General features: G+C 48.6%; 1 protein-coding gene across 11 annotated transcripts; it reads left to right on the top strand.

Moving 5' to 3' along the window:
* Positions 1–27498: 27498 nt before the first annotated feature.
* LOC138922137 (ral guanine nucleotide dissociation stimulator-like) lies at positions 27499–65228 on the top strand. 11 transcript variants are annotated; one of them, XM_070258967.1, is made up of 17 exons: positions 27528–28231; positions 29425–29574; positions 29691–29752; positions 32974–33084; positions 33837–33947; positions 34978–35159; positions 36514–36707; positions 36850–37229; positions 37988–38203; positions 38558–38661; positions 39164–39233; positions 39341–39367; positions 40283–40360; positions 40794–40868; positions 41422–41454; positions 41821–41942; positions 42149–42437. In XM_070258967.1, exons 5-17 carry the CDS (start codon positions 33852–33854, stop codon positions 42183–42185), a joined length of 1614 nt encoding a protein of 537 aa, XP_070115068.1. In that variant the 5' UTR covers positions 27528–28231; positions 29425–29574; positions 29691–29752; positions 32974–33084; positions 33837–33851; the 3' UTR covers positions 42186–42437. The 11 variants fall into 11 exon arrangements, with proteins under 11 accessions (XP_070115070.1, XP_070115068.1, XP_070115075.1 ...); XM_070258963.1 differs by lacking the exons at positions 27528–28231; positions 29425–29574; positions 29691–29752; positions 42149–42437 and adding exons at positions 32238–32507; positions 58846–58906; positions 61486–63212; positions 63828–65228; XM_070258969.1 differs by lacking the exon at positions 29691–29752 and having other exon boundaries at positions 27499–28231.
* The last annotated feature ends 5459 nt before the right edge of the window (positions 65229–70687 follow it).

Below are 70687 nucleotides of genomic sequence, written 5' to 3'. Positions count from 1 at the left end.
CCTTTGTCAAAGGTTAGTTGTCCATAGATGTGTGGTTCTATTTCTGGGCTTTCAATTCTACTCCATTGATCTGTGCACCTGTTTTTTGCACCAGTACCATGCTGTTTTGACTACTGTAGCTTTGTAGTGTGCTTTGAAGTCAGGGATTGTGATGCCTCCAGCTTTGTTCTTCTTTCTCAGGATTGCTTTAGCAATTCAGGGTCTTTTGTTGCCCCATATGAATTTTAGGATTCTTTGTTCAATTTCTGTAAAGAATGTCATTGGGATTCTGATTGGGATAGCATTGAATCTGTAGATTGCTTTAGGTAGTATGGACATTTTAACTATGTTTATTCTTCCAATCCATGCGCATGGAATGTCTTTCCATTTCTTTATGTCGTCATTCATTTCTTTCAGGGAAGCCTTGTAGTTTTCGTTGTATAGGTCTTTCACTTCCTTGGTTACATTTACGCCAAAGTATTTTATTCTTTTTGTTGCTATTGTGAATGGGATTGAGTTCTTGCGTTCCTTTTCTGTTATTTCGTTGTTGGAGTATAGAAATGCTACTGATTTATGAATGTTGATTTTGTATCCTGCAACTTGCTGTAGCTGTTGATTACTTCTAATAGTTTTCCCATGGATTCTTTGGGGTTTTCTATATGTAAGATCATGTCGTCTGCAAACAGCGAGAGTTTCACTTCTTCATTGCCTATTTGGATTCCTTTTATTTCTTTTTCCTGCTGAATTGCTCTGGCCAAAACCTCCAGTACTATGTTGAATAAGAGTGGTGAGAGTGGGCACCCTTGTCTTGTTCCCGTTCTCAGAGGGATGGCTTTCGGTTTTTGCCCATTGAGTATGATGTTAGCTGTGGGTTTGTCATATATGGCCTTTATTATGTTGAGGTACTTTCCTTCTATACCCATTTTATTGAGAGTTTTTGTCATAAATGGATGTAGGATCTTGTCGAATGCTTTCTCTGCATCTCTTGAGATGATCATGTGGTTTTTGTTTCTCATTTTGTTAATGTAGTGTACCACGTTGATTGACTTGCGGATGTTGAACCATCCCTGTGTCCCTGGTGTAAATCCCACTTGATGATGGTCTATAATCTTTTTAATGTATTGCTGTGTTTGGTTTGCCAAACTTTTGTCGAGGATTCTTGCATCTATGTTCACCAGTGATATTGGCATGTAGTTTTCCTTCTTTGTGTTGTCCTTGTTAGGTTTTGGGATCAGGGTGATGTTGGCTTCATAGAATGTGTTAGGGAATGCTCCACCTTCCTCAATTTTCTGGCATAGTTTGAGAAAGATGGGTATTAAATCTTCTTTGAATGTTTGGTAGAATTCTCCAGAGAAGCAGTCTGGTCCTGGGCTTTCATTTTTGGGGAGATTTTGGATTGCTGTTTTGATTTCTTTGCTTGTGATTGGTTTATTCCGATTCTCTATTTCTTCCTGCTGAAGCACTTCTTTTAATATTTTGTGTATGGCATGTCTGCTGGCAAGCAGATCCCTCAGTTTATTTGAGAAACTCTTCAGTTCCTCTTTCCTTTTGAAGGATGGCTTCACTGGATGTAGAATTCTCCTCTTCTCCTGCGTGTCTTCTAATGAGAAGGGCACTGTACTTCTTACCCTTTTTGCACTAAAGGCTTTAGCTCCTCTTGGCTCTTTCAAGAGTCTCTCTGTCTTTGGGTTTCTGCAGTTTGAGTATATGCCTAGATGTAGATGTTTTGGTATTGGTTATTTGTGGTGATCTCTGAGCTCCCTGGATCTGTGTTTTGGCATCGGTCATCCCTTTGGGAAAGTTCTCAGCTATTGTTACTTCACATATTTTTCTTCTTCTCTCTCTTTTTCTTTTCCTTCTGTTATTTCCATTGTGGATAGGTATTACTTTTGTAATTGTCCAAAATTTTCCATATCCTGTTTCCCCCCACACACCCCCATTCTCTCTTTTTGCATTTCAGTTAGGAAAGTTTCTATTGGTGTATGTGCAGATTCCAAGATCCTTTCCTCAGCCTTGTCCATCAAAGGCATTCTTCACTCTCTTACAGTGTTTCTGGTTTACAGCATTTTCTTGTGTTCCTTTCTTACCACTTCCTCTCTCTTCTTACATTCCTCATCTGTTGTTGCATGTTGTCCGTTTCTTCCATTATTGTCCTTAGCATATTAATCACAGTAATTTTAAATTCTAAGTCTGATAATTCCAAAATCTCTGCCATATCTGAGCACGGTTCTGATGCTTGCTCTGTCTCTTCTGACTGTATTCTCTCTTGTCTCTAGCATGTCTTGTTTTTTTTGAAAGGTGGACATGATGTACCAGATAATAGAAACTGAGGTAAATAGGCCTTTAGCTTGAGGTGTCATGTTAACCTGGCTAGCGTTCTGGCTGTGTGTCTAGTCTCTACTGTAGTGGCCACTGTACATGACAGGGCATCAGATTCCTCTAATGTCCTTATTTTTTGTCTCCTCTCTTGCCCTGAGCTTCTTTATGAACTTTTTCATATGGTCTGTACCTTGTGGCTTTTCTGCTTTCATTAGTGGGTCATAACATATTGGAAACTATCAATCTAAAAAAAAAACAAACCTCGCTCTTGGCTCACTGGAATGATGATAAAAACCACCAGGGCATCAGTAAGAACTTCTTTGTTTTATAGCTGCCGTGGGATTTATTGCATCAGGAAAACAGGTAGCGCTAAACTGGAGTTCGGTAAGGGTTCAGGGTGTATACAGCACGTATTTCTGTTTAAGAGCTCTGATGCTTTACGTGGGCTGGACTGAACTTTCGGAAGTGTAGTCTATGTAAAGAATATTACAGACACGCCAGGTTTAGTCTATAGTCGCCTCCCTCACTTAACCGTGGACTTCATGTCTTCTTTGCCATAGGAAGTGGAGAGGCTGCCGGTTTTTAAGCCTGTGCCTTTGTCCTCACAAGCCCTGGGTGGACTGAGTGGGAGTCAGGTACACAGGTTGAAGATGCTTTCTCTGGGACTCCTCTTAGTATTGTCATAAGTGCTCCTTTATCTTTCTCATTCCTGTTTCTAATGTGGATACTCCCAAATTAGTTCTAGGTGATAATGTTTTACTTCTGCTGAGAATGATCTTTTATTTCCCTGACCTCTTTCTTTATCTCGGAGATATTTTACTTTTTAGAGTATTTGGAAAATACTGTATATTTCTATGAACATTTCCCCATATATAAAGCCTGCCATCTAACATTGCTTAAATTGGTGCCTCTGCAATAAAGAGAAAATAAATTTTTCTTTAATTTGTATGTTCTACATGCTCTTTGCTGCTCCTTACTTTATTCCTAGGAGTTACCCAGTAGAATTGAACTAATTAGCCATTTTTATTTCTATTGAAACACTAGAAAAAAGTGTTTGTGGCACATGGAATTTGTAGTTAACTTGGTCCTCCTAAGCATTTTTATAAGAACTGCCTAGCCTAAGTCCGGGCTCTGCAGTGAGGGTGGTCTCTGCCCAACAGGGAGAGCAGAGTCCTCCCTTGTCACCCATGGGGAAGAAACGGAAAGAGCCAGGTGCTGCTGAAGAAGCTGGAACGTAATTTCCAGTTAAACGTCACTTTTTAATTTGTATTTTAAAATCACATGAATCAAGTTAGACTATGACCAAATATGGCTTATTTCAGCAATGAGGCTAGTCAGATATTAGAAAATCTATCATTGTAATCCATTGTGTCTCCAAAATGAAGGAGAAAGTCCCACGATTACATAAATAAATAGAGAAAAGTAATTTGGTAAACTTTAGCCAGAATTTCTAATAGAAAGTCTAAGTAAAATAGAAATAGAAAAAAAAAATACCTCAATGTAATACTCGGTTTCCAAAAAACTGTCAGCAAAGGGTACGCTAAGTAGCAAAAGACTGAATCTATTTTGAGTAAAGCCGGGACTATACAGACTTTCCTACGATTTCATTATTATTTGACATTGTTTCAGATATTCTAGATCTGATCTGTTCAATAGGGTAGCTATTAGTCACATGTCGCTATTTACATCTAAAGTAGTTAAACTTCAATAAAATTTAAAGGTTTCTCAGTCTCACTAGGCACACTGAAAGTGCCCTACAGCTACGTGTGCCTAGTGGCTACTGTGTTAGCACAGCTGTAGAACATTTGCATCATCAGAAAACTCCATGGGCCATGCTGTTCTAGAGAATGAAGTCAGAGAAGAATATCTGTATGTATAGTATGAAAGATGAGATTAAATGATCCATCTCTTTTGGTTAACATATGTTTATATACGTAGACAACCCAGGAGATTTTAGTAACCAAAATGTATAATGAACGAGCCAATTTAGATCCAACAGAAACACACAATGAATAATTTTCTGTGTTATAGCTGTATACACCTAGAAAGGGAAATGAGACAAACATTACATTTACAAGAGCTGAAAAAACAACTCACAAGCCAGACACAGAAATAGATCTACTGCCTGATTTCACTTATGTGTGGAATCTAAAGTAGTCATACTCATAAAAGCAGAGTAGAGTGGTGGCTGGGTCTAGGGGGGTTGGCGGGAAATGGGGAGACGTGGGTCAAAGGGTACAAAGTTCCAGGGCTGTAGGATGAACACGTGCTGGTGATCTAATGCCCAGCATGGTGACTGCAGCTCACAATCCTGAATCGTGTCCTTGAAATTTGCTGAGAGTTAATCTTCAGTGTTCTCAGCACAAAAAAATCATAACTGTGTGAGGTGTGGATATGTTAATGAGCTTGATTCTGGTAATAATTTCGCAAAGTATACATATATCAAAACATCGCCTTGTAGTCTTTCTAGTGAAGACCACGTACCCAGAAGCTCCAGAAAAGAGGAGAGACTTATTCCACTATAAACATTAAAAGTGTAATTTTAGAAAGAGAAATATAAATCAATTTATTCTGATATTTCCACTTCAACATTAAGACTAAAGAGTTTGTTCTCAACTTCCTTAATTTTATATTCATCTCTCTTTTATGCTGAAATCTCAGATGCTAATTACATTAACATAATTATTTCTTTACTTTCTTCTACGATATATATCTTACAGTTTAAAAATAACAATTCCAGTATTATTACTAACAAATATGATTATTGAATGTCATTTACAATTTCTTTTGGATTCCTTTTGTCTTTGGGGTATCTCCTACCAGTTTTGTGCGATTACTGTGCCTTAAGAAACCTGGAATAATTCTCTCTGTTGCTCCTGCCAACAGCTGATTTATATTTAAGAGTCATTTGTTGTATTTTTTTTCATGTTTTAGGAATTTTTTGGTGTAATTTTTATAATTATGAAAATAATTCCAAAGTGAAAATGATGAAACACATTCGGAGAAGTCTAGCTTCCCCTCCTGACCCCCAACCACCTATTCCTTCTTCTTAGAGGTAACCATTTTTATTAGGTCTTAGTTTCTACTTCCATTGTTTATTTTGAAAACATAAACAAGTAGTCATATCTGGTCTTATATTGCCCCTTTGTTTCGTGAAAAGTACCTCCTGTAACACTGTCCTGAACCTTGCTCGTTCCCGTCCTGGTGTGTCCTGGAGATCAGTCCGTAGCAGTATATGGAAACCTTCCTCATTTCCTTTGACAGCTGCATGGGGTTCCATTGCTCCAATGCACCATATTTTATCCAGGAAATCTTTTATGATGTGACTCTTGCTGGCAAAAGTTATTGCTGCTGGGTGTGTGGGAAAAAAGTACTCCGAAATAAATAGGAAATATCTATTTTGGCCTCTGCTCCCAGTTCCTGGCACAGAGCTCCTGAAACCTTGTGCTCTCCTAAATGATGGAAGCACCAGTAGCATCTTCTGTTCTAGCATTTGTTCTTTGAGCCTCGGTCCTGACACAGAGCTCCTGAATCCTTTGTAATTTCCTGGGTGATAAGAGCATCCCTTGTTCTAACGAGGTGACTCTTCATGGGTTCCTGAATAACTTCAGGATCTGAGCTCATCACCAGAAAGGCCAAGGGGTGATTAGAAGTTTGGCACTTTCAGTCCTACCCCATCCTCCAGGAAGGGCAGAGGGTCAGGAAATGGAATTAGTGTCCATCAGACCTATGTGATGACGCCTCCATAAAAATCCCAGTAGTACAGGGTTTGGAGAGCTTCTGAGTTGGTGAACACGTTTACACACCAGGAGGGTGGCACATCCCAAACCCACGGGGACAGAAGCTCCTATGCTCAGGGCCCTTCCTGACCTCGCCCTATAAATGTCTTCATCTGGCTCTTTATCCACATCCTTTATTATGCCCTTTAATAAACCCGTAAATGTAAGTGTTCCCTGAGTTCTGTGAGCCATTCTAGCAAATTGTCACACCCAGGGAGGGGGTCATGTGTGCCCCAGTTGATAGCTGGTCAGTCCGAAGTGCAGGTGACAACCTGGCCCTTTTCAACTAGCGTCTTCAGTGGGGCCAGTCTCGTGGGACTGAGCCCTTAACTTGTGAGCTGTGGTGCCCACTCTAAGTAGTCAGCGTTAGAAAGGAGTTGAATTGGGGAAGCCCAGCTGGGGTTGGAGGATGGCTTGGTGTGTGGAGCACTGACGGGGTTCAGCCTTGGCAGAGTCCAGGTTCCCACGGGAGAGATGGCGCCGGCGAAAACCTGAGGGAGGGGGAAATAAAGAGGACGTGAGACTTGGGTTGGTGTTAGCAAGTCCGCCTTTACTGTGCACAAGTGTCGTTTATATATTTTTCAGGATTAGTACAGAAATGGTTCTACAAATATTCTCAGAGAGATAAGGAAGTAAAAAACGAGCACAGAATATTTATTAGCATTCTATTCTATAGAGCATAAGGTTAATGGTAGTCTTCTCCGCAATTAACTAGTGTTTGTTGTCTCTAAGCTAAAGGAGATAGGTACCTAGACACCTGTTGTAATTCATGGCAAAGTTAAATCAAAGAGAGAAGGTCCAGGCCTCCGGACAGGACAGCAGTCCGTCTGGTTGCATCCTGGTGGAGCCATCCCTGCCTCCCTCAATCATTTACGCCATTAGTGTAGATGGTTAATGGGAACAAAAGGCGACTCCAGGGTGTCTTATCCCCAGGGCTATCTGCATTCTCAGTGGGCAGTTAAACATCTTTACTTTTTCGTGCCCTTTAGGGGGTGGAAGCATTCCTTTGTCTTTTAGATTGTAGAGCTAACAGTCCCTTAAGCACACTGCCGGAGAAAGTATCATTTTGTTAGTAAAGTAAAGGGCTGAAAAGCTAAGCTAAACTATATATCTTCAGGAATAAAAAACAGAAATAAGTATAAACATAACCTTACTAGAAAGCGTGCATATAATTCAGAAAATATCAGGGGTGTCAGCTGGCCATTCTTCACCGAGGGGCATTCTTGCACCCCTCGGCCATTCTACTCATCAATCATTTATTATTTATTGCTTTTAGGAGAAAACCTCTATAACATTTTAACAGAAAGCAGAAGGTCCAGAATAATATGTAGATACTTCTTGATCATCCAATCAACCAACTTAGAAGGACGATGCATATATATTTAGACAAAGAACTGGAGGGAGAAGGAAACATTAAGCAGACAGAGGCCATAAACCTAATTCGACATCTTATCTGGGCAGGATTCCTTTCTGATTGTCTCAGATGGGACTGTGTGCTCCTCCAATAATTAACTGAAAAATATCTTGAAAGTTACCTGCAGGTGGTCACATTCTCTTACTATATCTAATTTTCCTAGGAGGTAGTGCCTCCCAAGCAGCCACCCAAAGGAGTGAAAACTGGAGGTTAAGAAAGGAAAAGGAATGAAGGGCAATTAGAAGCAGCACAGGTTTCAGAACTATGTGAGGGGCTGGCCAGTTATTCTTCACCAAGGGGCGACCCTGCACCCCTCGGCGTTAATCGGCTGGACCCTGTCAAACAGCCGATCAAATGATGTAGCCACGGCTCCCAGCAGAGCACCCACACATCTGGCGTCAGGAGTGCTGTGTGGCAGTGGAGTGAGAGTCAGGAGGCACCCGGGAGGAAGAGTGTTTTTTCTGTGCAGGCACTCTCACACATTGATGGGAGAAATATTTAGTATTACAGCCATGGTAAGCAATCTGGTGAGAGGTATTGAAGATTTTAAAGATGTATATAATAACGTCTCATCTTTCCAAACAGTCAATGATCAAAAAAACGTAACTACTTTATGTGTCTATCTATCTATCCATCTGTCTGTCTAGGTGTATCTCTGTATGGGGAAAATAAAAAGATACGTATTAGGTTGTTGAGATGTGGGGCGGGGGTAGAAGTGGAGAAGACTTAGGGTAACCCAGAAAAAGCAAAAGAAAAAAAGGCTGTGGTTGATCAATAAAGCACCCGCATATTCACACTGGTGCATCTAGGAAAAACTGTGTGAATATACATGGAATATTTTAAAAATTATTTAGCAAATATAATGGGGGAAAAGTTGCCATTTAATATAGCAGTGTGAACTTTTAGGTTGCCCGGGAATGAGGTGGATGTAGAGGCCTGTGTGTAGAGAACTTTGCGTCTTACTGAGAAACATAAAGAAGGCTGGACAGAGGCATTGCGTGTTCCCATGAGGAGACTCGATACTGCAACACTGTCTTCTCTCAAATTATTTTTCCCTGGATTGCAGCTCCCGTAGGATTCTTATGCTGCAATTTGGTGAAATATTCTGTATTTCATGAAAGAGAAACAGCCCATTTTGGGGGAGCACAACAGGCGCACAACAGTAAGCAGTACAGCATGGCAGTGGTGCAAGGCTGGGTGGTGGGTGGGTGACCAACTGTCCCAGTTTGCCCGGGACTGAGGGTGCCCAGGACCGGGGCTGCCAGCGCTAAAACTGATACAGTCCTGAGCACACTGGGGTGAGTGGTCGGCATAGCCGTGGGAAAGAGCGGGCAGCTCAGAAGAGCAAACGTTCACAGGGAACAGAGGATCACACATCAAGGGGCCAAGGAAGGACTCTGTAAGAGGTGGTGCTCAGAGGAATGGTAACTATTTGGAAAAGAGCAAATCAGACCCCCCTCATACCATATTCCAAAAGAAATCCCGTATGGTTTGGTGAATTAGATATACATAAAAAGTGAAAATGTGAAACAGTGAGAATTTCTATAGGTAAACATTTTTGCCATTCTGATGTAGGGAAGAACGTTCTAAGAATAAATACAGCAGAAGATACCACAGAACAAAACACTGATCCATTCGAATATAGAGTTTATTTTTCATATACATCAGGAAACAGCACACACAAATGAGAAAGGGAGATTATAAATTGGAAGGAGGATTTGCAAAAATGAATGCTAGGCAAAACCCACCTCAGCGAGAGGAGCCCAGGGAACCCTGGCGGCTAACCGTGGGGTGCATCCTGGGTGGGACCCTGGGACGAGGGACTTAGGTGGGAACAAGGAAACAGAGTGACGTGTGGACTGTAGCTCGCAATAGCGCGTCAGTACTGGTTCACTACTACCGGCAAACGTACCATCCCACGGAAGGTGTTCACAGCGGGGAAACTGGGTGTGGGGCATGTGACAGCGCGCTCTATCTCCCAACTTTTCTGCAACTCCAGAGCTGTTCTAAAATCAAAGTTTGTTAAACATATTCCTGATAAAACTGGCTAATATCTATACTATATAACTATATAAAACCTAATAGACAATATATGTAACATATATGCACATATACACACATAACATATACTGTAATGTATGACATAAAGTAATATATAACTATACAACATAGAAATTAGAAAAATGAACATGTCTAAAGAAACATGGACAAAGCACATAAATAAGGAAATAAGTGGAGATGAGCAGCACTCGGGGCCTCTCGTGGTCAGCTTCACAGTCTGTGCGTACTCTGAGGCTGTTCAAACGTATGGAAGAAGAGTGTGGCATCAAGGGCGCAGGTTTTGCAGACACATCTCAATTCAAGTCGAAGCACCATCAGCAGCCGTGTGATTTGGGGCGAATCACTTCACATTCTTTCTAAGGCCCAGTCTCTCGTCTGTAAAATAATGCCAATAACACATGTAATCCATAGGGGTTTTGTGAAAATCAAATGGGATTATTCAAGTCTTTAGCACAGTGCCTGGCAGATAGCTTAGTAAATAGCAACTCACACTAATTTACAGATGAGAAAATGGGAGCAGAGAGAGGACCAGTAACTTACCCAAGGTCACACAGCTGGTGAGTCGTGAGCTGGGACTCAGACACAGAACGCTTGACTTCACATCCCACGTTCGTAACCACAACTCAAGTCTTCTTCGCTCTTATTGATGCAGTTCCGCTGCTGCTGCATAATGACCTGGGAAAATGCTCATGGGAAAACGCTGAGTAAAAAAAGTACATACAAAATTATATGTATTGTATCAATCTTATTTTCCCCTGAAATTTTTGTATGTGTACTAAACATGCATAGATGAAAGACTGGAAGGAAATAGACCAACATATTAAAAGGATGATCTTTGAGTAAAGCGTTGAGCACATAGGAGATGCTGTGTTCTCGCTGTGATCACTTGTGCTGGTGTTCTGGTGACTCACCTAAGTGCCTTGGCTGTGAAGGCAGCTGTGTTCTTCCTGCTCAGGACTCACTTCCTGAGCTGAGCATTCACATCCCACTCCATCTGTCTGGGAACAGTCTCCCCATTGCTTCTGTGAAGGTGACTTTTTTCCCTTAGCTCTCTGTGTCTCTTTCCCTCTCTTTCCTATTTCTGTTTCTCTCTCTGTGCTGTGTTCTGTGTCCGTATTCCATTTCACCACTTTTCTCCTTAGCTGTGCTCAATCTGTGGTTTAACCTCTCCATTGAGTTTTTAACTTGAAAACGTTTTTCTTTTTAATTTCTGGAATTCTCTTTCACAACCACTTGGTCTTTTTCTAAAAACAAAAGTCTGTTCTTACTCCCTGTTTTCACTTACACCGTTAATCGTGTTAACACGGCCGTTTTAGCCTGTGGGTCAGATGATTCCACTGTCTGAAGGGCTGGTGTCGAATGCAGCTCCTGGTTCTCACAGGGGCTCGTGGTGGTGCTCTCGTGTGCTCTGTGAGTTTTTGTTGTGCATCGTGCTCGGGGCGGCTTTGCCTGTGTGGATCCTGTGGGAAAGATGACCCTCTAGAGCCGTCTTTGTTGCTTCTGCCTGGATTCGAGGGAGACCACCAGCGAGGGGTCCTTCATGCTGACTTTGACCTGGAGGATCACTGGACCTTGCAGGAGAGACACATCCTGAGGCCCAGGCCCGCGTGCAAGCAGGCTTGGAGCTCCGTGTCCTCATGGGGGACCTTTCCCTCCACCTCACCAGGCCCAGGCTGTCTCCACGCTCCTGAGCTGGTTCTTGTCTAGCTCGCCCTCACTGAAGCTGTGGGCCTGTGAAGGCTCCAACTTTCCACAGGGGTCTCGATTCCAACCCCGGCCGTACTGAGGTCCAAGGCTCTCTCTCCTGCCTCCACATGGCCACCAGAACCTGAGCACCTCACTAGGGAGATGACCAAGCTGCCGTGGCCCAGCCTCAGAGCTGCCGAACTCCACGTCCGCTAAATGCTCTGGGCGTGGACCCCTAGGAGTTTCTTCAATTACCTGCAAACTGAGCTTTACTTAAAGAGGCTGACGTTTTTTAGTCCTTATTTCTAAGTGTGTCACTCTGTGGGAGGAGTTTCAGGTGATTTTGGCCCCCATGTTACTGGAAATGGACCCCAAAGATTATTTTTAAGGGAAAATAGTCTTAGGGTGTCAGGCAACATTGGCCTAGAAATTGTTTTCTTTTAGAAGGCCATCCTGTTTCTTTCATAGGAGAATGTCAGTGGATTTTTTTCTGCTCTATTTCTTCATCTTTAAATAGTTTTGCTTGCCTAAAAACGAAAACAAAACTGTCAGCCTTCCGGTTACCTGTGCTCTGCTGTGTCCTGTTTCGTTTTTTCATCCTAATCCCGGCACATTTGGCAAGAAGCCAGGTTTCTTGCCAGCTTCTTGCAAAGGACTCTAGTGAGGGTGAGGACAGGGATGCATCTCACATCTGTGCTTATAGATACACTATGAATGGGTCTATTTTTCTTTCTTTTTTGCCAAGGAAGAGTCACCCTAATCCAACATCTGTTGCCAATCTTCCTCTTTTTGCTTGAGGCATGTTAGCCCTGAGCTGACTTCTGTGCCAGTCTTCCTCTATTTCGTGTGTGGGTCACCCCCACAGCATGGCTGACGAGTGGTGTGCGTCTCCACCCAGGATCCAAACCCCTGAACCTGGGCTGCTGAAGCAGAGCACGTGGAAGTTCAACCACTCGGCCACGGGTCAGGCCCTGTGAGTCGTTTATAAAATGAGGAAAATGACCAGAGTAACGATTCCAAACTTTTTTGATGAGCCCTGCTACAAACGTAAAAGCTGTTTGGCATGCTTCTTAGAAAGGAGAGTGTAATTAATTTACTTTCATGCCTTTCAGAAACAATCGTGTACTGTGATGCAGACACAGAGCAGGTTGTAAGTGGTTGGTCATCCCCGTGTTTTCCTCTTGCTTCTCTGCCTTAGTCGTCCACAGGTAGCCTGTCTCCCTCGGAATGACGTTGTGCAGTGAACATCGATCTTGTCCTTGCGTCTTGTCCTTTCCGTCCTGGGCACTGGTGTGGTCGCATCTTTCTAAAGCCCCTCCTTATGATTCCCTAGAGCTTCCCCATGGCCTTCAGAACCACATCCAAACTCCTTAGCACAGCGTCACTGAATAGTCCGTGTCTAGCTTGCGATTCTCATCTCCAGAGATTCTCCAACATCTGCCTTGCATTGAAGTTGCACCAGATTCCTAGGACTTCCGCCAAAGTCTACACTTTCTTAGGATAAGCTTCTGGTTGTTTTTTGTTTTGATGAGGAAGATTGGCCCTGAGCTAACATCTCTTGCCAATCTTCCTCTTTGTCTTTAAGAAGATTGTCCCTGAGCTGACGTCTGTGCCAGTGTTCTTCTATTTTGATGTGGGATGCTGTGATGACTGGTGTGGAGGTCCACGTCTGGGATCCGAACCTGCAAATCCCAGGCCGCCAAAGCAAACACATGAACTTAAGCACTACAGCATCCGCGCGGCCCCAGCTTCTGTTCTTTGTTCTGTTTTGTTTATTGTTTTTACTGAGAAGATTGGCCCCGAGCTAACATCTGTTGTCAATCTTCCTCTTTTTGCTTGAGGAAGGTTGTCGCTGAGCTAACACCTGTGCCAGTCTTCCTCTATTTTGTCTGTGGGACAGTGCCACAGCGTGGCCAGATGAGCAGTGAGCAGGTCCAGAGCAGGGATCCGAACCTACGAACCCTGGGCTGCCAAAGAGGAGCCCACGAATGTAACCACTGCGCCACTGGGCTGACCCCACGGTCTTTCTTATAGCTGGTAGGAACATTATCGCGCAGAAACAGTATTTAAGCACTGTCTTATTGAGAGACACGTGGGTTGTTTCCAGTCCCTTTGTGTGAGAAGCAATGCTGTCAGTCACCTTGTTTGTATGTCATTTTGCACACGTGAGGATATCTGGAGGGTGAATTCCTGGAAGTCAGATTTCTGGAATGGAAGGTTTGTGCATCTGTAGTGTGGTGGATATTGCTGGACAGCTGTCCGTGGAGGTGGTGCCAGTCTACACTCCCAGCAGGAGTGTAAGAGAGCACGTGTTTCCTCACACGCACACACACAGAATGTGGCCGGACTCCTGCTTTGCCAGTCTAAGGGGTGAGGGACATCTCGTGGTAGGGTTTTAAAGTTCTCTTCAGTAGGAACACCTCACATGTTCGAGAGCCATCCATATTCCCATTTCTCTGCACTGCCTCGTTATATCCGTTGCCCGTTTGTCTACTGAATGAGTGGTCTTTTGTTATTGCTTTGCAGGAGCCCTTTATATACTAAGGAAATTGGTCCTTTGTAGGGAAGTTTCAGTTACTTGTTCCCCAAGTGTTGTCTTTCTTTTAAACCTTGCTCATGGAAGTGTTTGCTGTTTGAGATTTTTTATGTAGACAGAATGAACATGCTTTTATTTTATGGCTTCGGAGCTTTGTGTGAAGTGGGGAAGCTGGATGAGAGCCCACTCGGGAATAAGGCCCAGGGGGATCGTAGTAATCGCCATATCACTGAGGATGGTAATGTGAATCAGAGGTGCCTCTTAGGAATTTATACAGCTCCATGACCTTCGCAATTCCCCAGATTTATTCTTTGTGTTGTCTTCTGTCTGTCTCCCCAGAGTGAGTCAAAGCAAAACCCTCACCGTGCAGAGGGCCCTTGTGCTTGTCTTGAACTGGAGAATGGAGCACAGGGGGAACAAGAGTCAATCTGATGGGACGAAGAATCCCAGCGTGGGAGCAGTTTTCAGAAAAGAGAGCATCCTGGACCTGCCTGAGGGAAGGACAAGGAAGAAAGTGCTAGAGAAATGGGGATGGGCACTTTCCACCTGGTGGGACATCCTGCCACACAGCGATGATGCAGGACAGCTGCTCAGAACCAGCGCCAGGCAGTGCTGATAAGGTCCCTGTGTAGTGAGAAGGCGCCCCTACAATAGCTTGACCACATGGTACTTCTAATTTGGATGACACTGCTTGAGGACACAGGTCAGTCACGTTAGGAAGCAGATGGCCTGAGTCTGAAGCAGTTGACTAAAGGTCTGAAGCCCAGTTAACAAGTGCTGCTGAGTCCCTGACCCCACTCCGTCCTTCTCGTTCCTTTTTGTCTTTCTACTCCTTCCTCCTTTCTTCATCAAAGTCCAGTGTTCAAAGCCAAATGATATCTTAGCCTTGTTTCTCAATTTTTCTGTTAAAACTCATAGAACATTGCGTTTGTGAGTAATCTTTTAAGTGTTTCTGACTGTAGGTGTGTGCTTATGGTCCTTGAATCAGCAGGTGGCAATAAACCATTCCCGGGGTCCCCCAGACACTGGAGCTCTGGACCTGGGATACCCATTTGCATCGCTTCCACTCCGCAGCCCGTTCAACACCAGCAGGTCTGTCATCTTCCTCTCTTCCTGGTCACTTGTGCGCCCTTTGAAGCCCAAGGCTTCCTCTCATTGGCACGTGACTCTCCATCTGACCTCCTTTCCTAGCATCGCATTGATTCCCTCTCCACTTGACTGCAGACTTCTTTCTCACAGCTCCCCCACGAGCTCCTCTGTCCCCTCCTGCCCGGCCCCACTGCCACCCTCTGAGTTCAGTCCTCCTCGGTCTCCTGCCTCGACTGGAGAAGTACCCTAACCACTGTCCTCTGCCTCAGTCCAACTCCCATGTGGCTGCTGCAGTGACATTTCTAAGTGCTCATGGGAGGGTCAGGGGAGCTCTTCCTTCTAAGCAGCTCTATCTTGTTTGCAAGTTTCAAAACAGGCATGTAGCACTTTTATCATTAAAAAGTACAAATATTACTATATTACCCTATTATTTAAATCATCCAATAGCTTTCCATTGATTGCAGGAGGAAACTAAATTCTCAGTGTTATATGCTCCGTTAGCTCTGCCACTTCCTCAGTCTGTCAGCTTCCTGAAGTGCCTTCTTGGTTTTCTCTTGTTCTCCCAGACAGAGACTCTGCCAGGGTTCTCAGAGATGCTCTGTTCCGGTTAACAACAAATAGCAGCTACCATGAGGCCTCACCAGTGAGCCCAGTGCCTTCCATGGGATCTCATTTTTCAACCCTGTAAGGTAGGCGTGACCATCTCAGTTTTCAGATAAAGAAACTGAGGATCACAGAGGTGAAGTGACGTCTCTGTGGTCACACAGGTGTTGGCAGAGTCTGGATGTGAACCCAGTTCGGCCTAACTCTAAGACTTCTGCTCTTCCCGCTCTCCCGAATGAGATGTTCCAGTCATTGCGGGCCTGCCTCTTAGAGAAGCGCTCCTTCCTATCTTGACACACCTTAGGAGGCAGTTTACCATGGGAGTTCAGACCATGAGCTCTGGAGTCAACCTGCCTGGGTTCCAATCCTGTCCCTGACACCTAATAGGTGCGTAACCTAGAAGAAGTGAATTTCTCTGAGCCTCAGCTCCTCCAGCTGTGAAACGGTGTGGTAGCAATAGTTCCTCCTGCATAGAATTGTAGTTTTTAGAAAGGTGATCCCTTGGAAACACATAGAACAAGGTGTGGCAGATAACATACATCCCCTCAATAAGCACAGCTCTTATCATCACTATATTGCAGACTCATCTCCAAATTCTGTTGGCCCTTTTCTTCATCTAGAGTTCCTGATCAGTACATCGGAATCCCGGTTTGCTGTATGCTAATTGTCCCTTGTATGCATTCCTGTGTAGCAGAAAGTACCGTAATTATATTGTGTAGGCTTTGCTGTTCTGAGTGATTTTTGCAAAATGGAGCTTTAGATACACAACACGAATTTTACTTGTTCGTACATTACATGATGAACGGCTCAGGTGCTGCTCGCTCGTTCAGCTGTTACAGATTGTAAAGATTCAATGGTCTCATTGCTTTAGCATTTTTTGTAAAAGTACTAACAATAGTAATTCCATGCTTTTATCGCAGGGTTCATCTTTCTGGCCCGGTGTGTAGTGATCAGTCCCAGTCGCTTGTGTTCATCGTGGGACCTGGAGATGCCACAGTGACCTCCCGGTGTCTGTCCACACCCACTCCTCAGTTGCTCACCTTCTGTGTCCGGCATCCAGTTTGGGCGTTGACTTGAAGCAGCTTTTTTAGGGAAGCCAATCATGAACGCAGCCCTGGGCTGGAACCCTGGGTTTGCCTGTGACTTGTGTGAGCTTGATTCAAATGCACAGTCTGAGCAAGGCCTTGGGTGTTAGCTGTCCCTCTGCAGTCATTCCCATGTCATCTTTCCTTCTCCCTACTGCCGTCATGACCTGCTCTGCCGTTGTTTTCAAGGAATGGCAGCTTATGGCCCTCCACAACTTTAGTGGTACCACCTGTGGTTTCCTTTCCATCATTCTTGGAAGTTTTTTCTCCGTACCTTTTGAGATGCCCCTTGTAGTCCATACCTGTTGCCCTTTGACTTGAGATCAGTACATCTAAAGAATTCTCTTCCTCCTGCATGGAATGAAAAGGAAGGTTGGCAGGTTTTTCTCCATCACCTTTTTTGAGTCTGGAAGATGCCCATAGAAATGAGGCTTGAGGAGAGTATGAAGAGTCTTAAGGAAAGCAGTATTTGGGTGGTCTTTGGAATAACATCTCCCTAGGCGAAGATTTTTCATGAAGGTATTGACATGAGGGAAAATGGGCTTAAAGAAATAAGGAGCATCAACTGCTTTCCACGTAAAGGCTATTTTACATGGGGTTCATGGCCTTGTTATGTTTTTTAATTCAAGCTCCTTATAGAGATCTGTTTTTTACCATCAATAAATATGAGGATCTTGCTTGATTGCCTTGTGTCTCTCATCCCTCGTGTTCTCTCATGGATTCATGGGCGGGGGCCTGAGGGACTGTCTTTTTGATAACTTCCTTTTTGAGAGTTTTCATGATTTATGTGTAGAAATGCCATTGAGTTTTGTGTGCCATCTTTGTATCCTGCTAGTTTGCTGAATTCATTTATTAGGTTGAGTAGATTTTCAGTGGTCTCTATAGAATTTTCTCTGTATAAGAGTATATCATCTGCAAACAGTGATAGTCTTACTTCTTCCTTTCCAATTTGGATGGCTTTTATTTCTTTTTCTTGCCTAAATGCTCTGGTCAGCACTTCCAGTACTATGTTGAATGAAAGTGATGAGATCACACATCTTTGCCTTATTCCTGATCTGACAGGAAAAGCTTTCAGTCTTGCAGCATTGAGTATTTTGTTCACTGCGGCTTTTTCCTATATGGCTTTTAATATGTGGAGGTCATTTTCTTCTATTTCTATGTGTAGAATGGTGTTATCATGAAAGGGTGTTGTATTTTGTCTAGTGCTTTTCTGCATCGATGGAGATGATCATGTTTTTTCTTCCCTTCCTTTTTGTGATTGGCCTGTTGCATTGATGGACTTTTGTATGTTGAACCATCCTTGCATTCCAGGAACAAATCTCTCTTGGTCACATCGTATACTCTTAATGTGCTGGTGAATTTTGTTTGGAAATAGTTTGTGGAGGATTTTGCAACTCTAGTCGTCAGAGGTAATGGTCTGCAAATTTATTTTCTTTAGTTGTCCCTGTCTGGTGTTGCTATCAGGGTAATGCTGGCCTCAGAAAATGAGTGTGGAACTATTCTCTTTCTTTCACTTCTTTGACGAGTGTAAGGAGGTTTGTTGTTAATATTTCCTTATAAGTTTGGTGGAATTCACCAGTACGTTATCTACTCCTAAGTTTTCATTTGTTCGGAGAATTTTTTCAGATTTATTCAGATGTTAGTGACGTAAAACATATGTCAGTTTAAGGTGTGAAAGACGATGATTTGATACAGGTATGTGTTGAGAAATGATTGCCCCAATAAGGTGAGTTAGCACCTCTATTCCATCACATAATTAGCTTTTTTTTTTCTAGTGATAACTTTTAAGATTTACTGTCTTATAATCTTCCAATTATGTAATACAGTATTGTTAATTATGGTCACCATGCTGTACATTAGATCCCCAGAACTTACTCATTTTATAGCCGGAGGTTTGTACACTTTGACCCACATGTCCCCATTTCCCCCACCCTGCAGACCCTAGCAAACACTATTCTCCTGTCTATTTCACTGAGTTCAGTTTTTTTAGATTCCATGTAAGTGAGAACATGTAGTATTTTTCTTTGTCTGTCTGACTTATTTCACTTAGCATAATGCCCTCAAGGTCCATCCATGTTGTTGCAAAAGGCCAGATTTCATTGTTTTCTATGGCTGAATAATATTGCATTCTATATTATATTTCTAGTTACATATCTATATATCACATTTTCTTTACATATTTATCCATTGGTGTGCACTTGGATCATTTCCATGTCCTGGCTCTGTGAATAATGCTGAAATGAAGATGGGGATGCAGACATTTCCTCAACTTATTGATTTCAGTTCCTTTGGATATACACCCATGAATGGAACTGTTTGATCCTAGAGTAGTTCTGTTTTTATTTCTTTGAGAAGATTCCCCACTACTTTCCACTGTGGCTATACCCATTTACCTTCATGCCATCAGTGCACAGGGTTCCTTTTTCTATGCAGCGTCACCAGTGCTTTCTGTCTGTCGTCTTCTGGATAACCAATTTGGTAGGTGTGAGGTGATAGCTCATTACAGTTTTGATTGCATTTCCCCAATGGTTAGTGATTATGAGCATCTTTTCATGTACCTGTTGGCCATTTTTATGTCTTCTTTGGAAAAGTATTCAAGTCCTTTGACCATTTGTAAATCATACTTTTGGTTTCTTTGCTCTTGACGTGTAAGAATTCCATATATATTGTGGATATTAACCCCCTTTTTTTGGCTGATTGTTTCTTTTGCTGTGAGGAAACTTTATGGATTGATGTAATCCCACTTGCTAAGTTCTGCTTTTGTTGCTTGAACTTTCGGTGTTCCATCCAAATAATCATGGCCAAGACCAATTTCAAGGGGCTTTTCCCCTATGTTTTCTTGTAGTAGTGGTACCGTTATGGGTTTTACATTTAGGTCTTTAATTCCTTTAGAGATAATTTTTTAGAGTGGTGTGAAATTGGGGTCCAATTTCATTCTGCATGTGCTTACCCAGTTTTCCCTACACCAATTATTGTAGAGACTTTCCTTTCTGCCTTGAATCTTCTTACCTCAGATGTGAACTGTTTGCTGAGTGTATGTGTGTGGTTTTACTTCTGGGCTCCTGATTCTGTTGTGTGGGTCTATGTGTTTATTTTTAAACCTGTACCTTACCATTTTTATTACCATATCCTTGTAATAAAGTTTGAAATCAGGAATTGTGATGTCTCCAGCTTTGATTTTCTTTCTTGGCATTGCTTTGGTTATTTGAGGTCTTTTGTGGGTCCATAAGAATGTTAGGATTGTTTTTCCTGTTTCTGTTAAAAATACCCTGGGAATTTTAATGGGAATTGCGTTGAATCTTGAGATGGCATTGGATAGCATTGGGTGGTAGTTTTAACACCATTAATTCCTTCTGATCCGTGAACGTAGGATGTCTGTCCATTTCTTTGTGTCTTCTTCAATTTGTTTCATCACTGTCTTATAGCTGGCAGTGTATAGATGGTTCACCTTCTTGGTTAAATTTATTCTTAAGCATTTCATTGTTTGTGATGCTTTTGTAGACAGGATTGTTTCATTCATATCTTTTTTAGATGGCTCATTGCTAGCGTGCAGAAACGCCACTGATTTGTGTATTTCTATCCTGAAGCTTCACTAAATTCATTTATTAGTTCTAACAGTTTAGGGGAAAGTCTTTAGGACTTTCTCTAAATAAGATCATACCGTCTGCAAACAGAGGTACTTATATTTCTTTCTTTGAGGTTCGGATGCGTTTTATTCCTTTCTCTTGCCAAATTTCTCTGATTAAGCCTTCCTAAGTCTTGTTGAGAGTGGGCACCCTTGGCTTGCTCTCGATCTTTTGCAAGAAAGCTTTCAGCCTTTCACCGTTCAGTATGCTCTTACGTGTGTGTTTGTCGTGTACACCTTCTATTAAGTTTGTGTATGTTCCTCCAATAATCAATGTATTGATAGTTTTTATCTTGAAGGGGTGCTGGATCTTGTCAAATGCTTTTTCTACATCTGCTGAGTTAATTTTCTGATTTTCACCTTCATTCGATTAGTGTGGCATGTCACATTTATTGATTTGCAAATGTTGGACTTGATCATGTTGTATGATCCTTTTTTGAGTTCTGATAGTTTTATTATAATCTGCCTTGGAGAAGATGATTTCAGTCTGAAATGTTGGGGTGACGTATTAGCTTCCTGAACGTGGATGTCTAAATCTCTCTCCAGATTTGGGAACTTGTCAGCGATTATTTTTGTTAATCAACTTTGTTTTCCGTTCTCCCTCTCTTTTCCTCTGGTGATCCAATAATGCACAGCTGTTTTGGTTATGGGATCCCATAATTTACATCGGCTTTCCTCACCCCATTCATGCTTTTTCTTCTTGCTCCTTTGACTGGATGATTTCAAACGTCATGTTTTCTTCTTCACTACTTATGGCTTCTACCTTGTTGAATCTGATTTTGAAGCTGTTTATGGAATTTTTCAGTGCAGTCTTTGTGTCTTTAACTCTAGTATTGCTGTTTGTTTTGCCTTAATGATTTCTATTTCTGTGTTGATCATCTCATTTGTTCTTGCACGATTTTCCTAACTTCCGTTAGTAGGGATCTGAATTCAAGAGCTGACTGAATTTTTCAAGAGCAGTGTTCTGAAGCGTTGGTCAGATAGTTCTTATATCCCCATTTCTTCTTCAGACATTGGAGTTTTATAATTCTCTTTGGTGGTGTTATGGGTCTTTGATTATTCACGATCTTTGTGGCGTTGCTGTGAGGTCAGAAAATTTGAGGAAGTGGGCGCCTCTCCCAGGCTTTACTGACGGGTTTGGGCACAGTGAGCCCATCTCGGGGTTCCATGTGGGCCATCTGGTGGGGTCCCGGGGCAGGCTTGCTGCTGGAGTCCTTGGGCAGCCCGGTGCTGGGGTGAGTGGAAAGCTTGGTGCATGTCATCCAGTCTGGTCCTGGGCACAGCTGGGACCTGAGTTGGTGAGTACCAGCCCTGGAGCATGGGTTTGCACGTGGTGATTGAGAACCTGGGGCGGCAGGAGTCATCCGGGGCCATGGGAGTTGGTTGGTGCTGAGGTGAGCTGGGAGTCTTTGTTCACGGGAGTCTGACAGAGCCAGGTGTCATGAGAGACAGCATGTGCTGGAGTGGGTCAGAAGTCTGGGATCTTGGGAGCCAGCTGGGAGCCAGGAGCTATGGGATCAGCCAGGGGTCGCAGGAGCCAGCAGGTGCTGTTTTAAGGTGGAAGCCTGGGTTCCTGGGAAGCTGTTGGTACCTGGTGCCGTGGGAGCTGTCGGGGACCACCTGAGTCAGCAAGCACATGTGTTAGATGGGGACCTGGTTGTGGAGGGGCCTGCCAGGAGCCTGTTTCCCTGGGAGCTGCCTGGGGCTGCTGGACCTGTAAGGTGCCCTGGTGAGACATGGGCCTGAGTTCCCAGGAGCCCATCGGGAGCCTGGTGCCCTGGGATCTGCCTGGGGTCGCTGGAGTCAGTAAATGCTGAAGTGAGCTGGGGTCCTGGTTTGTCAGAACCCACTGGGAGCCCTGCCATGGAAGCTGCCTGAGGCCACGGGAGAAAGCAGGCACTGCGTCAGCCACAGTGTGGATCCTCCACTACCCACCAGGAGCCTGGTCCCAGGGACAAAACTTGGGGTCACGGGAGCCACCTCGGGCTGCTGAAGATGGCAGGCACTAGGCTGAGATGGGGGCCTGGGTTTCTGGAGCCTGCTGAGTCCCTGGTGCCAAGGACTCTGCTTGAGGCCACTAGAGCTAGCGTGCGCCAGGGTGAGCCAGGGGCCTGCGTCTGCAGGAGCATGCAGGGCGCCAGCAGGTGCATAGGAGTCAGCCTGCTGCTGGGCAGGCCGGCTCTGCGTCTGCGATGAAGTCGGTCCCTCCCTCTCCTCCTTGTGGGAGATTTGTGATCACTGACTCAGCCTCCTTCTCTGTCACTGGTCTCTTCAGTTGTCTGTTTCCTCATGGGTGAGACTGGGTAGGTTGCTTCTAGGAACTTACTCAGTCTGCTGGGTCACCCATTGTGTTAGTGAGCCAGAGCTCAGAAGCATCTCTATGATCTTTTTATTTCTGAAGCATCAGTTGTAAGACCTGCTCTTTCAATTCTCATTTACTTTACTTGCTTCTTCTCTCTTTTCTGAGGCATTCTATCTTCTAAGCATTGGTCCATTTTCTTTTTTCAAAACATTAGCTCATCCTTTTGATCTTTTGCCTTCCTCCTCTATTTCCTTTTTTCTGTTCTCACCTTTGTGACTTCCATCTCTCTGCTAACTTTGGGTTCAGTTTTCCCTTTTTCTAGTGCTGTGTGTTGTCAGTTAGGTTGTTAATTTGAGATCGTTCTTTAAGATGTTACAAGTTAATCACTGTAAACGTCCCTCTTAGTATTATTTTTGCTGCATCCCGTAGTTTTGTTGTGTTTTTAATTCTTTTTGTCTTGAGCTATATTTAAATTTCCCTCTTGATTTCCTCCTTGACCTAATGTCTGTGTAAGAGGCTGCTGTTTAATTTCCATCTCTCAGGAATGATGCAGGTTTCCTTGCGATGTTGATTTCTAGTTTCATGCCATTGTGTTCAGGACAGATACTTGGTATAATTTCAGTCGTCTTAATTTTGTTAAGATTTGTTTTGTGACCTCAAACATGATCTCTTCTGGAAAATATTCTGTGTGCTCTTGAGAAGAATGTGTATTCTGCTGCTCTTCAATACAGTGTCCTTAGTATTTAATGTCATTTATTTCTGCCATTTCCTTAGTTTCTGTCTGGATGTTCTATCCATTGTTGAAAGTGGGGTCTTGAATTCTCCGACTTTCAACTTGTATAATGTAGTCTTCAGAATACATAAATATCTCTTAGAAGTCAGTAATAAAAGAGAAATAAAACAATTAAAATAGGCAAACGGTTGGAATAGACATTTCTCCAGAAGATATTCAGATGGCCCATAAGCACAAGAGAGATGCTCGATGTCATTCATGATTAGGGAAACGGAAATTCAAACCACAATGTGCTACTGTTTCGAACTCAGTATGTAGGCTGTATTCAACATAAAGGAAAATCACAAGTGTTGGTAAAGATGAGGAGCAAGGGGAGCCCTCATACATCACTGGTGAGAATGTAAAATGATGCAGCCACTGTAGAGAATAGCCTTGCGTTTCTTAAGATCTTCGAGCAATCAGTACCATTGAGCTGGATAGTCCATTGTGAGGCGGCTCCAAAAGAACATGGAAAACATATGGTCACTCACAGGAAAACCTGTCCATGGACATTCAAAGCAGCAGTATTCGCAGTAGTCCAAAAGTGAAAGAAACCCAACTTTCTACCAAATTATGAACACATAAAGCAAATGTGGCATATTGATACTATGGGATATAACACAGCCCTAAAAAGGAAGAAAGCACTGCGACGTGCTCGGCCCTGGATGATCCTTAAAAAAAGTGTCTAATTGAAGTGGTACACAAAGCCACAGGTTCTTTGATTCCATTTGAATGAAATGTCCAGAATACCAAATCCGCAGGGAGAGGAAACAGATGAGGTGCTTCCATGGCCTTGGGTTAGGGCAAAGCACAGAGGGAGTGAGTGTGGTTTCTTTTCAAGGTATTAAAACTGTTCTGGAATTAGATAGTAGTGATAGCCACACAACATTCTCATTGTCCTAAACGTCACTGACTTGTGTACTTTCAAATACTTAAAATGGTGTATTTTATGTTGAGCAGATTTTCTTCAGTGAAAATTTGAAATTAGGGTAATTCATGCAGCTATTAGGGGTAAGGCACGGTGTAGCCCTGAGAGTAAACATCTGATTAGGGTCTAGTAGCAAGTACGAAAATCACACAAGCAACAGTCTGAGATCCAGTCCATAGTCATGGTCTCCACCTTGAAAAGACCAGCCAAGAAAATAGGTCAGTGGTCTTGGGGGCCCTGGGAATCTGTTCAGAGATCTCGGTTATACTCGACAATATTCTCACCTCTTGGACCCTCTGGTGTAGGTAGGTTTGAACTTGTCAGTTGTTGATGTCCATGCAGGTGGTAGACCATGGGAGGGCCCCGACCCCTCCTTCCTTGGCCAGTAGAGATAGTCTGAGGCCAGGTGGTTTCCTAAAACCATTTGGCAGAGACTTAGGCGACTGTCTTACAAGGAGTAGAAGAGTCTCATGGAGCTGCTGTCCGTGTTGGGTTGTTTGTCCACACTTCTGGGTGGCCTCAGTTACCTGCTTTTCTGTGGCTAGGGCCACTCCTCTATGCCAGTCCAGTCATCCTAGTAGAACAGACATATCTCTTTGGGTCGGTGGTAGCCTGGCAGGGCAGGAAACTCAGGGACTTGTGGCCTGTGGGGTGCACCTCTAGGGGCAGGTCGGTGGAGACAATGATGTACTGCAGAACATCGCCTGGGGAAAGCTGGTCAGAGGATGTGGGGGAGAGCGGGGTACCAGGGAGCGCTGTGTGATGTGCGCCCACAGGAAGACCCGAAAGTGGACGTTCCCACTTTAAAATATTCACAGGGCTCTTGGTGGTCAAACCAGTGATTGGTGCCCATCTAGTGGCTCCCTGTGCTCTACGATTCCAGGTGATACAATCAAAGCGTGTGTGGGCCAAGAGCTGCTTGTGCCCGGGCACAGAATCACCAAGGTGGCCTCAAAGGCTCCCCCAAAATGACTCCTCAAAAAACAGCTGGGGCAGAAAATGTGTGGAGTATTTTGAAGGGAAGCTTGGGGCAAAGATGCTGTTCGATGGAGCTGGCTAAAATTGAGTTTCTCATCAGGGCAGGCACTTCAGCTGGGGTACCGGTGATTGGAGGCCGTGTGACAGGCTCACCAGTTTCTGAGTCCCGATGCTGGGCAGCCCGCTCAGCCCACTGGACTGATGAAGTGGTGCTTACGAAGCCTCTTGCTGGCCTTGTGGAAAGCAGGGCAGTGTGGTGGGAGAAGTCGTGATAGTGTCAGAGGGAGTCATGGCGGGGATTGCGGTGTGGAAGGGGGAGAACTGGAGGCAGGTGCAGTGGATGTGTGACCAACAATGGTCAGGAAGGGAAACCCGGGTGTACCCGGGGCCAGCAGGGGGCCAGCAGAGTCATGTGTCAAAACCAGACGTCGGGCCCCAAGAGGAGCCTCTTACACTAAGCCCCACCTCATCAAACTGAGTCTTGACTTCATTAGATTTTCGACTCTCCCGGAAACAGAATCTTAAACCAGTGGATTAGGAATCCCCCAATCAGCACTAGGTAGGTATTCCACATCATAGACTGCTGCTGTCCCCTGAGGAAAGTAACCTTGCAATAACCGAGCGATCTTCCCGCCTGCTGTGACTTCTTTTTCTTCTCCCTTTTGCCTTTCAAAGTCTTTCATTCTGTACAGCTCCTTGGAGCTGCTTTCTATCTGCTAGTTTGGATGCCTCTGGATGCAGGAATTGGTGAATAAAGCAATGAAGTTCTTTAGACTTACACAGTTGTATTTTCGTTCTTAACAGCTTGGTGGCAGCAGCGGGATTCGAAGGACACTTCTCATGGCTTCGGGGATGAGAAACACATGCATTGGTACCCATGAAGCCTTTGGATTCTCCATCTTTTTTGCTGTCTCTGAGGGCTGTGGGTAAGTGTCTCGTGCATCTCAGCTCCACTCTCCTTGCATTGAGCTCCTGAGCTAAGTGACTTTCCAGGCGCAGGTTAACGGGCCAGTGTAGTCTGACAGGATGCTCTAGCAGAGCATCTGTCTCAGCCCTGGGTTCGTCCACAGTGCCAGTCAAAGTGGTAGCAGGCAGCTGGAGCTGGCATATGGTTCCCTGGGACGCTGAGTCTCTAGCTCTTGGTTAGTCCACAGTCCCAAATTTGGTGGGGTCTGCTGGTTCTGCCTGCAGTCCCAACTGTTAGGGTCTGCTGGTTCCGTGCGTAGTTCTGGCCAGGGGAGAGGGTGGCACAGACGTGTGCTACATCCACACCCAGTCCTTGAAAACTTCCCACATGCATTTGACACGCATTTTTCTCTCCCTTGACTGGATGCAGATGTCGATGAGTTCTGAGGAAATGCTGGAGGCACAGTGTGGAGGAATTCTGGGACCCTGCGTGACTACTTGGAAGAGTGCTGTCCCCTCCACCTGAACAACCACCCGGCACTACCAGAAATGAGAGGCGTCCTGTGATCGTGGATTGGAAGCCTCCTTGTTGTTAAGATGTCAGCTTCCTCCAAAGAGATGAACCAATTAAATGCAGTCCTTATAAAAATCCCAATGACATTTTGTGCTGAAAGACACCCATCCTAAAATTCATATGGAATCTCAAGTATGCCCAGATGTCTAAAATAGTCTTGAAAGGAAGTACTAAGTTGGAGGACTCTGTTTTTACTGATGTAAAACTTGCTACAAACCTACGATATCAAAACAGCATTGTAAGGGCATAAAGACAGACACATAGAGCATCGGAACAGAATAGAGAGCCCAGAAATAAGGTGGCCAAGGTTGTTCAACGTGGAAAAGACAGTCTTTTCAACCAGTGGTTCCTGAAAAAGTGGATATTTTCATGCAAAATCTAAACTTGGATTCTGACCTCACGCCAGATATAAAACTTAATTCTCAATGGATCAAGACCCAAATGTAAGAACTGAAACACTTTGAGGAAAACATGGGACAAAACGTTTCACAATAGGACTTGGCAATGATTTCATGGATATGACACTCAAAGCATGGGCAATAAAAAACAGAGTACAGACGCCAAAATTCGTGAATATTAAAACCTTTTCTGCCTCTGAAGACAACATCAACAGAGTAAAAACACAACCCATGCAGCATGGGAGCCCATATTTGCAAATGATCTATCTGACAAGGGCTGAATCTCCAGAATAGACATAGAACGTCTCAACTCAACAACAAAAAAACAAACAACCCAAATCAAAAATGAGCAAAGTACTTGAATAGACTTTTCCTCCAAGAAGATACGCAAATGGTCAACAAGCATCTAAAAAGATGCTTAATGTGACTAATCACTGGGGAAATGTAAGTCAAAATCTCAATGAGACACCACCTCACATCCATGTGACGGCACCCCCAAAAATCAGACAGTGAAGAAAGGCATGCTGGCAAAGGTGTGGAGATATTGGACCCACGTACACTGTGGCTGGAATGTAAAATGTTATAGCTGCTGTGGAAATCAGCATGGCATTTCATTAAAACAATTAAAAATAGAATCACTAAATGACCCAACAATTCTACTACAGGATATATACACCTCAGAGCTGAAAAGTTGGTCTCAAAGACATATTTGAACACCCATGTTCACGGCATCATTGTTCATGATCGCTGAAACGTGGAACAAGCCAAGGATCCATCCAGGGATGAATGGAGAAGCAACATGGGCATGTATACATATACAATTGCATGTTATTCATCCTTAAAAACTAAGGATATTCTGAGATATGAGACAACATGGATGAACCTTTAGGAAATTATGCTAAATGAAATCAACCAGTCCCAAAAATACTGGCCTTGTGTGACTCCACTTATATGGCATTCCTGAAATGGTCAGATTCAGAGAGACGGACAGCGGATGCTGTTGGCCAGGGGCGGGAGCAGGGGAAGGGGAGTGAGCGATGAGTGGGGACAGAGCTTCAGTTCTGTGGGGTGACAAGAGTTCTGAAGATGGACTGTGGTGATGGCTGCACCACCGTACGACTGTGGCCAACACACTGAAGATGCGCGTAAGGAAGTCAATGTGCTTGATGGCGTGCGCACAGAAAAATGGCCAGGACGGTAAGTTTCACGTTATGTGCGTTTTAAGCCAATAAAAATAGATTTTCTGTTAAAAGTGCAAATACAAAGAAATGAGCAGAGGATGATTTAGTGTTTCCATTCGTGCTCTTCCATTCTGACCCTGGTGTTTGTCTCAGCCCTTATACCTGAGGCAACTTTGATCAGACAAATGTTTTCATTCTGGGCCTAAGAGAACCTTGAAATCAGAATTATACAGAACTCTGCAAAATTTTTGTGACCATGTATTTTTCAGAGAAAACATAGACATTTTTAATATTAAATTTAAGTTTGTTTTATATCAGTTTCAGGTCTACATCAGAATGATTCAATATGTGTGTATATTGTGAAATGATCACTATAAGAAGTCTGGTTGACGTCTATCATCAAGAGTTACAAATGTGTTTCTTGTGATGAGAACTTCTAAGATTTACGCTATTAGCAACTTTCAAAATGCAATATAGTATTATTAATTCCTTGACTGCTATAAAATAAGCACCATAAAACAATTCCAGTGTATCCATTTTGTTATTGTCACTGAATCTATTTTTTCTCAGAATCAATTAATTGTTATGCAAATGACTGAATTTCTTTTAATCTACATCATAATGTACTGACTACAGGTTCTGACATTTTAAGTTTTGTTTAGGTGTTATTCTTTCTAGCAAGTAAACTTTCCTGAATCTTATCAGTCATATCAAAATATATTCGGATGTATTTCTTCTTCCATCGATATTTAGTCACTGATAAAGTTCACCGTGTGCCATTTTAACCATTATCAGTTTTGTGTGCTGAGGGTGATTTTACCCAGTAATAGACACCGTGTAGGTTCGAAGTCTCCTTGGAGGATAAACAGTGGGGGGAGGTCAAAGCATGGAACTTGTTTCATTTGCAGAGGGTCCATTTTGACTTTGCTCTTACAAAACGTGTTCTTTGTCCATTTGGGAATCTGAGGCCCAGAAAGTTGGAGGGACTGACCCAGACCTCAGGAGGGGGTCAAAATCCAGAGAATCCGGCAGGGCTCTGGCTTGCTCGGCCAAGGCTCAACCCCTTCCCTTCGGGTTTTCTTTGGAAACAGGGACCTCATGGTCCTAGGGGATCCCTGCCCACCCCGTCCATGGGGGGGTCATCTTCCTGTTCGCATCCAATCATGCACAGGCACACTCACACCGATTTCTCCTGTGTGGACCATGCAGGGACCCCAGGAAAGAGCAGACACCAGGGAAGTGACAAGAGGCCGAGGAGAAGGCAGTTGGAGGCAGCTCTGCCATGAACAGTAGCATCCGTCCTCCTGCCTACATGCCCAGAAGGCCCGAGATGGAAGGAAGAATCCCTGAGGTTTCTAGGTGTGTACCTGTTCCAAGGGCATCCCTGACCCAGCCTGGAGGGCACAGGACTGGGGAGCTGGAGTCCACTTCTGTGGGCACCTGCTACTCTGATGAGCCGTTCTCCTCTTGTGTAGACATTGGGTAGAGGAGAGAAGACCTTGGTGTCCTCCTGTGTCAAGTGGAGTGCGTCCAGCGGGTGAGTCCCTGGGTTCCGTATGATGCTCACGAAGGGTCTGTGGCCCTTGGTTCTCCATCGATGACGCCCTGTGCTCTGAGCACCTGAGAAAATGCTTTCCCACAACCTAGAGATCCTAAGGAACTGAGACAGGCTTGGGGGCTTGGGAGGATGAGAACCTGGGATAAGGAAGAACATGCCAGAGCACTGTGAACTAAGGCCAGAGTCCAGGGACAAGACCAGTCCTTGTTGGACTCCCGGGTCCTCACTTGGCAGGAGAGGGGAATCATTCCTTGGCTGAGGTTAGGATGCCTCCTGAGAAAAGAGGACACCCAAGTGGAGGGACAGAAAGATGAGGGAGAGGGAGGCTCCTGAGGTTCCTCCCACGGCCTGGAAGCCTGCAGGTCCTGCTCCTTTACCCCTGGGACAGTGGGGAGCCTCTGCCTTGAGGACACCCAAAGAGACTTCCTGTGTGGTGGCTTCTGCCAGGGCTGCAGTGCTGGTGCTGGCCACCAGGGGGCAGGCAGCCTCCAGCGTCAGTGGTGCCCAATGAGGTTGGGTTTTCACTGTTGTCACTTCTATTGGGATGTAATTGCCACACAGCACTGCCTAAGTTAACACTGCTGTGTGGTACATTTCAAAATTGCTAAGAACCAAGAAGCTAAACTTCTCATCACAAGCAAACACTTACTTTTCTGTTTTCGGTGACGGATGTTAAGTGAACTGGTGGTGTCATTGCGCAGGCTGTGTGCATCCAGTCCCTGTGCTGACTTCTTAAACTTACACGGCGCCCACTCAGCCTGCCTCAGCTGCTGGAGCAGCGAATAGCCGTGCAGAGGCCTTTCCGGCTGTGCCCCGCCTCAGAGAGAACTCACTCCTCCTGGTACTAGCGCTCCTCTCCACAGTCTGACTTGGTGAAGAGCAGGAGGAGGGGACACGAGTTTCACAATTCTTCACTCAGCGACTGTGCACCGAGCACTCACCCTGTGCCAGGTGCTCAGGTGGGTGTAAGTGCAGGGCTGACAGTGACTGAGTGGTCCCTGCCGGTCAGGAGCTCACACTCTGGAGGGGACAAGGACAAAAGCATGAAAGCAAAGACATGAGAGGGGAAAGAGCCAGCGGTGAGGGGACATTCAGGGGCCTGTGAGGGAGGGCCGGGGGTCACCGGGTAGGGGTCTGAAAGGCCTCACTGGGGCGACATTTCCTGGGACCAGAATGACAAGAGGGAGCCAGCCCTGCACAAGTCTGGGAGCGGCGTGTCAGGGAGAAGGCACCCCTGCTGTAGACGCTCATGGGCAGAAGGGGGTTTGGCCAGAGGATGTGAGAAAGGTGGCCAGTGTGGCTGGAGGGAGCCTGGGGGGAGAGAGGAGGCGGAGGAGGGCAGGGCCAGATCCTGGGGCCTGAAATCACGGTTCCAGTGCCTTGCATCTGTAAACGGCAAATGCCTCATATCTCACAATTTTTGTGGTTGAGGAATCAGACATAGATTAGCTTGGTTCTTCTGCTCGAGACGCCTCAAGGCCGCGGCCGCGGCCTCAAGTGATGCTCGACTGGCAGAGGATTTCCTCTCAGGTTCACTCAAAGGAGTCGAGGTGCACTTTGGACTCAGAGCATGGGTTCCTTTCTGTCTGTTGGCCTGGGCGCTGCCTCGGTTCTCTCCCATGTGGGCCTCTGTGTATGGCAGCTCAAAACGTGTGTGCTTGATTCCACAGCTCAGGGACAGGAGAGAGAGAGAGACACGGGAAAGAGAGAGAGACGGAACTTAAGAGAGGGAATAAGAAAGAAGTGAGAGACTTTCTGTGTTTAAAATTTAGACATGACACTCGTCCACATTGGCTGTGTTCTGTTGGCGAGAGCCAGTCACTAAGCACTCAGTGGTCACACAGGAATCTGTGAGGGATGTGTGTACCACGGGTGGGGATCTCTGGGAGCCACGGTGAAGGCTGCCCACCTCACAGATCAAGATGAGGCTCTTGGGTCTCTTTCTAAACAGAAGAGGAAACAATGGAGAGGTTTGAATCCAGAGGATGACAGTGTCTGGATTTCATTCATCAACCCTCTCCTTGTGCTGACATTGAAATGAGGCCAAGAGAGGAAGTGCCTGTTGCAATAGCGCATTGCTGAACCCAGGCCTGGTTTGAGTGGTGTTCATGCTACATCCCTTCTCGTAATTCTTCCATCTCTTTGTGCATTACTTGCACTTGACACCACCTCACAGGTGGTATGGATATTATTTCATATACACCTGATGATGTCCCTAGCAAGTAGATTCTAGGCGGATTCCCCTTGTGAAGGTTTGGAGACTGGGGAGGCCCTGAGAGGCACAATGAGTTTTCCAGGACAGAGAACTGGTAAGATAAAGGAGGTCTGAATTCTGCTCTGCCTCCTCAAAGCTGGGACCCTCATCACATTCCCAGGGAGCTGTGGCTGGGGCTGTGAAAGCTCCTCATGTAGAGTTAAGAAGAAGACATGGGGGTGGTTTGGGTAGGTCCGAGTACAGGAAGCAGCCCAGGTAATGGAATCTTGAAAAAGTGACCTCACTTCCTTGGCGATAGACCCCAACAGATTTAGAACTCTGGTAACCAGGCAGTTAATTCTAGAGACAGACCCCTAGCCAGTTCATTTGACTGGAGAAACTTCAGAGTACAACATGTTTACTTGTTGTGTACCAGTTTTCAGAGGCTCTAGGCTCAGGAAAGCCCAGAGTGTGAGACTGTTGTGTTGTTGTGGACATCGGATCAAGCCTCATGGCCAATTTGGCAGGAGGTACCCAAAGGTAATGTGGGGCAGCCCAGGGCAGCCCACTGTAGGGCAGGACACAACTCGGATCCCACCTGAGCAGCCCCATAGCCCTTGCACCTTGTGTGAGGGTTTGTGTGTGAGTGTCGGTGTGTGTGTGTACGCGTGGGCGCTGTGCGGGAAGGCAGCAGGTGAGGAGTGGGTCCTTCCTGGGCAGGAGGAGAGTGTTATGTGCTGTCAGCCAGGTGAGTCTGTCATATTGATACCCCGGGGCTTGGCTGGCAGCCTGAGCAGCTGGGTGCTGGGATCAAGCTGCTCTGCCCTTGTGTTAATCCTGAGCCGTAGAAGTTTCATCTAGTTCCCTCCCTGGTCAGATGTCTGTGCAGACGTCCCTCTGTGCCTGAATTAGGGAACAGAATTCCTCATGGGGGTGTCCCCCTGTGGCGATGTGCAGGCAGGCCCCTGATGCCTCCTGGCCCATCTGCCGGGCACTGTCTTTCCAGAACTCCACGCAGGAGATCTTTGAAGAGCTACATGATGGGTTCGACTTCTCTCCCTCCCTAGTCAAGGGGCAGGAGCAGCAGGCCGCCAGCAGCATCCTGTGCCGGTCTGAGGTGAGAGCAGGAGCAGAGGGTCTCCCCGCCCACCACCCCAAGATGTTCAGGTTGGGCCTGGAACCCAGGTCCGAATCTGAGCACACCCCTGGTGCCCTCACAGGGCTTTCCCACTGAGTGTCCTACGGCCTTACTCCCAAAGGAGTCTGGGCCTCCTCTCCTCCCCAGCCAGCTGAGGGCTCGGGTGGAAAGACACTCTCCACATGTTTCTTGGAATCGTAGAGGAAAGGTTTACTGTTGTTGTCACTTCTCACGAGGCCATGAGGACCTTAGCATTTTGCTCCTGTTTTGATTGATGTAACTTCCCGGCTGGGAAGCTGTAGCACTCAGCGCCACTGTCCTTGCAGACCTGCTCCAAGCCTCACAAATCATCACACTTGCTAGGCTGATTACACACAAAGAGCATGGGCGTGGATTACAGGATTCTATACATTTCTCTGCACCTTGTCATCTCACAAAACACTTCGAATCAGAGCAGTTTGTTACGTGCTGTAAAACTGGTGAGTCTGTGATATTCATACCCCAGGCTGGCAAGCTGAGCAGGTGGGTGCTGGGGATCAAGCTCCTCTGCCCTTGTGTTAATCCCGAGCCTTAGAAGTTTCATCTAGTTCCCTCCCTGGTCAGATGTCTGTGCAGATGTCCCTGTGTGCCTGAACTAGGGAACAGAAATTCTCATGGGGGTGTCCCCCTATGGCGATGTCCAGCAGGCTCCTGATGCCTCCTGGCCCGTCTGCCGGGCATTGTCTTTCCAGAACTCCACTCAGGAGATGTTTGAAGAGTTATGTGTTGGGTTCGACTTCTCTCCCTCCCTAGTCAAGGGGCAGGAGCAGCAGGCCACCAGCAGCATCCTGTGCCGGTCTGAGGTGAGAGCAGGAGCAGAAGGTCTTTACCCCCACCCCCCCAAGATGTTCAGCGTGGGCCTGGAACCCAGGTCTGAATCTGAGCACACCCCTGGGGCCCTCACAGGGCTTTCCCAACGGAGTGTCCTACGGCCTTGCTCCTGAAGGAGTCTGGGCCTCCTCTCCTCCCGAGCCAGCTGTGGGGTAGGGTGGAAAGACACTCTTCACGTTTCTTGGAATCATAGAGGAAATGTTTAATGTTCTTATCACTTTTCACGAGGCCATGAGGACCTGAGCATTTTGCTCCTGTTTTGACTGATGTAACTACCCGGCTGTGATGCTGTGTAGCACTCAGGCCACTGTCCATGCAGACCTGCTCCAAGCCTCACGAATCATCACACTTGCTGGGCTGATTTACACATAAAGAGGATGGCGGTGGGATTACAGGATCCTATACATTTCTCTGCTACTTGTCATTGCACAGAACACGGCAACTCATTGTAGGCCGCTCAGGTCAGGAGCTGAGGCCTTAAGTGACTTCATCATATTCCACAGAGGAGGACATTTTGCACAGTGATTCAGCCTTTCGATGCTGTTGGACCTTGACATGACCCAATTCTGTTGCCATTTGAGCCAACACTGCAGGGCACATTTTAAGCGTGTCCGAATAGACTCTAAGTTTTCCAGGTCTGCCATGACATAGAACCGCAGATTGGCGGAAGGTCACTAATCATCTCTTTGCTCCTGTCTGTGGTGGGGATGTTCATTGGTGACTCCCTGGGATAGTGCTCTTACCTCAGGCTCTTAATGCACAGAGGTACAATTGTTCCTCAGGTCACAGAATGCCTTGAAGGTACTGAGTGTTTGTCATTCCCCTAAAAATCAAATTGTACTTTTAAGTCCAAAACCATTTTCAAGGCGGACTCTCGTCCCTCTTGCACAACTTCCTGAGGTGCTGGGAGGTTCTGGTCTGAGCTCCAGACCCTGATGCCCCTGGTGGTTCATGGTGACTCCACTGACTCTGTGTCCCTCCTTCTCCACGTGGTATGCGAAGGAACCCACCCTGTCCATGGCTGAGGCCCGCACGATGCTGACCCTCAAGGCAGGCGCAGTGCAGAAGGTGGTAGGCTGCCTGCAACCATCTTTCCACGGCATATCCATCTCCGTCACCACCTTCCCGTGTGTGTACCAGGCCTTCTACCCGACCCCACAGGTCCTGGACCAGCTGCTCCAGAGGTGAGTGCCCACCCCTCCACAGCACAGCAGGAGTCTCCCACCTAATAAACGTGTGCCTTGGGAACGTCCCCACAACTCTCTGAGCGTCACCTTGCTCATCCGAATAGTGGGGTGGTAAGAGGATGAACCTCACAGGGTCACTGAAGGAAATCATGGGAGAAAGCACGGCAGACGCTTGCCTGGTGCCGGACTCCACAGAAGGGGCTGCTGCTCATGCTGCGTGTCCTCACGCTTACAGCTTCCGTCCCCAGTGAGGAGACTCCCTGCCTCTCCCCTCGCTGGCCTGTGGCCTTCCTGAGTGTGGAAAAGTACATGAAAGCAAACTGTTTTCCTATTGGCAAGACAATTTAGCGAGTCCATCTAGCTGATCCTGGTCCTTGTCTTCGGTGCGGCCAGAGCAGTGGTCTCTGTGGGCAGCAGAGGAGGCGCAGGCCCACTCAGAATTCTGGGAAGGCTCTGGATGGGGTTCATTCATTCAATACTATATGTTAAGCTCGTACTACATTCATACCCTTTCCTACACACTAAGGATGTCCAATGAAGGAAGCAGACACTATCCCTGGGGCTCAATTCTAGCCTGAGAGCTAGAAGCTCACTTCTGGGCATCATGAGTATTGATGCCCAGAGGACGTTAGATGTCACACCCTCTTGGCCTCCTCTAGATATGGACGCATCCTCTCCTAGTCAGACCACGATGACAGACTTCAAGGACCAACTAAGACCATGAGTGGTGTTGGGTCCAGAGGGAGGGCCTCCTGTGTCCACAGAAGGGGCTAGGAGACCATGGGGACTGTGGCTATGGATGGACTGGCAGACCCTGGATCTCACACCTCTTGGGGTTTCTGTGGGAGGCCTGAGGTCTGCGGTCTTCCCTACAGGAGGAAATGAATCAAAGAGACCTGTTCATGGGGTGCCAGTCCCGCCATGGGAAGCAGAGGAGAGGCTGGGCTGAGTCGGCCACTGAGAGACTCCTCGCTTCCACAGTTCCCTCTCCCTCTCCCTGCCCTCTGCACATGCACCTCTCCTAAGCACCGCCACTGGGGCCCAGAACAGTAGGTGGTGAGCAGCCTGGTCACAAATCTGCCTCCAACCTCAGTCCTGATGCTCGAGCGTGGAGGATGGGGCAGGCTATGTCCAGGCCCTTTGGGAAAAGAGTGTCAGGTGGAAGACCAGACTCACACAGGCTCTCTGTTAGATTGGCTGATGACCAGGCCTTCCAGTGCAAGGACAGCCACCCAGGGATTGGAGTGGCTGGTCCACCCTCTGGGGCTCAGGCACAGAGAAGGTGCTGTGGGAACACAGTGTGGAACAGCAGGCCAGGCCTGTGACTCTCTTCACACATGCCTCTCCCCAGTGCCCTCTCTCCCATCTGGGGCCCCCGGCCTCAGGAGAACTCCCAGGATATGTGGCAGATGCTGCGCCACTCCAGGATCAACCTGACGTTGGCGTATCTCCAGGACCTCTTGCCTGGCTCAGTCCTGAAGCACCAGGCCACCCCTCTTCTCATCCAGGTGGACCTTTTCCAGGCCACTGAGTTGGAGACAGAGGGTAAGGGAGACCGTAGGCTTGGAAGACTACCCCAGTGGGTGGGTCACAACTGGGGATTCATTTAAAGACAGTGGGATCTTTCCTGTTTGGGGAAAGGCACATGGAAAGCAACTTATGTAGCTGACCCTTTCTCTTTCTCCAGCTCCTGCCCCAGCTCCAGCACTTCTGCCAGGTGCAGAGGCAGAAAAGGGGCCACATCTGGAGCTGGACGGAACTCCAGTTCTATTTCTGCCATCACTTCTAGCGCTGGAACCGGCAGCAGCGCCCTCAGCTGCTCCAGACCCCGAGCGAGTGCCATCAGCAGCCCCAGCCCAAGTGCCAGGTCCTGAACTGGACTCAATGGGACCAAGGGGTCTGCTGGGATTTCCACCTCAGGCTCCAGTAACAGCCGCAGAATCAGCTCCGGTTCCAGAGGCTTCCCACCCCTGTCGAGTGACCGGGAAGAAGCAGCCCGATGGGAAGCCTAGCCTCATGGCCTTCTCCCCAAGGGACGTGGCAGAACAGCTGACGGCCATTGACGTGGTGAGCACCCGGGCTCTCAGGGCGGGGTGGGGCAGGCCACCCCTATGCCATCAGCTGGCCCAGACCTGCTTTTCCCTGTGGCGGCTCCTGTGACCTGGGTCCCAATCCCAGCTCCACCACTTCCCAACCATGGGATCTGGGCAACTCCCCAGCCTTCGTGTTCCACCCTCACACTGTAGAGATGGGGACCAAGAGGACCTGCTGGACAGAGGGGCTGAGCACATGGAGTGAAGTAGAACACAGAGGAAGCTTGGTGGGGCCTGGCCCGAGAGGTCGGGGAGGAGAACTCACTGTGTGCAGCCAGGAACTCAGGCGGCCCAGCCATCTGCTCGGGATGCTCAGCAGCCTCAGCATTTGTGATGCACCAGTCGTGTACTTCACTAAAAGGGAGACAACCTGCCAAAGCCCGTGGGTGTAGCTGGCACAGGGGAATGTGCAGCGGAATGGGGCCTGGGACCAAGGATGCTCAGGATGCAGGGAGCTGCCCCCTTGGGAGGAGCCAAGCGGAGCAGCCCTCTGGAGCTTGCAGTTTGTGGGGGTGGGCTGTGTGTAAATGCTCCTGTCCTTTCCCCACCAGTCTGGAGTCCCGGGTCCTCCTGTGCTGGGTGCTCTCAGTGGAAGAACAATGAAAGCGAGGGGCTCCCACCACGCTGAGAACACATCCTCAGCTTCCTGAGCCCCTCCTTAGACCGGTGACTCCTGCTTGGACACTCAGCTGGGCTGTGGCAGGGCTTAGTGACACTCCCCCTCCTCCCCAGGAAGTGTTCAAGAACGTCGAGCCCTCTGAGTGTCTGGGCTCCACCTGGGGCAAAAGAAACCGGCCCGGACATGAGAACGTGGCACCCACCGTCTGGGCCACAGTGGTGCAGTTCAACAGAGTAGTAAAGTGCGTCATGACGTCCTGCCTTGGGGACCCAAACGTGACGGCCCGGGGCAGGGCCAAGGTTCTGGAGCGGTGGATCGAGGTGGCCAGGGTATGCGGGGGGAGACCCTCTCCAGAGCCGTGGAACTGCCCCTTCTCCTTGATCAGCTCTCAGGACTGAAGGCTGCACTCTAAGCCCCTGCACAGTCGCTAGGTCCTTCCTGTCAAGGGCACACTGACCTTGACTCGCATGTCCCAGTGGTGGGATGCTCACTTCCTCCCTGGCTCCTTCCTACTTTGAGCGAAATTCCTCCTCCCGGAAGTGTTACTCTTTGGTCCACCTGTGCCCACCCTGGCACCCTGGTCATCTGTCCCACTCAGGAGGGAAGAGTGGAAGGGAGGGGGACTGAAGCCAGAGCAGACAGGGCTCCTGCTCCCCCTCCCAGCTCCTCCTCTCCCTCCTCAGGAGTGCCGAGCCTTGAGGAACATCTCCTCCCTGCACGCAGTCCTCTCGGCTCTGCAGAGCGTGCCCATACACAGACTGAAGAAGACCTGGGGGAAAGTGTCCAGGTGGGGAGGCCTCTCCGCAGGAGGACCAGGGGGAGGAGGGAGCTCCCACGTGTCTGCCATTGCCCTCTCATCGGCTGGAGCTTCCTGGGTGGCAGTAAGCCCTGGGCACAGGGCCTGGCTGGGTGTGCAGTGTCCCTGATCCTCACTGGCAACTTAGGCCCCCAGTTCTGCTTCAGGAATCAGGTTCCCTGGCTGTCACATAGTAGGTTGAACCAAAGTGGAGATTTTCAAGTATTTGCCATACAGCAACAGAACTCTGTGCCCAGTCGGAAACCAAACTGGTCAAAATACTGCTGCTGCACAGAAAGGGCAGTGGCAGCCCCAGGTGACCAACATGAGAGCCCCCTCTGCAGTCCCATGGTGACGTCAGTGCTCAGAGGACCCCCACGAAAATCCTCATTCGGGCAGTTTGGATTTTCCAGATTCTCATCGAGAAGGGACTTGCACTTATGACCCCTGCCCCATTGTTCCTGAGTTTCTCCTTCCTCCTTTCCCCCCTCAGGAAGAGCTGCCGAAAATTTAAAAAGCTCTGTGATGAGGACAACTCCCTTAGCTGGGAGCTGCTCATCAAGGTAGAGTGGAGGCTGGCATGTGGAGGGAGAGGCGGGGTGTGGGGAAGGGGGACGGGGCAGGATGTGGACGGTCATTTCTCACTTGGAGTTTCTGTGTACAATTCCAGTCTTCCCTGGATGAACAGGAAGATGGGGTATGTTTGGTCCATGGGCAGGTGGGGGAGGTGTTTGTGGGGTGGGAAGCCCCGGTCATGGCAGGAAGTGGGGGTGTCTGGGCTGATCCCGGAGGGGATGCCGAGCTGGCCGGTTGAGCAGGGGCTGCCTTCCATTTTGGTCCACGCTGTCAGCACTTAGATTCTTCCAGGCTGTTGCATGGATGGGTTGGACGGGCGTATGTTTCTTCCCTGAACCAGCTCAGTGTGTCTTTAGGAAGCCAGGCCCCCACTGCTCCTTCTGTCTTCACCACTTCTCCACGAGGAGGGCTCCCTGCCTGCCCTCGGGATGGGCACTGCCAGGCATTCCCCCAGGCCAGGTGGACAAATGGGCTGCCCAGCCTTGAGTCTGAATGGCTGGAGCATGACAGATGTTTGTGCATGTGTGACTCCCCACTGGCCCTACCACGGTCCCTGCTAGTCTGTCCCTGTCAGGAACACTCACCTGGGTCCTAGTCAGCAGTAACTGGTGCCCAGGTGGCTTATGGGAAGTGTCCAGGAAACTGGTGGTGCTCAGTGGATCTTTCCTGAGTGGACCTCATAGGCTTCACATGAAAGAGAAACCGAAGTGTCCTCTCAGCCCCGCCCCACCCTTTCACGCTGGTTGGGGTGAGAGCCAGAACCATGTAGACTGACGCTGAGTCCTCAGGAGCCCCTGCGAGGTAGGGGGAGTTGTCACACTTTCCAGACGAGGAGGCTGACTCAAGGAGGACAGGCGTTCGGCCCAAGGTCACACAGCGAGAGTGTTGGAGCTAGGATTGTTCTAGAATCAGAGTGTTCTGGAGGATGGAGTAGCATGGGTACCAGCTGACTTGGTTCAGACGTCCAGGGCTGAGGTCAGAGGGGCTGAGGAGAAGTGGGGTGAGGGGAGGATGGCCTCCTTGACCCTGTCCTCAGTCCTGGCAGAAGCAGCCCTCCAAGTTTGCCACCCTGCTGAGGACCCTGCAGAGAGGCCGGAAGAGGCAGCAGCAGAAGGTGAGTGCGCCTGTGGGGAGGGGCTCCAAGGTCAGAGGAGGGGACTCTGCCCTCCCAGCTGGGGGCTCCAATCCAGAGAGGGGGCCTTCCTCCTGCAGCCCTCCTCCTGTTGCCGCAGAGCCTGACACCCGCCCTTAGAAGTGACCAGGAGGAGGGCCTGGGGAGCTGCAGCAGGGTGGGTCGGGAGAGTGGAGGGGCCAAGGATTAAAGGCCCTGTGACCAGCCAAAAGCAGGCCCTGGGAGGTGACCAGGAGGAGTCTGGTGTTCTTGGAGGGTGAGGGGTGGGGATTGAGGTCCGGCTATAAAGGATTTGAGGCTGCTCCGTGTGGGGACCCCGGGCTGGGCCAGGAGGCTGAGCATGAGGAGTTTTCAGGGGAGGGTCATGGGGACACCTGAGACCAGGGGCTCATCCCATCTAATCCCAATGGCACAGGGCATCGTCCCCTTCCTGGGCAGCATGCTAACTGACCTGATCATGCTCGACACTGCCATGGAGGATTATGTAAATGTGAGTGAGCCTGGGTGCCAGAAGGGGGTGACCAGCTTGGGACTTGGGAAGACACAGTCACAGCACCAAGACCTGAGTGGTCAGAATGTGGTAACTTCCTGTCATGACAGCCTCCCAGGCTCCCCTGTGGGCTGGGACAGTGTGCCCCTCTTAGGCATGAGGGAACGAAGGTTCCACGTGGAGCCGGTCCCGGGTCCCCAGGCTGGCGAAGCAGCAGAGCTGCCCGCCTGCAGAGCCGCATGGGTTTTGTTGGAGGCGAGAGAGAAGTCGGCCTCCAAGTCAGGCAGCACATTGCTGGAGCTGTCCCTTCCTGCCTGAGGACTCAGCCTCCCTGTCTGTCATCAGAGAGGCTTGGGCTACAGGGTCCTTGAGTGTCGGCCCCCATATCCCCCCTTCTCTGGAGCCCAGAGCCTGGCCTGGGTCCAAGTCCTGTTTTCTGTCATGCCCAGCCCCCTCCTGGACCTGGAGCTGGGCACCATGAGAAGGGGTGCACCCGGGGGCTTGTCATAGCTAGGGGGCTCGTTCTGATGGACTTTTGCTGTCTGCCTTCCAGGGCAATGAGATCAACCACGAGAAAAAGAAAAAGGTGAGCAGCTGTGGCCTTCCATGTCAGGGAGGAGAGGGGTGTTGAAACCAGAGACACCCCTGGGCAGAACTCTCATGGGCTCCACCCCCTGTGTCTTACATTTATTGAGAGTGTTGGATGACAGAGAATCAGGAGACCCATCCAGTAGGGGGGTGGGGGCTGCGGTGGGCATCAAGCGAAACTTTGTGCAGGAGGGGCTTATACCCATCTCTGAGAACAGGTAGGACCTGCATGGAATTGGAGGGAAGGAGGGTCCCATGCGAGCAAGGACCCAGGACAAGTCCCCTGCCCCACTCCTCACCCCCTGAAGACCCTGCAGCATCCCCAGCAGGCTCTGTCGGCATCGTCTCCTTTCTCTGGTCCCAGGAACACAGCGTGATGATTGAGATTGTTCAGCTCCAGGAGGCTGCAGAGAATTACAACCTAGAGCCCCAGGAGCTATTCAGGTCCTGGTTCTGGGACATGGAGCAGCTCAGTGAGGATGAGAGGTGAGGCCAGCCAGGAGATGGGGAGGAACAGGTGGACTCTCCCTTCTGGCCAGTCCGGAGAGCCTGAGTCCATGGCTCCCTTGTCAGCCCTGACTTGTCCCATGGCTATGGCTAGGGCACCTGGACTCCAGCTGCTGGGCAGATGCTGGGAGGGACACCTGGGCTGTGGATTGTGGGAGGCTCACAGGTGCCACTCTGTCCTGTAGCTACATCCTGTCCTTCCTTCTGGAGCCCCCTTCGTAGTTGGCCAGCAAATCTCTCCAGGCCCAGAGAGCACGGCCATCATGAAGCTGAGGAGGGAGTGAGTGTCCCGTGGTCGTATGTCCTCTTCCTTAGCACTGGGAAGCCAGCTGGGGCACTCAGGGTGCAAGGGCCCCACCGCCTGCCACCCCTTCCTGAGGCCAATTTCCATCTCTGTAGGGGTGAGAATCACTGCTTGTAAATAGTTCATGCCAGATTTGCAGACTGTTGTATTAAAGTCCTGTTTCTCTTAGAGCCTGGGAGTGGTGGTTCTTTCACATTCTTTGCTAATTTAAACGCTGTCCAGACTCTCAGATTCCTCACTGGAGTAAGACATTTTGCAGTCATCCGATTATTGTGTGTGGGAGAGGGGGGAAGGTGCAGCCCCTCCCTGGCTGCTGAAGGAGACCCCCAAGTGCCCCTCCTCAGAGGACAGGTCCGTGTCAGCATCGTGAAGCTGGGCCAGGAGCAGAGACAGCCCCTCAGACCCCTGAGATGGGAGGACGAGGTGTTTTCTCAGGCCGAGCATCCACCACGGAAATGTGGGGGGCCCTAAAGCCACCACTTGCCAGGCCCAATCTGTGCCCCAGGGGTGGGGCTGCCCATCCACACTCTGGAGGGAGAGGAAACATTTCCTGCGTCTCTTGTGGACGTGTCTCTGGACCCCATGTTGGGAACTTGTAGTTTTCTAGTTCAGCCACTGGAAACGCATCAGCTCTAAGTGGGGAAAACACGTAAGGAGATCAAACCGTGCGTGTGGAGAGGACAAGGCCAGGGGAAGGTCATTTGTGCAGGGACTTTGGGCAGGCAGGACCTCCCCTCCTCAGTGTCCCCCTGGGGCTCCATGCTCACCCTTTCCCTGGCCTGGAATCCTGCTGGGAACTTGTCCCCAGCTCCGAAGTCCTCTCCCTGCTCGTCTCCTCTCCAGGGGAACACTTGTGGTGCAGCCGTCCAGGCTCCAGCTGGGCCCCGTTCCCGACACCCTCCTGCTCCCTGTGACCCAGGACCCCAGCCCCTGCACTTCCTTCTTCACTCTTGTCAAGTCAGAAGTCCCCTCAAGGCCCCACCCTCCCTCAGGTGCCTCACAGCCACTCCTCCCTGGCTGGCCTGATGGACCAGGATGGGTTCTGACAGGCGGGATAAGGGTCCATGTACCTGGCCATACAAAACCCCCACTCGGTCCCTTGCTGACCAAGGTGACTTCCGGGTCTGTGTGGTGCTGACGTCCTTGGTCTAGGAGATCCGTCCGTCACACCCTGAGTCATGTTATTCCTGACTTGTCCTACGTTCCGGCTGGGCCCGAGCCCATAGACCTTTGCCCCTGGGATGGCTGTGCTCTCATCCGCAGTCTTGTGCTGTGGTTACCTCCTGGGCTGTGTGAGCCATTTCTGTTGGGGGCTTTGAAAGCTGAGGCTGAGAGGGGCAGGTGTAGGGATGTCCTCCAGGAGAATGCCACCCAACTATGATCTCTGGGCATCCATGGACACGGCCTTGCCTGTTTAAATCCTGAAGGGCTGGCAGTATGGGTGGACAAGAGCCACTGCACTGAGTTCACCCAGAGTCCCCACCCGGTGATCAGCAGCTCAGGGGTCACCGCCGAGTATTGTGAACGTGCTCCCACGGAAACACCCAGTCACAGCAAGACCCAGATGACTTGTTTAGCGGTTCAGAGCTCTCCCCTCTGGATGGAGGCTGCCAGTGGCCCTCAGACACACAGGGGGCCTGGCCTCTGCCAGCATGGCCTTCAGGCTGCGGCAGGGACGGAGCACACATCCTGGTTGCCCACGGCCTCCCTGACAGGGCACAGCCATCCAAGAACGTGACTGGCTACACGGCAGACCATCCTTTACCTCCAAGAGCAAGAGAAGCGCCAGGACCCAGGGCTGAGCAGGGCCGGGGAAGGCAAGAGGTCTAGGTTAAGAGTCTTTGTGCGTATCCACTCATTTTGCCCTCAGAATAATTTGGAGTGTTGTGGGTAATATCCCAGGTTTTTAATAACGTAGAGGAAGCACAGAAAGGAGGAGTAATTGGCCGTTGTCACCCACACCATCTGGCCTGTCCTCCTCAAACATGCATGGGCTCTCTTGCTCCCTCACCTCCGCTCTTCTTGCCCGCACCTAGAATGCCTGCCCACCGCATCTCCGCCCCCTCAGACAGATGGCTTAGCCAGGGACTCCATCTTGACGCAGGGAACCTGTTGTCCTCGATGTGACCAGGGCCCAGGTCAGTTCTGAGTTGGTCCCCCTCCCTTGGCCGTGAGAGACAGAGAGAGCTCAGTGTGTGCCTGATTGTCCTACCAGATTAGAGGCTGAAGTCATGAATTTCCTTCTATCCCACCCACGATCAGGCCCAGAAACGAAGGAGCAACTGGAATCTTGTTGGATTGGGGGCACATTTTGTGCCAGAGAAGAATAGCGTCACACAGTTAAATGGTCCTGGTGTGAGACTTTACGACGTTCTTCAGTGACACAAAGTTCTGCCGTGTAGTCTCACTAGCTGTTTCTTAACAAGCATCCCCCCAAGGCTGCTCCTGACCACAGAGAGTGGGAGTCAGAACTGGGCAAAGTTTCATCATCAGAACTGTTCACTGGTCTGTGGTCTTTTTGCCAAGAGAGTGAAACAGACCATGGGAGACGTCCCTGCTCCCCGCAGTTCTCGTGCCATGAGTGCCATCCCACCCCATTGCAGGGGACAACTGCTGGGTACTCGGGCCTTCTCTCAGGAGCAGACATTTTGGAATGGCCTGGGAGCAGATTTAGGAAGTCAGCGTCAGCTCTCCGACCATGTCTCCAAAATCTTCACGAGCTCACAGGAAGCAGGACCTGGTTTTGAGTTTCTGAGCATGACTACACTAAGGTGGTCACTCAGGGCCTTGCCCAGGAGGCACCTCCTCCTGGAAGCAGCCGAGATGCAGGGACCTAGGCTAGCATCAGAGCAGATGGCCTGGGGGAGTGGCAGCTTGTCTGTGGTACTCAGAGGCTGTTTAAAAGCATCCTGGATGGTAGGAGGTGTGAAAGAAGGAGCTGGACCAGGACTCCTGGGAGCTGAGGATGGCTGGAAGGATGTGAGGTTGTCACACAGAGCTGGGTGTCCACCGTGATGGAAACAGAGGTGAACAGAGGCCAGGGCAGTGCTGAGTGTCCACAGACCAGTCAAAGCCAACTGGTGGGCTTCCCAGCAGAAGGTAGAGCCCAGTAACAGGGGTGTGAGGGGTGGGAGCAGACAGTACACAGCCTGGAGCGGGCAGGAGTTGGAGGCCCAGAGAGCTTGTGGTGAACAACAGGGCACGTTAAGGAAAACGGGGCCCCGTCTCAGAGAACAGCAGGCATGCAGCCTGGGCGACGGATGGAACCTCAAACAAACAGGGCTGGAGCCCTCAGCCAGCACGACTGGAGTTCATTTCCAGAAAAAAGAGAGGCTCCCTGCCACGAGGGCACGACCACGAGGCTTCGGGGTTCCCATAGCCAGGCTGGAGGGGCTAAGCCTCCTGATGTCCTGGGTGGAAGGGCTCCCAGTGCATGGGGTATGGAGCAAGGGGGCAGGGAAGGGGCACCCGAAACACCTCAGGAGCCCAGGGGAGCCTAGGGTGCTTGTTCCCTGGTGTTCACCCCAAGCGTGGATTCAAACGGGAGTGCTGACCTGCTGAGTGGTTCAGGCCCCAGGGCCTGCTGGCCTGCTGCCCCTTCCTCGCCCTGTGGCCTGGGACCGGGATGTGAGAAAAGCTGCTGAGCACGGGCTTGGTGTGACCATGGCCCACAGAGGGCATGCCAACCACACTGAACCCTGCATCCAGGAGGCATGTGAGGCCCGGCAGCACCTCTCAGGAGGGCCCAGGATGCGTTTTTCGTGTCCTAACGACAGCAACAATAGTTCCCTAGTGGAATGTGTCCTTATGTGAATGTAGCAATGAGGCAGACGGAGCTGGAAGGAGGCACAGAGATCCCATGCTAACCTGTGCATTGTATGGGAACCTGAAGTGCAAAGGGCCCAGGAGCCGCTGCGGCTCACGTGGAGAAGCTCAGTCACTCAGCGAATGGATGGGGGCGTGAGCGCACACGGGCCAGAAACCAACACCAACTACCTTTGCTCCATGCACATCGCTCTGATTTTGAAGTGTTTGAGCTGAACAGACCATTTTCTTAACTAAACAAATGTCCAACTGATGCCCCCACTGATTCTGAAGGGGCCTCTTTCTCAAACTCTCAGAGCCACGCTGGCGGGCATGAGACCGCTCCTTGTCCCGACGGAGCTCCGCTGCCTCTTTCTGCCTCCAGCGTCCCTCACATGTGTGGCAATCTTCCTCTCTTTTGTCTGTGGGACACCTACCACAGCATGGCTTGATGGACAGGGCATAAGTCTGCGCCTAGGATTTGAACCTGTGAATTCTGGGCAGCCGAAATGAAGCATTTGACTCAGCCACTACACCGCCGGGTAGGTTTTAATGCTTAAATATTCTTACGACATCAATGTGATGGAAAACTATGGCGCCTGTGTATTTTAGTTGGGGATATAACGCCTCCTTACTTTTCTACAGGATTCTGCAGCATTGTCTTGCGCCTTCTCAGCCTCAGCCTGGAATCAGCCTTTTCCTCAAGGAGCACTGGCTCCTTGTATGAGACCATGGCATTAAAAACGTGCATCTGTGAGCTCAGTGTGCTGGTTGCTCCGGTGTGTCCTTGCTTCTTGGCCCTCTCGGTGGCAGGATGCTTAAGTTAGGCTGGTGTGCTGACCTTACCATGTGTACACTGTCTGCTGTATATGTGTCTATATGGAAACAGCCATGTTTAGATTAAGGTCAACGTCAGTTCCGAGCACGGCTTCTCAGTCGAGCGAATGGCCACATGGAGCCCTCCAGCCCGCGCCCTGCCCTCCCCGAAACCTGCCCCTGCAGTAGTGGAACCCTGGCTCCTGCCGTCTGACGACCACTCAGTCCTTTCTCCAATCCCGGTCTAGATGCATAGGGGCCTCACAGTTATTAACCAGTAACTGTTGAGAAAGAACTTTATCAAGCAGGGCTCTCTGCTTGCTCGGTGTCTTTTCCTGTAGTTGTACAGATTCCAGTCATTTCCAAAGGTCCTTAGCTCAGCACCACTTCCCCCACCACTTGCAGTGAGTTTGTTTCTTCCATTCTCAATACGGTTAGACTCTCTAATCTCATCTGCATTCCATCCAAGGATCCACCCACCTAAATCATTTTACTAATTTGTGTAAGTCAAGATTTGCTCTTTCCACTGTAAAAATCTGGGGATTTTGTCAAAGGCAGAGAGGCAAGTATCCGCCATTAAAGCATCCCACGGATTTCCTGACCTCTTCATCCCTCTCCCCCGACCCCAGCCCTGCACAGCTCTGGGAAGCTGATCTGTGGATCAAATTGATAGCTTTGTGTTTGCAGAATGCCATATCAATGAGACCGTACTCTACCTGGCCTTCACAGATGCTTCTTTCTGTTAGAAAGGTGAATTTGAGATTCCTCCATGTGTTTTCATCTTGATAGCTCTTTCAGTGTTGGCACCTGATAGCATTACATTGCATGGATGTACCTCATTTGGGTGTCCTTTCATTTATGGAAGGATATCTTTGTTCATTCAAGTTCCCTGCCTGTATAAATGAGGTGCAGTCTATATACGTGTGCTGGCTTTTTTGTTGACGTTCTATTTGAAAACATTGTGTAAATACCTAGGAAGATGGTTGAGGGATCACGTGTTAAGATGATGTTTAGCTCTGTAAGAAAGTGCCCAAGTGTCTTCCACAGTGGCTGCACCACTCGGCATGGGCAGCAGTGACGACAGAGAGTCTGTGCTGTCCTACCCCCCAGCCATGAATTGATCTCGTCTATTTGTGTGTCGAGGCGTCTCACTTTGTTTCAACTTGCTTCTCTCTAATGATAAGTGATTTTGAGCATCTTCTTGCATGCTTATTGTATGCTTACACCTTCATGAGCGAGGTGTCTGTTCAGATCTTTAACCATTTTTCATTGGAATGTTTGTTTTCTTATTGTTGAATTTATGATGCTTTGTATATTTTAATACAAGCCCTTTCTTAGATAGGCTTCTTCCAAAGATTTCCCACAGTCTAGGGTTGGTCTTTTTCTTCTCTTAATAGTGATTGTCACAGAGTAGAAAATGTTAATTCTAACAAAGTCCACCTTAACTGGATTTTTCATTGAAGACTCGTTCTTTCAATGTTGAAGATAAAAGGTCATTATGAAAACTCAGGTCATATCTTCTCCTTTGCTAGTTCTAGAATTTTGATAGTTTCGCAGTTTATGTTTACATCCATGAACAATTTTTGTGAATATTTGTGTCATGTGAAAAGTTGGCATCTTTGTTAAGTTTTTTCCATATGGTCACCCGATTGTGCCATCACCATTTGTTTAAAAGACTAACTTTTCTCCATCAAATTGCCTCTGATCTTTTGACAAAGATCAGTTGCCCATGTTTGTTAGTCTATCTGTGGACTCTGTATTCTTTTCTATTTATCTCCTGGCACATTCTTACCCCAGCATCACACTCCCTGTACCTTTCTAAATCCTGGAACGGGGAAGTGCGGCTTACTCAACTTTGCTCTTCAGTGTTGTGCAGGATATTCCAGGTGCAGAAACGGTTTGTAGATATCTACAAAGTGTCTGACTGGGACATTGACTGGGGTTGTGTTGACTCTATAGGTCCAGTCGGGACGAGCTGACATCTTCATTATACTGAGTCTACTGATCATGGAAGTGAAATACGTCTCCTATTAGGTAGGTTTTCATTGCTAGCTTTCCACAGCATTTGGTAGTTTTCTGATACAGATTTGTCTTTACTTGTTTAGATGTTTATGTAAGGATTTTATTTATTTTGATTTTGTACCCTTTTGTGAAGGGTATTTTCTTTTCTTTTAAATTCTCCTCATTCATTAGCAGCACAGAGGATGCGCACCGCGTGTTGCACTTTGACCTGTACTTCTTGTTATCATAATCCACTCTCATCAAGGCCTGTGATACGGTGCCCATTCCATTTGAACTTCAGAAATTAAGGGACTGAACAGTGTGACCACTGAGCTGCTGTGCCTCGGCTTAGGAGTCCCTGCTTAGCGGTAGCCAGCTTGCTCCCCGGCCGGGGGCACAGGGTGCCCACCACCGCCTTGTTCTGACCGGGGCCCCAGAGACCAGGGTGTGGTGCTGGGTGTGCTGCCCATGGATGCTGGTTCCTGGCCGCAGTGAGACAAGAGCTTCCTGTCCCCAGGATCGACGTGCCGCTCCCTCGGGAAGAGGATGCTCCCTGCCCGCTTCCGGCCCAGCAGGGGCCTGTGTGCCTCCTCTGACACTCTCCTTCGGTCATGCGCACAGAGCTGCATGGTCTGGACTGTTCCTGGGGCTTGTTCTCTACTCCCTCAGGGCGTGTGTTCCTGAGGCCTATTGTGCACAGGATCGCCCTTTATGGGGCTCATGGGGCGATCACAGCCCGCTGTGCTGTGTCACAGGCTTGTGAGGTTTGTGGGAGGAATCGTGCACAGATTCAGACACACAGGTGCCCTCGTGAAAGGATGTGCAAGATGTTGGGCCTTCCCGGGAGGGAGCTGGGGACACAGGACACGCCTGGAGACTACAGAATTCCTGGGCGAAAGGGAAAAGTGTTCAATCCTACATCCGCTGCAAGAATTGTTAATGCTAAATTTCCTATGACGTGGAAGTAGCTGAAAATATATTGAAAGACAAAGATGAGATGTATTAATAAACATTATTTTAATTTTCAATGTTTTATATATATCAAAATCAGAAATTATTATAATTTTACATTCCTGGCTTTCAAGAAAGACAAATTATCTATACTATTTGTAAAGTGCATTTCTCTGCTTATCTTGTTTTCAAATGAGAATATTGCCGTGATTGACGACATTTTCTCCTAACAGAGGGACAGTCTTAAATATTTCTAAATATTAGCTTATTGAAACATCTTTTGCAGGATTCCAATGTGACTAGAATTGTTACAAAATAGTAATAAATCTAGGCCACTACCAAATGTTTTGTGAGAATGTGATAAGAATATATCCTGAATCAGTTTTAGAGGGGATCCGAACACAATAGTGATTTTTAAAATACCATTAAAGTGATTAAAAATACTGCTTAAATCATTGAAGATGAAATATATTAAACTTAAAGCTCCATTTCAGCTGACCGCAGAGACCCAACAAGCAGGCCTGGATCCAGGGACCAGCCCCACGGACCCACAGACTTGTCAGAAATAATATTTCTTGTTTTTTGTTTTGAGTAACTAAGTTTTAGAGTAGTTTGTTACACAACAAAGGCTAACTATATAAAAGTGAAGAAAAATTTGAAACTGCAAAAAATTTCAATAAGCAAAGAAAAGTCACCAACAATTCCAGCAACCCAAAATAACCAGTGAGAATATTTTGGTGTGTTTTCTATCATTTTTACATTTATTAGTTATGTAGCTAGAGAGTGAGAGACAGAGTGAGAAACAGGAAGATGATAGAAACGCATACAGAATTTATAGGATGTTATGTAATTGAAGTCTTGCGTTTTGCCCTCATTACCACTAATTAGCACTGTTTCCTGTCATTAACTATTTCTGGAAAGTAGGACGTCACTGACTTGGAAACATCTTTCAAACACCACAATTTCACTCCTGGTCAGCCACATGTAGATGTTCCCCGACACTGATGGATGTGTGCACCTATGAATCCAAGTGCCATAAATCTAGTCTAATTGGGGTAAAATGAAACAAACAGACCTTTATGGGCCATCTGATGTTGTTCAGATTTATCTGAATAATTGACTAGGGGGTGAGCTTTGATTGCTTACATTTGTCACTGGGGACAGTGACTCCGGCCTTCCTGGGGTGTGTCCGCTGCCCCTTGCTGCAGGACCCAGCCTGAGGGGATGGGAAGAGCTGCTGGAGGAAGCCCTTCTTGGCCATTTACTCCCGTACCAGCTTAACCCCCAGCCTTGCTCCCTGGGGGCAGTGACCTGGGTGGGCAGACAGGCGGGCAGCCTCCTGCATGGAACTCATCCTGGAGAAGAGACAGCCCTTCAGGCTGCAGGTCTGCTCGGGGGGCCTGGGTCACCCAAGAGGACGGGCTGTTCTGAGGACTGAGGCTGCCTCGCGTTTACATTTGTTCACGTCTGAGTCCTAGGAGAAGAGGGGACTGGAATGGGGCCTACTCAGGCCACAGCTGGGGTGACGTTCAAGAAGCATGGTTCAAAAGCCACAAGCAGACCCACAGGAAGTCCAGACCTTCTTTTTGGGACACAAATCGCGTCAATGGACTTCGGGAGGAAGCTTCGCCTCTCTCGCTGGCCTCTCTCCTGCCGTCCCCATCCCATCCTCTCCTCCTGTAACACAAAGCTGGGAATTTGCCTGGCAGAAATGGTCCAGCAGCCTGGAGAAATGAGGACAGCCACACAGGACCGTCTTTCCTTGGGGGAACAGGGGAAGTAAGCATGAGAGTATGCCACTGTGATAGACATTTCAGGCTGAATTGACAGCTGCTGTCTTCACTAAAACTCCCAGGGGACATTGGGAAAGCAGGCAGGCTGGTTGTGGTCACCTGTCCCAGGGCATGCTGCCAGAGCTCAGCCCTGGGCATCGGGCACTTCTGCCGTTTCCTTGATCACTGCTTCAGGGAGATGGGGCTGAGGGCAGGGCCAGGGGAAGTGGGGCACAACGGAGGCCAAGGATGTTGGCTCAAGTTGTACATGTGACAGTCCTAGGGGCCACCTGGAAGTAAAGGGCTGAGTCTTGTGCCCTCAGGAGCCAGTAGAGACAATGCAGTAAACCCTTAGATAAATGCAGTAAGAATTCTGCCTCTTCTCACCTCCAGGCTGGTGTGACTTGAAGAAACCCTGGTGAGACTAGAATGACGTTCATGCCAGTGCCCACGGTCTCTCTCTCAGAACTCTGCTTTTCTCAGTGCTCATCTCTTTGAACATTTGTTTTCCATTCGGCAGCACCCCCTACATGTCAAAATGCTCCTAAACAGCTCATAACAAAAGTCGCAGATATCAGTCCACTGGGGTAATCACAATGCAGAAGTTCAATGAAAACCAAATGTTTTCCTGAACGATGGGCTTTGCCTTTGAATTGTTGGTGGTTAGAATTGTCTCCACAGGCTCTCAGGTTATTGTAACACAGCAGGGCACTCTCAATCTCCCATTATACAAATGGCAGCCTTTATATTATATATAAATTATTATATTTTACTATATATTATAAATTATATATATTATATAAATTATATAAATTATATTTATATAATTTATATATTATATATATAAAAATATAATAAATTATACATAATAGACAGGCAGACCTGTCTATTAGAGGAGACCAAAACTGCATCTCCATGATCATTCTCCTCTGGGCACGTGCGTCTAGACCCCGAGGTCACGGCTGGGAATCCCTGAACTCAGAGGTGGGGCCAGGGTGGGCGTAGCCTTTGTAGCCCACCAAGCCGGCACACGGAGGAGCCTGCTGGTCTCGGCAGCGACTGAGAAACGGAAGGGCGTGCACATGCTGTTTCCTGGGATCCTGGGGATCCGGTCGCTCGAGGGGAAGAGGTGGGCTTTGCAAAGCGGATCCACACTATCCAAGCTCAGCACAGCCTGGGCAGCCCCATCCTGGCACCGAGTCCTGCTCCTCTGTGCTGCAGGCCCAGTGCAAATGAGGCCTTGGAGATGAAAGCTTCTCCCCATCCCTGAGCGCTCTCTGAATTTCAGGCCAAAAATTCTCCCTGTGTGTACAGCTCTGGAGAGAGGTTCGCGTGGCCCTAAGAGCTTAGTTGTTTATATAAAATGTGCACCATGTCCCGCCAGGTAAGTAGGTTTTAATTTCTTCAGAATATTGATTAATTGACTGATTCATTCATTCATCCACTCATTCATTTACTCATTGAATCAAACTCTGATTGAGCCAGGACTGTGTCCCTGGCCCTGTGTAAGCTCCTGGAATATCAAGAAGAAGAAGAAAGCACCGCCCTTGCCCCTGGGGAGTTAGATTCTAATGAGGGGAGACACAGAGGAAGCAAAGCTCCACCAGAGATGGCAAGAGCTGTGGCAGAGATGGAGAAGATGCTGTGCGAGCCACAGGAGGGCACACTGACTCTGCAGAGGAACACTGGACAGTTTGGAGGAGGTTCCTAAATGCTGATAGCAGAATGGCAAGGACAGTGACAACTGTGTCACTGGGAAGATGAAGCAGCAGGGACTCTCATTTGCTGCTGGCGGGAGTCATAGTTGTGAGGACCTTGTTGGAAGTGCTTTGCCCATGACCTCCCAAAGGTAAACATATGGTTTGGTTTCCTCTGACTGAGCAATTCCACCCAGGGTTTATTCCATGACACGTGGCTGCACACATCTGCCAGATGACTCTTATGGGAATGTTCATCGCCAGTCTACTCACAATAGTGGAGAACTGGAAACAACTCAACTTTCCATCAAATAGGATAGATAAGTAACTTGAGTATATTCACATGATGGAATACTACACAGCAACAAAAAGCAATAAGCTCCTGCCACCTGCAGCAACAGTGTGACTCTCCCAGACATCATGATGAGTGAAAGAGCAGGACAGAAAAGACCACCCACTAGGATCCTACTTCTATCTCTGGTGGTAGACCTCAGCATAGCCATTTCCCAGGAGGAGGGTTGTGACAAGGGAGGGGCACAAGGGGTGGAGGCATGGGAAATATTCTACATCCTGCCCCGGGAGGTGGTACACAGGTTGCATAGTGTCAACTGAGAGAAAGCTGCAGGTGATATTAGTGATGGAGTTCATTCAATACTCGGGGTGAGGAGTGGGACCCCGAGAACCAGTTCCACAGGGTGCTCTGATGGGACTGCTCCGAGGGTGTGAGGTGAAGGGCAGCTTCTGTCTCTTTTACCAACAGTGTACGTGCAGGGAAGAGGAGAAGAGGGAAAAAACTTGCCACTAGATTTCATCTATGTCACAAAGGATACAGTGCATCTGGGTGACATAAACAAGCATCTTCAGTCACACATCAAACAAGTTCAGAGACGCTGACGTTATCTACGTGTGGAGGGAGACGAGGACCAGGGTCGTTAACTATTCCCACAATCTCTAAGCAATGCAGCGGGGGAGGGTGAGAGCGAGCTGCCCTTCACCTCTTCCTGCTCTGCAGAGGTGCAACTGGCGTCTTCAGTCATGAGACGTGGGGACGCAAGGTCGTGTGACACAGGCTGAAGACGGCCTGCACGGCTCCTGCGCAGCACAGCGTGGGTGTTATCGGACTGACTTAACGCCTATGCAGTTTGTGGGCTAGATTCACCCATCGGGCCAGGGAGAGGGGTTCCAGAAACCTGTCCACAAGACATAGGTGACACTCGTGCAGCTGCATACTTCATATTCACGCAATTCTCTGAATGTATGTTATAACCCAATGACACATTTTAAAGTCAAAAATCAAGTAACAAACACACAGCACAGAATGTTATCACTTGATATCCTAGAACACAGAAAGCATCCCCAAGTCATAGGAATGATCAACAATAAACCGGAAAAATGATGTGAATCTGAAATGTACATGTTCCAGTACCAGGAAGATCACAGGATAGGTAGAGATCGGCTTGGGACTGACCGCAGGCACAGCCTGTGACTCTGGGCGACAGCTCCCTGGACCTCATTTCCTGCTGATTAACACTGGTGTTGACAACAAGGTAATCACATCTGAATTTGTGTAATATGGTGTCTGCACATACACTTTCATCAATAATTGTTACAGCAAAGACGTCAGTGTTTTCTACAGTGACTCCCATGTTTTGAAGCGTGAGCACCTACTTCAGTTTTTCCCAGTGAAAGTCTTTTTAGTTTTAAGTAGAAACCTTTTCAAGCACATGGAGAAGTAGAGAGAAAAGGGTAATAGCTACCCTAATACATCCATCAACCCATTTAATAATTAACATTTTGTTATATTTGCTACATTGTTTGCCTGAATTAGACTCTTTTAAAATCCATCTTATTATGGAAAGGCTGAGTATTAAAAACAGAGGAGTAGAAAGAATTGCCATGTAGCCAGCACCCGGCCTCCATCATTATGAAGTCATGGCTCATCTTGTTTCTGTTATAACCCCACCTCTTTTCCCACTTCCCACCCCAAAATTAGTAGAGACAAATCTCAAATAGGATATCATTTCATGCACAAATATTTAAATACACATTACTAAAAGAAAGGACTTTGTAAAATAGAACCACCAAAGCACCGCCATACCTTAAAAAATTAACAATAACCTAAGGCCTGAGAATGTGCATTTCTAACAAGCTCCCGAATCACGCTGATGCTGGTCTGTGAAGGCACGTTGGGTGGCACTGCTCTAGTTTCCTACAGTCCAGAGTTAGCTAGCTGTGTCCCCACGGAGACTTTGAATCTGTTTTTCTGCTCCTCAGGCATTTTGTTAAAATTGACTCAGCTAGATTCAGACATCAAATTTGTAGACTTTCATCAGGAGGCACCATGTCTGGCCATCTCTCTTTGAGATCTTTGTAGCCACCAATGACCATTCCTAGATCTGTTGTTTCATTAGGGGGTGCAAAATGGTTATGCCCTCACTCCATGGATCCTTTTTCATTCATTACCTGGCCCATTTCTATAAGGGACTTTCTCTCGTCAACTGTTTGAATACCCTAAGGTAGGGTTCTTACAGAAGTCAGGATAAATGCTTGAATCTCTCTTTTCATTAACCCATTTTCCAAAGATTGTGTTGGTTCTCTGGCATCCTGAGCCACCAAAGGGATGTTTTCTGTTTGCCTTTTTTTTAATCTATCCTAGTGAATTCGTGAATGCAGTCACGCCCGGTATAATGACGTTTAGGTCAACGACAGACCATGTATATGTTGGTGGTCCTGAAAGATTAGTACCATAGAGCCTAGGTGTGAAGGAGGCTATCCCATCTAAGTTAGTGTAAGTACACTCAGTGATGTTCACACAAGGGCAACACTGGCTAAGGATGGATTTCTCAGAACGTATCCCGTCGTTAAGTGATGCATGACTGTACAAATATTTTGGTGTCTTTCAAGTCACTGTTATTACTTTTGATGCTCAAATTGCTCCATCTTTGACTAATGGGAGCCTAGTCAGGTCAACTCCTGGGTCCTTTTGACAAGACTCGAGTTATCTTTGATGGCTTCCTATCTTTGGATACGACAAGATTTTCATGCTCACCTGCTACATTGCTTGTCCCAGACCTGGAAGCAGCCATTTCTCCCAGGAGCCCTGGTTGCAGTTAATGAGAAATGGTGCTTGGAGTCCACAATCTAGACACTAGAAGCTTTCACTAGTGATGGGTGTGTCATTGTTTCCAGACATTTTAGTGCATAAAGCTGGAAAGCGTTTTTTAAAATACAACGTATAATGAGTTGATCAGACTGCTTCTGGTTAAAATTCAGGAGCTATTTCACTTGATCCCATCAATCTTAAGTCTCAGAAGAACAACCCTAACCATAGAGTCAATAACACGATTGTGAATACCCTTTAAGTTGTTCTTTCTTTTGTATGTTCTTCCTGTTCTTCGGGTATGTCTTACTAAGGATGTACAGTCAAATGAGTATTTTAAAGTCACATGGAATAGTTTCTGTCTTTGTGGTCATGCCACAAATCAGTAGATGGCTAGGTTTATTTATTTCAATTTGCTCTTGACTTCTAGGGATTTCTTTCCTGAATATTTCACTTCATTTTATACTTGTATAAGACTACATTCATGGTTTCAAAATCACACCTACAAAGTATATTCAGTGGAGTCTAGCCTCTTCCTTCCTCCTTGTCACGATCCCTTCTTCCCCTTATATGGAATCATTTAAAAATATTTATGGCTTATCTTTTCATTTAGAAAACAAATGTTTACATTGGATAGTAGTTCCACTCGGCATTCGTCGATTAATAAAATAAACAAGGACAAAAAACAACAATGCATTTGGTAGTGTTTTTAAGTAAATTTGTTAAATAAGTATATTAATCCCAATGCATTGATGTACAAGTAGAAATTGTTAGTCCTCCTGTCTCTTCAGCTTATGATAAATCTACTTGTGCAAATCTTGAGACTCAGGAACCACAGGAGGATTACCACATTTCCATTTTTGTCCTTTTATTTATTTAGGTGTCCCTTTTTTAAAAAGGTAAACTTTTAAATTTTGGAATCACTTCAGATTTACAGAAAAGTGACAGAGATAGCACAGAGAGTTCTCGCATACCCTTCGCCCAGTTTCCCCTATTGTCAACGTCTAAAATCACACGGTCCATGTGTCCAAGCCAGGACACTAACATCGGTAAATTACTATTAACTAAATGCCAGACTCCATTCGGAGTTCACTAGTTTTTCCACTAATGCCCTGTTTCCAGGATCTGATCCAGGATGCCATATCATTTTTAATGTCTTTCCATTTTTAATTGCCTTAAAAATCTACCAAGGTTAAAGAGTGCTCTCATCTTATAGGCGATAAGGGAAAGAAACCAAATGCTTTACTGGCAGTGGGATGATCACAGGATTTAAGTCCAAATCTGGGTGGAATCTGCTTTTATAAGAGGCAATTTGGTTTAGGGGAAGAAAATGCAGTCTCTGGAATTAGGCAGACCTGGGTGCGAGTCCTAGTTTGGGTTTGCTACTTAGTAGTTGGGGTGTCTTGAGTAATTTATTTAATATCACTGAGGCGTAGTTTTTCGTTTTTAAAATGGTAAGCTAAAATATCCCTCACAGGGAATAGGGAAGTTTATAAACAATATATGTGAGGTGTTTGGACTGTAATATATACTCAACAAATGGGCACTGCCATTGTCATAGTGTCAGTGCTGTCAGGCCTAAGATAGCACTTGGGAACTGGGTGTCTGGTCATCTGCCACCCGGAATGTAATTGTCTTGTATACTCAGGTATGTAGTTTTTATTCCAGTGGCTCATTGTCAGGTCAGTACTCTGATATCCAACCTCTGATTAAAGTGACACTACGTAGAGGAAACCCTGTGGCTAGCCATGAAGCATGGTCTGACACAGTGCCAGAAGGTGAGAGGGTAGCACAACGGCCCCAGGCAGGGCTCCCCTCTGCTGTGCACAGGGTGCCCTGGGAGTGGGCATCCGTGGAGGGCACCAACACCACCACAGTGGGGGGCTTTCTGAGGGCCCTTGGCATCTGAACCTGCAGGGACTCATCCATCACTGTCTGGCCCTGTTTCTGAGATGGGACTTTCCACCAACAGGTATTGACATTACTCCGCAGACATCTTACCAGATAAGCATCTAATAAGTTAACATATATATGTTTTATTTCTGAAAGGACTGTTGACACTTTTTAAGTGCTTTCTGACAAGGTTTTTTGGTGACAGAAAACAAATGCTCCTTTGTAGACTATTACTACAGCCTAGAATTCTGGGGAGCGTGTATGTGTGTGCCTGTGTGTGTTTCTTCCTCTTCCTCTTTTGCAAGGATACAAGAGATTTTTGTGTCACTTCCCAAAATAGAACTCAAACGTAAGTCGGTGAAAGAAGCGTGAAATAGGTCAATTGCCATAAGTATAAGCACCAGAAGGAAGCGGGGTTCAGCTGTAAAAGAATTTGTGCTGAGACTGCTGGCGTCTGTTCTCTTAAGGACTAAGGGACCAATTTGGGGGGTGACACAGATGCTCTATTGTCTCAGCGCTGACTGCATGCATCTTCTCTCCCCAGGATGGTCACCTCTAGGATGGAGATCGTGTTGCTGGTCACCATTGGGCCCACACTGGCAGATGTAAGCCTGATGGTCATTAGGAAGCTCAACATGGGGTTGGGGACAACATGCTGCTCAGGGATGAAGACGCAGGGCACGTTCTTCCTTCCACGGGCAGGTGAAGCAGTGGCTGGTTTTGAACAGCAAAACCACACTTTTGGGTACTGCTGCTGGTGTTCCAACGCAGTGCCATGGGACATGGAATCCAATTCCACGTCAGCCCAGCCAGAGCGAGGCTGCAGCTCCCTGGGCTGCTGGAAGTGTGCCTTAGCGGCTCGGGCTGCAGGCACGGCTTCCACCCGACTTCAACAGTCTCCTCTTTGCTGCCTCATTGCTTGCTCACCACGGTGGGTCATTTGTCCACACGGCACAGAAGACTGTCTGCATCCTGCCCCCAAGAGAGACAGCATTTTCCTGAGGGGACAGGGTTTTGATTTCCCATGATTAGATTTTGTCACATTACTTGGCACTCTACCAGGTGCAAGGGGTTCTCTAGTACATGAGATGATAATTTTTAAAAAACCTTCAAATTTGATTTTGTGACCCAGTCCCTTCCATGTGACTTTCTGAGTAAGTACCAGCCCACACTTCTGGTTTCAGATGATTCTCACTCATGCTTACTTATTTTTCCCATTGTTGGTAATATCTCCCAGTCACCACAATGCTCATCCATTGTCTGATTCCCAGAACAAAACACAGTTAGAGATTGTTCAGAGTTTTAAAAGAGTTTTATTTTATTCCATTCAAGTTAAAAATAGTATCAGATGTAACAGACTTAGTTAAAAGTCAAAGATTGAAAATAAAACATGTCCTAGTACAGATTGCTAGCTCTGTGGAAACCAGTTCTAACTTCATTTGCAATGGTGATAGGCCTTAGTTGGAACAATTATGGAGGTTATTGGGAGAATGGTCAGGGAGAGGAATGAAGTATTGTCTACGTATCCTCTTCCACCTCAGCACAAACACACACGCACGGAATCACTGTTCTTGAGCCTGGAATGGAAAGCTGAACAGAGAGGAGAAGTCTTAGAGACCCAAGTGGGAACACGCTCAGCCAGAAATTGCTGTCCCTTCTCTTTGCCAGGCTCTGGGCCAGGCATGGGTCGGCAGACATAACCGTGAGCAAGTCAAGGGGCCTTGCCACCAGGGACTCCCTGTCTAGCGAGGCAGACAGGCTCACACAACAATAATTAGAGTGCAGAGTGTGGAGCCTGACACTAGCAGTGGATACACAGAAGTGTGCAAGCAAAAGAAGGAAGTCTCCAATTTGCCTGGAGTCATAGAAAAGACAACACAGAGGAAATGGCCCCACTCTGGGCCCTGAAGGGTGGATCAGCTGGTGGAAAGAAGTAGAGGGAATTCTGACATCGGGAGAAGCCTGTGGAAAACCAGGAATGTTCAACACTTTTGCATGTCGAGTTGTCCCAGATGGCTAAAGGAGGGGCTGTGTATCGGGGTGGGAGAGAGACACAGCTTGAACGCTGGCTGTGGTCAGGTCCCACATACCTCATATGTCTCTGAAGGACATTCAATATGTCAGTGGAGACAACAGGGATTCAGTGAGGCTTTGTCAGATTTTCATTTTAAAAGTGCTCTTGCAGTAGCAGTAGCTGGACTGACAGAAAAACAAGCTTCAGGAGCCTGTGACTATCACCAAGAGGAGGCCCCAGGATTCCCAGCCCTGGGATTGGGGGGCAGGGCTGAGGGGTGCAGACTCAGGAGGGATTTCTGAGGTGGAATGGACAGGACGTGACACCCAATCAGAAGGGCCTGGTTGAGAGAGAGAGAAAGGAAGGGGCAGGTGTGACTTGGGTTTGGGGCCAGCATCAGCAGGGGGGAATGGAACGGAGATCCTTGGAACCAGACAGACCCAGCTTCCAACCCCAGCTGTCCTGCTATCAAGTAATGCATTCATGGGCGGGTCACTTTTCAGAGCCTCCATTTGTTCCTTAAAGAAGAGTAATGAACAGGATTCGGTGGGAGCTGATGAGATCCTGGAGGCCTGGGGCAGAGAGATCCGAGGCAGGATGGAGGCTGTCTGTGAGGATTATTGTAGGCAGGCTCAAAGCTATGCCCTGTCACAGGACCGGTGGGTCATGGGAAGAGGGCCTGTGATGAGTACTGTTGAGAGTAGGGAAAGGAATGCTGGCAGGGTCTATGCCAGGGAGGCAGTGGGGGACGTTCCCACTGAGAGGATTTGGAGGCTTATGGCATTGGGATGCTGCTGGTCAGGATGCGGTGGTGAGAAAAAGTGTCAGATGCTTGGTAATTGCTACAAATTTAAAGCTACATCAGATCCTAGACCAGAGCTCAGTGCAGGAGGAAGAACAAAGGACCCCCAGGCCCTGGGAACTTGAGTTGGCTTTTCTGCCCAAGTCCATCGAGGAGTTAACGGGAGAAAGGGGCTCTGTGTGAAAGTGCTCATCAGAGCAGCACAGAACACTGAGACCCAGGAAGCGGGCTGGAATAACTCCCGTGAAGGAGTAAGGCCGAGCACGCCACAAGCAAGGCTGTGTAGCGAGGCTTGGGGGCCCAACACACCCATGTCAGAGGAGTCGGCCTCTGCAGACCCACTGGGAACTGCTCCTTTACCCCCACAGGGGAAGCCAGTCCAGCCTCTGAAGAGGAGTTCCAAGTCTCCACCGCACAGAGACCCACCACCAACAAACAGACGCAACAAACCAGCCGCTGCTTCCCACGGCCTCCTGCAGACCCTTCTCGGAGCTGCACGGCCACACTGGGCCTCCACAGTCTAAGAGAAATCAAGGGACTGGAGTGGAGCCAAAGGAGAGCAAAACATGATCCAGGGAGTGAGAAGAGGACCCACGAGGCAAGTTAACGAAACCGGGGCTGATTTGCCTAAAACAGCAAAGAGGAAATGGGAACGGCGTTCACATTCATGAAGAGGGGCCGGGGTCCAGTTATTTCCCAATTTCAAGAGTACAGAATAACAGGCAAATGGCCTAACTTGCCACGAGAGAGATCAGGTAAAGAAGGAGTTTCCCAAATGTCTGTACCTCTTGGAAGGGCCTGCCCTGGAGGAAATGTCAAATACGGTTGTCCCCTCTCCCTGGGGGCAGCCTGCTGGAGACTAGATATGAGGCCCTGGCTTGTCTCCAGAGACCCACCAATCCCAGCTCTCCTGGCGCCTGGAGCCTGGCATCTCTTCAGAGCAGAAACCTGACAAGGGTGTGGCCAGCCTGGACCATGGGAGCATCTGTGCTTCCCCTGGTGGGGCTCCCGATCCAAGAACAAGCCTGACTTTAATCCCGTTTTCTCTTTGCTGTGTTCGAGATACAGCCAACAGCAGGCGCCTGCAGGTTCTTTGGCAGCTGGTAGGAAGTGTCTTACACCTTCCGCAAGTGGCAGTTTGGTCTGATCGGTGTGTGTGGTTCCCGGCACAGTGAAGATACTCAGAGAACCCTGGGAGGCTCCAGCTCCCGGGCAGCTCTGCTCTGCTGGCTATGGCTGCTACTGGGCTCACGTGTACTGTCCACCACTGGGAGTTCAGTCCCTCAGCCACCCATTGCTCACGGAAGGAACCGAGTCAAGACACAGAACCAAGCCTGAGGGCCTGCCTCCCCCCGCCCCCAAAACACCACGTAGGAGACGTATTTACCCACAGACAGGATAACAGTGCAGTTTGTTAGTAACCAGGACACTTGTGATAGTGAAGGAGGGGTGCTGTTGATAATCACGCTAGAACAAAACTGCCACCTATGGCCACACAATCTATCACTCATATTCAAAGCTCAAAGATAAGAGGGAGGTGCCCTCGGTATTGAAATTCTTCAGGAATCCTTGGAAGCTACAAGAAAATACAGAAAAGGAACATCTGTTTTATCAAATGTGTATTAGTTATCTATTGCTGCTTAACAAGTCACTTCCCCATATTAGTGGCTCAAAGCCACATTCATGATGTCCTGCAGGTTCCGTGGGTGGGGAATGCGGGAGCGGCTTAGCCAGACCGTCGGCCTCCGTCAGACACTGCCCTGGCTGCCACCATCTGAAAGCTTGACTGTGGCTGGGAGGTCCACTTCCGAGCTGATGCACTCTCGGGGCTCCTTGGCAAGAGACCTCGGCTTCTCCCTCAGTTCTTCCCCACGGGGCTGCTTGAGTGTCCTCACCACAGGGCTGCTGGTGTCCCCAGAGACAGTGACCCGAGTCCCTTAGGCCTGTCCTGATCTCGTCTCAGACTCATGCACTGCCACTGTGGCCACTTTTCCTTCATTAGAACAAGCCACTGAGCCCAGCCCACACTAAGAGGCACGGAGGTGAAGCTTTCCTTGTGGAATGAAACACAGTCTTCAAGTGTTTGGCCATTGTCGTGAGTTCCTGTCTGCCTTTCTCCGAGCGCTGCCTTTTCATTCAGCCTGCCCCAGGGAACCCCGGGAAAGCACGGGCGTGTGCAGCCAGGAGGGCTGTCTCAGAAGCTGCTGTTCTGGCCACGCTGGCTCTCCGCTCCTCCCTGGGGTTTTCAGTCACTTGGGGTACTTCAAAGATGGGCTCTCTTGGGAGGTAATGAGTTCCCCATCACGGTATGTATATAAGGGGAAGTGGGATGGTCAATCGGCAGGTGACACAGATAAGTAGAGATGGGGAGGATTTAGCCTAAGCGACCTCCCGTGTCCCTCCTGACCGAGAGCATCCATGAGTTCCTGATCCCCCCAGGAACATGTTTACTTTGGCATCTGGATGGGCCACATAAGTACCGAGTCTGTGCTGTGTGGTAACGGAGGTGTCAGAGCCAAGAGGGGTTAATCGGCCCAGAGGAGGCTCTCAGGAGCAGGTTTCTGAGGAGGTGAAGGCATGGATTCTTGAAGGGAGAAGATCTGGGAAAAGAAGCGGGTGCGAGGATCAGGAGCTTCAATCTCCCCAAGAGATGGAATTGACACGATTTCCAAAATGGTAATCATGGGGGGTTGTCCATTTCCTTTTGCAGCAAGCCTTGGGAGCTGTGCTTGGAGAGGTCAAAGCTGTTCTGGGAGCCCATGTCTGAAGCTCCATCAACAGGTGGAGCTACAAGGAGGCCGGCCCTTCACTTACACAGAGATCAGCATCGGCTGCCTGTAAAATCCTGGCTTAGGAAAATCGGCCTCCATTTTCCACCTGCTGGTACTCAGAGCAGATGGAGCCAAATGTGAGCTTGGGTAAGAGATCAGTGCCCTGTTCGTGGTGAATGCCCAGGCTGTTGAACAAAATAGCACACAGGCACAGGGCAGTTCTGGAGAGGAAGGGACAAGGAGCCACCTATCTGAGATTTCAGGGAGCAGATCCTGGCCTCCGACCCATACCGTCACCTACCAGTCCAGGGCCGAATGCCATGCCGGCTCTCACTTACTGTGAGCGAGGAGGTGGTTCCCACGCAGGGGCCCACCATCTGCCCCAGGGGAGGTCTGCTCTCGGCCCCGCTGGCTGTTACTGAGGAGCGTGGAGTCCTCATGGACATAGCGCCAGCCCGGGCTCCCTGCTGCACGGAGACGGGGACTAGAAGGCTGAGGAACCAGGGCTTGCGGGTGGATTTCCCTTCCTGTCCTCTTCCCCTTGCACTGGCTCTTCTGTTTCATTCCATCAGGAACAAACCAAGGTCAGTGCTGGGGCACATTTAGCCCCTTGGAAAGAGCTCTGCAACTTCCAGGTTTAAAAAAAGAAAATTGGACTCCTACAGTCAAGGCTAGCAGCTGGATATTAAAGATGGAAAAGAAGTGGGTCTTTAGGAGGGAAAGTGTGTAACGCCCAGCACCTATCAGGTCCATTACGAGCGGACAACGTGACCAGTCAGGAGGATTCAAGGGGCCGGAGCTGGACTGTCCCCAAGCTGGTCCGTCCCCTTGACTTCAAAGGAAACAGTGTTTAAGTTTCAGGAGCAGCGTTTCTGAAAGTTCTCTGGAACACAGGGATCAGAACCGCCCCAGTCCCAGTGAAACTGTCCTTCTCAGGCCACCCTTCCTAGGGAGAATCGCCACTGCAAACGCCAGGGCGGGAATTCTCACCATAGCTCAGGCGTCACATCAGCCTTCCATGCTCACAGCCCCCTGGAAGGTTTGCCTCTTACTTTCCCCTAACAGATGTGTCCCCGAAGTCTGGCAGTCAGAAACACACAGGCTGTGTCTGCAGACAGCTCTGGTGGGGGCTCTGACGTACCTCCTAGCTGTGTGACTATGGGAAAGCTACTTAACCTCTCTGTGCTGCAGGTTCTCATTCGGATAGTCAGGATTTTAAAATGAAATAATGCATGGGAAGCACTTTAGCACAATCCTACGATTATTTGAAGTACATAATAATTGATGTAGCAGTTAACAAACAATTGAATGCTTATTAAAAAGTTTAAGTAGCCAGCTCACACGGTTCGTTTGATAGTCCTGATTTGTCAGTCTGTCCTACCAGACAGAAAAGTCTCTGAGGCAAGCGGGGGTTCTCATTAGTCGGGTTTCTCAAGCCCCTAACACAGCGTTGCTAATTGCTGATGGAGCAAACGAATGAACAAGGAAAGGCTGTGCAGAGCGGGTATGTGGCAGGGCTGGACTGAAGCTGGGGCTGGACCCTAGCCTTGCTTCCAGGAGTGTTGAGATGCCCTGGCACTGACGGGGGCCTCTGGGCCAGTGGGTCCCGCTTTTGGTTTGTGAAGAAGGCCTGCGCCTTATTGAGAGGGTTGAGGGTTCCTGGGCACTGCAGACACGTGGGGGCAGGAGGCAGATGGAGCAACAGCCACTTTCCAGTAGGAAGGAATGGTGAGGGAGGGGGTTTCCTCAACTGCGGGCTCTTGGCCCCTGAGATTGGGTGGGAGGGCACAGGACAGGCTGCGGCGGGGCGCTTGGTCCTCTGGCCTGCCTGCACAGTGGAAGCACCTGGGGCTTTGACTCAGGCTCTGCCCATTTGCAGGGATTCCGAGTTAATTAATCTGGGTGGGTTGGTTTTATCTCAACGCGCTTCCTTCTAATAAGTCGCCAAGGTTGGGGATCGCCATAGCCCCCCAAGGTGGGTCGCAGCCCCCCTTGATACAGCCAGCCAGCCCCTTGAGTCTGCGTAACCCCCTCGCTGAGCTCCGGATGGTCCCCAGAGGGCACTGGAGTCCTGACTTCACAGCTCAGGGAGGCTGCAGTGGAGGAGGCGGGGACGCCAGGAGCCAGGATTGAGGGCAGGGCCCTCCACGCGCGGCATGCTGCCCACCCCCACCCCCAGCGGTCCCCTGGGTCCCCGGCCTGGAGAGTCCCATTCCAAGGGCGTGGGAGGGCGCCCGGGAATCTGTATTGCTCACACACAAACCCAGATGCTTCTCTGGATCAGGCAAGTTTGGGAAACATCGCCATGCGCTCTTTCCTGGGTCCAGGCCATGGGAAGGAAACGGGAGTCAACCCGCCCCCGGAAACCTGAAGCACTGCGTCAGAACCGAACGCCCGGAGCCGCCCGCCCCTGAGTCCAGGCTGATTCCTCAGGCCGCCGCCGTCGGGGTCGGTTTTGAGACGTGGGCGGTGGACCGCTTCTCAGACCCGCCACCCGCCTCCTGCAGGTTCGCCGGGAGTGGGGTAGGGATCCGCGAGCCACCGCTCCCCGCCTCCGACTGGGAAGCTGGGCCGGGCCGCGGACCGTGCCGCTGGCAGCCGGCGCCCGCCCCCGCGGCCGCATCCTCCGGGGTGGGATGCGAGCGCTCCGGGCGCCCGCGCCGCTACCAAGCCACGTCTGCGACGCTGGGCGCGCCGACCCAGGGAGCCCCGCCCCCAGCCGCCCCGGGCGCGACCATGTGCCCTCTCTAGAGCCCGCGGGACGTCGCCGGCAGCTGGGTGCGGGGGAGACGATCGTTTGTCCCTGGTAATGAGGCCGGTGACTGTTGGCCGGGGATCCAGACCACTGACCTCCTTCTCTCACCAGGGATCTTCCTCCTCCCGGCCTAAGGCTCAGGCTGGCTCCTGCCAGCACAGCGCGCGCGCACACGGGGGAAAGCTTTGAAAAAATGACGGCGTAGACGAGCTCACCGGCGGCGGGGCTGCGGAGCGGTTGGAGTTGACTCCCTGCAGCAGGGAATCCCTCGGTCCCACGCCCGCTCCCCGCCCGCAAGCTGCGGCACTGAAGGCCAGGGACGAGGGCAGCGAGCGCGCCGCCCGAGGTAAGTCGCCGAGCCCAGGCGGCTCCCCGCCGGCGCCCAGCTCTCCTCTCCCGCCCGCCGCCCGGGATCGGCCGCTGCTGGGGACCTCGCCCCGAGGGGCACCACTCGCAGCACTGGGGCGACGCCAAGTGGCGGGGCTGCCCCGCGAGGGGGCGCACTGGGGCGCAGCTGGGGGTCCTGAGGCTCCTGGCGGAGGGGACAGCCCCCCACCAGATGCCAATTCCCGGCGGGAGAAGGAGCGCTTGGGTCGGGCCCAGAAGCTGCCTGCGGGTAGCCGGATGGCACAGCCTCGAGGCTGCTGCCCCATCGCCTCCCAACCCTCCCCCTGGGGGTCATTCGCTAGGGTGTCTGTCTATGTCTTGACAGTTATAGTGTTGCCCTGGCTGATGCTCCTCGGGTCATCTTACTGACCCTGTCCCTGAGTGAACGCCCCGCCCCCCAGGCTCTGGGTCGGCCCTCTGGAAGTTTCCTTTCCACCCCTGTCTCCCCCAGAGATACACCTGGGGGACGCGCAGTAGCCACGCAGGTGAGCAGTCCCCTTCTCCGCAGGTATGCCAGGTGTGTTCCACGCTCTCTATTTGTAAAATAGACACTTTGGTCGACTTCTTTAGTTTTTCTTTCTCTTTTTTAAATTCCGAATTGCTCCCTAGTTGTCTGTGGCGGCCAAATTTAGCAGATTTTTCACGCCTCCCTCCACGCCATCAGTTTCTCACCTATAAAGTCAAATCAGCCTTGTGTAAAGCGACAGCTCATTTCGAAATTAAACTAAAGTGTGGCTATTATAGCTATTTTATAGATCTAAATTTTCCCGAGTTGTATCTCCTTAAAATTGGGCACCCGTGGATCCTTTCTTTTTGCATAATGAGCACTGACCCAGCAGGTGCCTTTTTAAAAGTTCAGAAGCTTCTCTGGATCTCCGCCACCGCCGCCATCGCCTTTCTGCCGCTAGAGGCGCTGTCGGTCTACCTACGAATGACTTGCTTTGGCCTCCAACTCTCAATTTCTGTGATTCTATGTAACAGGCGTTTATTTTTCAACGACAGGCCTCAGTCGCGAACTGTACCACTTTATGGTACATTTTATTTTGCAATTGCCATTGCTGCCCTCCGCCCCCACCACACGTACAGTAATGTGGCTAAAACCCAGCTCTCATTAAAATCCGCAGGGCAGTGAAGACTCATTTGGGAATTAATGATTAAGTAAGACTTGCACAAAGTAATGAAGGAGCAGTAAGAAGGCCAAGAAAGAATACCGCTGGCCATCAAAGAAGTCGATGAGCTGCAAATGGAAATAGTGGTAGTCCAAAGTGTTTTGAAAGACTTTTCTACAAATTGGTCCTTTTGAAAGTGTTTTCAGAGAGACCTTTTCAAAACCTGGAACTGAATCTCAGAGTGTGCCTGAGGGATCTCCAACCGGGCACAAGCTCTCCGTGTAAACAGAAGTCCACTGACCCTGGACGGTATTATCTGTTAGAGCCAATGTTTACTAAATCAAGCTAATAATGGGAAATTATTTCATAGAGGGGGACTTTATTATTTTACGACTGCAGCTTTGGTGGAGAGAGCTTTCCCTTAGGATAAATATGAGTCGAAATAGAAAACCAGTTAGGCCTAAACGTTTTGAGTGGGTCACAGTTTGTGACATCCCGGGATTCACTTGGATTCTCAGTATCAGCTCCTAGTCAGTGCACCAGATTGTATCACTGAGATTATTTCAGAATCCAAGCATTTCATGAGAGATTCTTCATGTTGGCCAGAGACAAGGGAGGAGGCTACTTGTTGAAGGCAGAGCATATTCCTGGGTTTGTCTCTCTGTGTGTTACCCTGAGTCCAGAACATTCGCCTGCCTGGTGCCCTTCAGTGGCATCTCAGTCCTAACAGGTCCAAAACAGAACACTGGATTCCAGACCCTCCATTCCTGAACCCGTTCCTCCCCCAGAATTCGCACCTCAGTAACAACGTCCTCTGCCTCCTCAAGCTGCCTCATAACACCTGGAAAGCCATCCCTGGGAGGCTCCCCTTTCCCTCTGTAAGGCACTAACCTCCAAAATGTGTTCTATCTACCCACCTGCCCCCATTTCTCCCATCTTGGCCACGTTTTTTTCCTTTTCCTCTCTTCTGCAGAAGCCTCTTACCCCTGTTGTCGTATCCTCTTAACTGGCCTGCTGGCTTTCTCTCTTGCCCTGCCCAGCGCATTCTTGCCAGCACCACAGCCAGCGTCATCATTGTCCATCATGAGTTGACTCCTGCCGGTTTCTTGTTTAAAACTCCCCGGTGGCTTTCTGTGGTTCTTAGGGTGATCCAAACCTCTGGATAACCCAGTCTCTGTTCTCCTCTATGATCTGCTTTCTGACCATTCTCCCCCTTGCTCATTCTCCTCCAGCCACACTGGCTTCTCTTCTTTCCAACTTTCCAGAGTAATATTGCCACAATTTAAAAAACAAAGTTCCATGTTTGCACTTGAACACTTTGCACGTACTGTTCACAGTTGAGCTGCAGTGTCCTATAATTCTATTTCATCCCTCTTACAACTTGTTGTTTTTCCTACAGTTAATAATTGCTTTCTGTTTTTGTTTTTGTTCCTGTTTGGCTTTGTTTCCTGTGTCCCAATCTTTACCTCTGCACTTTCTGGGAGAATTGTTAAACTCTTTTCAGTGTGATCAGACACACAGGGAATTACCCATTATCTGTTTTCCTTGGCGGTCTCTCTCCTGGAGCCCTTTATCCACCTGCTCCAATATAAAATGGGGACTTTCAGGCATGCCATACGGCTGCCCTCTCTGGACTGCCCTTTCTCCGAGGTGCTAGGAATGCCTCTGTGTCCTTTCTGAGTTGCATCACCTGTTTTCTGAGCATCATAATTCTCTTTTTCTTAGTTTATTCCTTAATTTTGTGGAGCACATCTTCTAGTAACTACCTGAGGTGTGAAGTGTGTGGGAGATAAAATTTTTCATAACTTGTTTGGAATGACTTCGAATGGAAATAATAGAAAACCTGACTACAGCAATTTTCATTCCTTTTTTTCTTTGCCTTTACGTGAGAAGCAGTTGTGAAGTAAGCAGTGTGGAAGCTGGTGTAGTGAGTCAGGATCTGATAATAGCAGGGACCCAGGATCTTACTTTTGTTTGTATCTGCCATACTTACATGTTGACTTTTGCCTTTATGCTTACTGACTCCTGGTGTCATGATGGCTGCTGTGGCCCTTGGCATTATATCTGTATTCCAGGCAGTAATAGGGCAGAAGAGGCAAAAATCAGAGTCAGTGAAATCTATTTTATCGGGAGAATAAGAACATTTCCAGAAACCTTCGTAGCAGATTTTTCTCTTGGCCTTACTGTGGCACAGGGCCACTGCTACCCACATGGGAAGATAGGAAAGGAAATAGCTGTACACATTGTTGTTTCAAACAAAACAGGGTTCTGCGAGTAAGAAAGAAGGTTGGGATGTGTGTCTGCTATACTTTGCATGCAAATATGTCTATGTGTTGCACCCTTGACAGCTGGTTTGTTTAGGTATAAAATTCCAAGGTGGAAGTCGCATTTCCTCAGTATTTTATGACATCTCTTCATGGTCTCTAGGCCCATTGCTGCTTGAGAAGCGGGTGGCACTCTGCCAATCCTTGGAATTAGCCTGTTTGTTTCTTCTGGAAGCTTTTCTCCTCTTTCGATCCCTGGTATTTCCACATTTCCTGATGGTGTG

The sequence above is a fragment of the Equus caballus genome, unplaced genomic scaffold (assembly GCF_041296265.1).
Source record: "Equus caballus isolate H_3958 breed thoroughbred unplaced genomic scaffold, TB-T2T haplotype2-0000490, whole genome shotgun sequence".
Classification (NCBI taxonomy): domain Eukaryota; kingdom Metazoa; phylum Chordata; class Mammalia; order Perissodactyla; family Equidae; genus Equus; species Equus caballus.
This window is presented reverse-complemented; position numbering and strand designations above follow the sequence as displayed.

What these genes read in the sequence shown, in the direction of transcription:
- LOC138922137 (XM_070258963.1), top strand. Translation starts at nt 32,382, where the DNA reads ATGTTTACTTGTTGTGTACCAGTTTTCAGAGGCTCTAGGCTCAGGAAA. An exon ending in ACCTGGGGGAAAGTGTCCAG is followed by an intron (nt 38,662 to 39,163) that starts GTGGGGAGGCCT and finishes TTCCCCCCTCAG; the next exon opens with GAAGAGCTGCCGAAAATTTA. An exon ending in CAGCTCAGTGAGGATGAGAG is followed by an intron (nt 41,943 to 58,845) that starts GTGAGGCCAGCC and finishes TTCTCTCCCCAG; the next exon opens with GATGGTCACCTCTAGGATGG.